General features: G+C 33.7%; 2 protein-coding genes across 2 annotated transcripts; one reads left to right on the top strand and one right to left on the bottom strand.

The window, feature by feature from the left end:
- The first annotated feature begins 17,762 nt into the window (after positions 1 to 17,762).
- Positions 17,763 to 42,109, top strand: LOC111691904. The gene is made up of 5 exons (XM_023455414.1): positions 17,763 to 17,883; positions 18,150 to 18,564; positions 18,608 to 19,183; positions 36,711 to 36,744; positions 40,348 to 42,109. The coding sequence occupies exons 1-5, from the start codon at positions 17,763 to 17,765 to the stop codon at positions 41,821 to 41,823; spliced, it is 2,622 nt and encodes an 873-aa protein (XP_023311182.1). The 3' UTR covers positions 41,824 to 42,109.
- A 5,682-nt stretch (positions 42,110 to 47,791) lies between these two features.
- Positions 47,792 to 67,285, bottom strand: LOC108913118 (peptidoglycan-recognition protein LF-like). Its single transcript, XM_018718596.1, has 3 exons — positions 67,170 to 67,285; positions 55,785 to 56,505; positions 47,792 to 48,437 (listed from the first exon to the last, which is right to left on the bottom strand). Exons 2-3 carry the CDS (start codon positions 56,434 to 56,436, stop codon positions 47,908 to 47,910), a joined length of 1,182 nt encoding a protein of 393 aa, XP_018574112.1. The 5' UTR covers positions 56,437 to 56,505; positions 67,170 to 67,285; the 3' UTR covers positions 47,792 to 47,907.
- Positions 67,286 to 72,089: the final 4,804 nt, after the last annotated feature.

Here is a 72,089-nt window from a genome sequence, read left to right as displayed (position 1 = left end):
ATTAGTGGTCCTCTTGTTTGGAGAATCCTTCACGAGCAACTGCTTTATCCATACCATGTGCAACGAGTACAGGCCTTAAATCCAATAAATGATCATCAAGCACGTTTGGTTTTTTGCCGCTGGTTTCTACGTCATGATGCTGAAGACCCTCGTTTTCTTGCAAACATTCTTTTTACTGATGAGGCCGGGTTCACAAGAAATGGAGTGTTTAATTTTCACAATACGCATATTTGGGCCGACGAAAATCCTCATGCTCTAATAGAATCTGGACATCAGGCACGTTTTTCATTAAACATTTGGATGGGTATTGTAGGTGACAGGTTTCTAGGTCCTGTTGTTTTACCAAACCGATTAACAGGCGCTGCTTACCTCAACTTTCTGCAGAACACACTGTATGAGTTTTTGGAAGACATTCCTTTGAATCAGAGGCAACAAATGTGGTTCCAGCATGATGGTGCTCCAGCTCATTTTTCCATGGCCGTTAGAGAGCATTTACACCAAACTTTTCCACATAGATGGGTAGGAAGGGCCGGACCTGTTTTATGGCCTCCAAGATCGCCTGATCTGAACCCTCTAGATTTCTTTGTTTGGGGATATTTGAAGACATTAGTGTATGGTACTCCTGTAAATAGCCTGGAAGAGCTGCAGCTACGGATTAATCAAAAGTGTCAAGAAATCCAAACCAAGGAGGGTGTTTTCGAAAGAGTTCGAATATCGTTGAGACGAAGATGTCGTGCCTGCTTGGAAATGGACGGAGGGCACTTTGAACATCTTCTGTAACTTTGTTTTTTGTTTGTTAAAAGCTTCCTTTGTCGGTTTATTCCTAATAAAATAAAATGTTTGAAAAACGAATAGTGGTCCATATCTCCGCAACCGTTACTTTGCGGACCCATGTTTATTAAGACTTTTCTGCTTATTTTGGTTCATACTATTACCTCCTGAAATATTTTACACTCTTTTTTTAACACCCTGTATTGTGAAAATATGTCCACATGACGATTGATGCATAATTTTAAAATTTTGACGTAAAATGGTTGTTGTTTAGGTTTTAATTTATTAATTATAACAATTTTAATAATAAAAGCCTTTTGAAAAACGAACGAAACGTCAAGAAAGAAATCGCTGCTGTTTTTTATTCTTTTTTTTTAACCGACCATCACACCAGAACCCAATTTCCCAAGAAAATAAATATATTTATATATATATATACTAGCTTTTACCCGCGGCTTCGCTCGCATTGAAGCCATTAATTGATTTCGTGCAACTTTGGCGGCACGGGCCCGCGACGAATAAAAATTATTCTAGGTTACTTCTAATACCTCCAAGAATATGTGTACAAAGTTTCATGATGATCGGTTAAGTAGTTTTCGCGTGAAAGCGTAACAAACAAACTTACATTCNTTTAAGCTGAACCTAGATATTTTAAAATAATAGAATATGTCATCTTTAACACATTTTCCTATCTATAAAATATTTACCCCTAAAGAGACAAATATAATATAAAAAGTTTTGAGTCCATCTTTTGAAATAAATGTGATGAAAATGTGCTTTTAAATTTGTTTTTTTTTCATTTACCCTTAAACCTAAAAGGAATTTTCATTTGGACAGTAAACACAAACTATAAAATAAGAACTATAAAATAATGCATTGTTTAAATAAAAGAAATTGTATCAGAGTTAAACAGCGAGAAAAATATATATTAATGCACTTACTTGAAATGGTAATATACAGGGTAGCCCATCGAAAACGTACCGCAAGGCAGTACAGGGTAGTAAAGTACTTTTCGGCAAAATCCAAAAACAGGTCAAATTTGTTTCTGAGGGGGACAACTTTTGGCTCAAAAAGCATACCAGTCTTCAACCCCCTAAGTGGGGATGCTATCCCATAAATTTTTTCAAATGGGAATGGCGGTCAAGTGGGGGGTCATTAAAAATGGCTTTCGATTCTTACTTTTTGAAAATCGATTCATTATTTTAGAAAATATGCAGCTTTGAAAATACGAACAATATTTTTGACGAGAAATGCGAAAATCGATTTAATTTTACTTCAAAACTTACGGTATTAGTCAAGTAAATGCTGAAAATGTTGTCCGCCAACTTGCATACAATGATACAGGTTGTCTTCAAACCGTTGTCGAACATTCTGGAGCACTTGCGGTGTTACTTCGCGACATACATTAATGATTCGTCCTCGCAGATCTTCCAAGGTATCAGGTGGAGTGCTGTAAACTTTGCTTTTAATGTGCCCCCAGAGAAAGAAATCTAAAGGATTTAAGTCGGGTGACCGAGGGGGCCACTCAATTGCACCTCTTCGTCCTATCCAGCGTCCTGGAAACGTCTCATTTAGGTAATTGCGCACATTGAGCGAGTAATGTGGAGGAGCTCCGTCTTGCTGGAAAATCAGTTCGTGTTCATTGTAAGCAGGGTCGTCCTCTATGATATTTGTTAGAGCTGGGTCGATGACATTTTGTAGTAAATCCAAGTACATATCGCCTGTCAAATTTCCAGGAAGGAAAAAAGGACCTACAATGGAATTTCCAAAAATACCTGCCCATACATTCAACTTCTGGGGGTGTTGGGAGTGTGTCTCATGGAAAATCCTTGGATTGGTATCAGCCCAGTAACGACAATTATGGCGATTCACTAAACCATTCAAGAAGAACGTACACTCGTCCGAAAAACACACATTAAAGAGGAAATTATCGTTTATCGCTCGTTCAGTCATTATTTCGCAAAATTGCAAACGACGATCAAAATCGTCTTCATTTAGCTCTTGCACTAGCCGAATCTTATAAGGATGGAATTTGTATTTTTTTAATATTCGTTGGACACTTGTACGACTCACTCCTGTCGCAGTAGCCAATTGCATTGTACTCAGCGTACTATCCATTGCCACTTGCCCCAATACCGCTATTTCCGTAGGTTCATTTAGTACCGGATTTTCAACCTGCCTCTTTTTGTTATGAACGGAGCCAGTTTCGCGAAATTTGGCCACCAATTCGCGAACAATTTTTCCAGACGCATGTTTCTCAGGATGCCGTTGGTTGAACAGTTCGGCGACCCGATTTCCGCATTCATTGTTTTTGAAAAAAAGCTCAATAATTTCTACTCTTTCTGGAATTGAGTACACCATAATTAATCAATTTAAAAGACTCGGCAGTATTGGTACTCTTCAACTACAAGTCACAAGACAGTTATCTAGCAACTTCTTGTGGCCTATCTAAATACGAAACAAAAAGCGGACAATTTTTTGCTCACCAAAATCAGGCTAAAGAATTCGCAAATCAGAAAAAAAACAGCGAATTCTTTTGAAGGAATTTACCAAGCTAATACCGTAAGTTTTGAAGTAAAATTAAATCGATTTTCGCATTTCTCGTCAAAAATATTGTTCGTATTTTCAAAGCTGCATATTTTCTAAAATAATGGATCGATTTTCAAAAAGTAAGAATCGATGTATAGAGAATTAAAAGCCCTTTCTAATGACCCCCCACTTGACCCTATTCCCATTAAAAAAAATGGGGGATGGCACCCCCACTTAGGGGGTTGAAGATTTTGCTATGCTTTTTGCGCCAAAAGTTGTCCCCCTCAGAAGCAAACCTTACTTGTTTTTGGATGTTCCCGAAAAGTTCATTACTACCCTGTAATGCCTTGCGGTACGTTTTCGATGGGCTACCCTGTATAATATCCAATATTTGATTCACTAAATATATTTAACTAAAAACAACCACACAAACTAAGTACATTATAACAAAATTAAACGTTGGCTTGTAACGACTAAAATTTAAAAATAGAATTAACCCCCCACGTCGGGGAATCGAGACATCGTCTCGCCATCTGTTTAGTTACATTTGCAATAACGCGACGCTGTAAACGAAGACTTCTTCGTGATCCATCTGTTTACTATATGCACAACTAAATATAAATTGTAGATATGGTTGCATATAAGTAGTTGCAATAAGTTGGCGCTTATATTTTCAAATATACCTACACAAATAAATACAATTTAACAGTTTATTTAATGATTTATTTACAGTAAAGTATTATTTTGAATTACAATAGAAACAAAATCTAGTCATTATGTAACTAAATAAGGGTATACAACAAGTGTGGTATTGGTATTGGTATAATGCCTCTTTAAAATTTAAAGTATGACCAGTAACATGTTAGGTCTTCTGTAGGCAGGAAATATTATCAAAACCATCGATTACGTCAAAAAAACAGGAGGTACAAAACTTAATTTTACTGTTTTCGAGAATATCAATTGTAAAAAAGTTTTGTGTTACACAAATCATTTCAGTACCACAGTTTTCCACCAGTTCCAAACTATCTACGAAATACTGTTTTTCAAGTTTAAATTCACTGTCGGCATAGTAGAGTATGTTGGAGAGTTCTAATCCCCCCACCCCATTTTACCCCCCACCACTTTTTTGGCCCAGCCAATCAGAAGACGGAGAGTTCTAATCCGCCCCTCCAACTACTTTCCTCCCACCAATTGGCCCCGTCTCTTTTTTACCCAGCCAATAAGAAGACTTAGAGTTCTAATCCACCCTCCCACCCTTTGCCCTCCCAAACTACAATGACTTTAAATTGAGCATTATTTTTAGTTTATTTTAAAATGTCGTACCAGGCAAATATTTTCGATTTACCTGATCTTAAAATCGATATACCGAATACCCTGCCACCAGCATTTCAGAATAAAAATGATTGTGTAGTTATAGGTGAAAGAAAATTTCATTTAAACAAATCAAACACCAAATTTGTGTCTATCGGATTAGCATATGATTTTAATTATGAACCCTACGTAAAACTAAGTGGAAATAAATGTGATGCTTTAATGTTCAACAGAGAAGAATGGAAATGTTTTCTTGCATATCAAGGAATTATAACAAATTACTTCTATAACAATATTTCCATTGATCCCGTAGAAGACGAAAAATTTCATATAGAGTTTGTAGAAGTGCAAAATTCTCGAGTTGTAAAGATTTTGAAAAATAATTCTTACATATACCTGGGCTATGAAACTATATGCAATTTATGGGAATATATATCTATGATCGAGTATCGACTGGATATATTACAGAGATTACAGTTCCCCAATTACTTTATGATTGTACAAAAAGGGTTGCAGAGTCAAGCTGGAAATATAATTGAAAATGCAATGAATTTACTCCAACCGTCAAAAAATCGAAATAGTGAAAATGTCTCCATGATTATGGAATTAATTTATTTGTATCCAAAAGTATTTGAAGCTGAGTGTGGTCGTAATGAAGAAAGTTACATTTAATGAAAAAGAAAATAAAATACACATCCTTATAGCCTGGCCGTTTGCATATAATGAATCTAGGAAGAGATACTGGGAAAATTTTGCTAGTGATAGAGAGCGTTTCCAAAGAAAAATAGCTAAGCTGTCAAATATTATAAATCCTGTATTAGATAGTAGTCACAGACATAAAATATATATTAAAAGATTTTGTTAATGTGTTTCCTAATAAAAATGTATTGTTAGATTGAGTTTTATTGAAATGAAACAAATATTTATTATTTATATTTTATTAAAAATTAAACGGGTTACAAAAAGTATCAAATAAAAAATATACATTTGAAAGTGCACAAATACAATAATTTTCACAATGATAAAAGCATTTTGGTGTATGTTTTTGTAATGCAGGTTGCTCTGGTAGTTCAACTACTGGAATTTGAACAAACTTCCTGATGTACTTTGCCTTTTCCTTCCCTTTTACATAAATAGTATCAGTTGGATTGGGCATGTGTTGTAGAATATTTCCTAGCTTGTATAATGGTACGAATCCTTCGTTCCAGTCGAGTCCATGATGATTTTTTGTCAGCCATAGCGTACGCTTCTGAGACTGTGGTGACAACATATTGAACGGAAAGAGTGCTTTAAAGAAGTAATGAAACATCTTCTCTCCATCAAAAGCAGCCAGTTCTTTAACGATAAATTTATTGTTTTCAATTTTGAATCCTTGAAAGTCTAATACTAATGTCATATTTTTAAGTTTTTCAACTGTTTCAACACATATCGCACCTTCGCTTCAAAAGTGTTACAACTCAAAAAATTCAATTTTTGACATAATACCACCATTGATTTTGATTTTCAGTTAGTTGCAGTTAAAATGGTTCCAAAATGCTATTTGGTTTTTGGCCCCTTTGCTGAAACCTTTATAATCATCAATAATGTTTTTAAACAATTTAGTTACTTTTGTCGCTAGAGCTTTTTCATCTTTTCTGAAAAATGAAGGATTTTGACTTGTGACACTTTTGAAGCAAGGGTGCGATATATTTTGAAATAATATAAATTTCTCTTCTTAATTGTTTAAGCTTTTCTATGAACGCTTGCAAGTCTTTTCTATATCTGAAAATCATCGTGTACTATTCTTATATACACGTTATTACGGTATAAAACCTGTTTAACCGGTTATTAAACCTGTCTAACAATTTTTGTCAGAGGATTATAGCGGAATAATCTGTCATGTAAAATTAAGCAGTACGCAGTAGTGTCTTTATCCACGTTTTCGCTTGTCTCAAATTCAATCCGCATTGCAACAGATCCACTTTGCACCGTCTCTTTCTGTCGAGAGCAATCTATATGCACAATCGGACCAATAGTTGAAAATTCGTCAGGCGTGTAAACAGGTTCTTTCGTTGTTTCATAGTAAGATGCTCGAAAATTTGAAAATATCTCATACAGAGAAGCTTCTTAGGCTTAAAATTTAAATAAAGATCTTGATATGGATATCTCTCGCTATTTAAAAATACTCGAATATTGGTCAAGTTAATGTTGTCAAAGCAACTCATATCACTTGTAATTTTTTGTTTTCTATTATGCTGAAATGCGACGACTACGTGCCTGGGTGTTTCAAGCTTATTACTTGTTTTTACGGACCATGAATGTTGGGTCGTCTCACTTAAAGATGGATATTCAATCAGTTCCCAACTTCTAAATGGAAGCAGTATTTCAGTATTTTTATCTAAAATTTTTGTTAGGGCCAGTTGTTGAGGAATGCCCACTGAAACGTGTGGAACTCTCCAAAAAATTTTATTAATTGTAACTTTAGGTTTTTCAGTATCGTCTGCACCGCTGATAGCATCTAAGTCATTATTAGTGCGAATCAAAACTAATTCTTGTTTCATATTTAAAATAATTTTTTTATAGTCTTCAAAATAGCCCATTAACATATTAAGTGGAATGCAAACGTTAAAATTTCCATCATCATCTGTAATTTTTTCTCCCAATTTATGTACTTTTGGAGACCAACCAGCGTTATGAAGTTTAGTACTCTCGCTATCGCTGTAAGACAAATAGGCTTTAAGTGTTGACGTTAATCCTACATTTCTATTGGTGTCGACTGTGACTCCATTTAATTCATAGCGAATTTCTCTAAACAAGAAAGCAACACCATTATTAATAAATCTTAATTTTGTAGCCTTAGTTCCATCCTCTTTTGTTAATTTTCCCTCAATATATAAATGGCTTTCGGAAGGAAGTGTATACAGATCAACCTCTTGGATAGGAATTCTAATTTCATCATTATATTCGAATGATCCGGACACAGATGGTTGATAACTATGTAATTCAAAATTTGTAATTGAGTTATCAACAAAGGGTCTTGATGTCACGTTTAAAATATCCATTATATGAGTACTTCAAAACCTAACGATTTTAAGAATAGTTTATTTTCAGATGTTACTTTAGTAACGTTCTCTTTCGGACTAACTAAATATTTGCCTTTTGACCTTCTTTTATAACTACGCTTGGTCACAACACTTGGTGTATGATAAGGTATATTATAGCGAACGACCATATTCTATGAGAGCTTCTTTAAATGTAGTCTGACTGTGATGATTTCTTCACGAAAATTGACAATTTTTCCGTCTTGATCAAGCACTTTAACACTTATAGTATTGATCGTCTTAACAGATACTGGGAAATAAAGAATATTTTGTGGTGTTTCCACTATTTTATACCCCGACGCAACAGTTGGAAAAAATTGATGTATTATATGTACAGGTTGTCCGTTGGAATATGATCCCACAGCTATATTACAGTCTATGCATATAGCGTTAACCTTAATTATTTGCACCGGAGAATCAGATATATTTATTTCATTCGCTTTAAGAACTCTCTTGTGAAAACCTAATAGACGACCTATTGAATTGTCCGAGGTAAAGTCAATGTCAACATTAGTATCAATCCTCACAGTAGATGTATTACGATTTGGTATTATATTTATCTCATTAGGAGTTTGAATGTTCATTTGAATATAATCATTAAGATCAGTAATTTCATAAGCTCCAGTAGGTATTGTTAAAGTGGTGTTACCATATTGTAATTTATTGTTAGTTTCATCGATGTTTGGAATAACGTTGAATGTTTCAAAGTTAGATAACCCAATAACATAATCTGAATCATCATCTAAGTATATCGGTGGATTAAAATCTGAACTCAATATTGAGGAATTTCCCGAAAGAGAAAAGGTAAAAGACATGTTGTTTAATTGTGAACTATAATTGAAGTAAAGCTTATTGATCAGTTACATATATTATATAAAAATTTTAGGCACAGATGAGCACAATTATGAGCATTATCATTTTGAAATTTTTTATGGTTATATTTTACGATATTAAAGCTACCATCGCTAAAAAAGTATTTTGTTAATGTGTTGGGAGGTCTCAAATTCCCATAACTGTCAAAATATATTATAGTNTTACTGTTTCTTTATTTGCAGCAACTTCAACCTCTTTGAATTTTTCTACGAGTATCTGGTATGCCTGGCTCTTTTTGTCTCTATCACTATATTCCCGTGATTTGACACGCCAAAGACACGGGAAACTTTCATATAGTGCAATAAATTCTGTAAGAAACTCGCGGGAACATTGGCGAAGGTCTGCCAGTTTGCTTGAATTTACCTACTGAAATGAGCAAAACGTAGCAGAAAACGAAGCCACTGTCCACACGCAACGACTTGTCGGCGCAGTTCACGGAAAACTATGCTCTTCGCTTCAGTTTTCGCTTGGCGCGTACCGTCTCCGCGCAGTTCCGAAAACTGCACGGTTTTCCTGTCCACACGCAACGTCTTGGCTGCAACGTTTCGAACTGCGTAGATAAAACGTTGTTGAAAACCTAGCGTCTGGACCCGGCTTAAAAAGCAAGGTGTTCATTGACAAACTACGAAATATTCGGGAGCTGAAAATGAAAATTCGGGAAGAAATTGCTAATATTGCGTTGGATATGTTGCGTCGTGTTATGCAGAATTTCAACGTTCCGCTTCAAGAGTGTATGGAGAGAAGAGGAGGCCATTTATCAGGCATATTTTTTAAGAAATAAAAATGGCACACAGTTATCTTGTTATTGCTATACTTTGTTTTAATTAAATACAGTTACTTTCGGAAATACGTCATTTTCAAAACTTCCGGCTCCCATGGTCCACCTTGTCCAGCTTGTACAGTCGGCGCCACCCAAATGTGAACGGCAATATTGTACCGTGTAATTTAAACTCCAAATCATAGTCGTCGTAAAATTCAATAGTTGTCAAATATATGTCACTTAGAGCAAACAGAATGAAATGTAAACAAGTACGAGTAACGTGAAATATGCAGGAGCATTTAACTGAGGAGCAAAAAGCAAGGGCTGTAGCTAAATTAGAAGATAAATTGGTCTTTGAGTGAAGTGGCTGCTGATTTAAATGTCAGCAAGAGTTGTATATTTTATATTAAATAACAAAGATCACAAATATATATCAGACAAGGTGTCGGGAAGGTTTCCAGNAAACGAAGCCACTGTCCACACGCAACGACTTGTCGGCGCAGTTCACGGAAAACTATGCTCTTCGCTTCAGTTTTCGCTTGGCGCGTACCGTCTCCGCGCAGTTCCGAAAACTGCACGGTTTTCCTGTCCACACGCAACGTCTGGAGCCGGCTTTAGATCTGAGCTATTAATATATTGAATATCATGTTCGAGACACTTCCTATCAAGGTCGTTGATTCCCGGATCACCTTGCGCCAATCGCATTTTTAATTTGGTACCAGGGCCACAATATTGATAGCCAGGTAAGTGAAGTTCAAAGGGGAGTTCGTTTACAATTGTATTGACAAATCCCGATCCTCTCTTTAGGCTGTTTTCCCTGTGATTAAGAGTAGATGTACGAAGTACGAGCATTATATATACTTTTAAGAACTCAGACACACTAAACTAGTTTTAAGGAAGTTTCCTTATAAATACTTTACGCTCTTAAAGATTTCTAGTTGATTACATTTGATTATACGATGAAGATCGAACAACAGAAAATTGTATTACCGGTTATAAACCGGTTATATAGCTTCATCAGGAAGTAGCCCTAGAAAACATGGCGCTCTATTTGGAGGGGTGAAGAGGGGGTTACTAGTGGGTGCATCGGGTTGCGGAAAAACAAATGTTATGATAAGTTTATTGGAGCATCCAAACGGTTTACGTTTTGAAAATGTTTACCTATACTCGAAATCTCTATATCAACCAAAATATCAATACCTGAAACAATTGCTAAGTCCTGTAAAAGACATTGGATATTATGAATTCAGTGACGGCAACGAGGTGATTCCTCCCAGTGAAATAAAACCTAATTCTGTAATAATTTTTGACGATGTAATTTGCTGCAATCAGAGCATTGTGAGAGACTATTTCTGTTTCGGCCGTCATAAAAATACGGACTGTTTTTATTTGTGTCAGACATATTCATCAATCCCAAAACAGCTCATAAGGGATAACTCGAACTTTATTATTGTTTTTAAGCAAGATGTTACAAATTTGAAACATATTTATGATGATCACGTCAATGTAGACATGTCTTTTCAACAATTCAAAGACATATGCGGTGAATGCTGGAAAGATAAATATGGATTCCTTGTTATTGATAAAGACTATCCGATATCATCGGGGAGGTATAGAAAAGGGTTTGATGCCTACATTTTACCATAAAAAGTTTGCTAGGTGTGGGATTCGAACCCACGCTCCTTTACGGAACCCAGGCTTAAACAAGGCGCCTTAGACCACTCGGCCAACCTGACTGCTCTTATTATAAATAAATATACACATGCCATACTTCATCATTATCTAAGGTAATGACAATGAATCAAGAACTAGCAAAAGAACTGGTTAAAATCAGAAAATCTGTTCGAGAAAAATATAGAAATTTAAAATCAGACATAGCCCAATCACAGGCTCAATTGGAAAAAAGTTATAAACCTATTACGGAACCGTTACAAAAACTATTATCCAACATTAAAACAGATGTGGCGATTAAACAAGAACCTACGAATGTTAAATTCGAAACACCAACGTCTACACCTAAAAAGTTGGACGCATTTAACTATCCTCAACTACCTATGTCAATGCCTAGTTTTCTCGAAGATACGTTTCAGTATGTTCCAACAGAGTCAGTTACGGAAGACCAGAACAGTAGCGACTTGATTAACCAAGAACTGGAAAAAAGTCGTGCTTTTCTTCAAGACCTTTCCAACACAAAAGTTTTTCAAGAATACTTAGAAGCTTATAACCCGTTACCACGGCAGTATATAGATTTATCCGTAAGAGGAGATGAAAAGGAAATTGATCGTCAATATGGAATAAAGCATGATGTCGAAACAGAGAAATTTAAAATTGGAGGAGCAGATCTAGACATTATTGGAAAAGATATTAAAGTAGGAGGTGTAACTTATAGTGGAACTCCCGGATTGTATGAGTTACTGTTTAAGAAACAACCTATAGGTTACAAGCAATCAGATTTAGATAACTATATGGATATTTTAAATAGATCTAATGCATACCGTAGAAACCTCAAACCTGAAGAGCAGATTCAGGGGACGCAAACAGAAAAATATAGAACAATAATTAGACCGTATCTAATAAAAAAGGGAATTTTGAAATCGATAACACACCCACAACCATTCTCCAAACCTCCTCCACCAAATAAACCTCTCCGTAGAACACAATCGCTAAAATCTTACACTAAAGGTGGATTGCTAGACTTATCCAATAATAAAATCGATTACGTCTACTTCGATGACCCTAATGAGATAATTAATAGAATGCGGTTGTTGATAGCGTCACAAATGGCTGGAAATAATTCACACAATAACGAACTGATAGCGATTATTGACGAGCTCAGAGAGGCAAAAATTATAAAATAAAAAATTTCACGAAATAAACCCCATTTAATCATAAACTGTTATTTGATAAACATGCCCATCGATAAATTTGGTAGACATATTTTAAAAGATAGATATGTTCCTTATGTTTCACCAACTGTGATGTCTTCCCCACAATCGGCCCCATTTTATATTTGTGAACCCTCGTTACATCATAGTAAATGTATACTAAAGATAAATGGTTTTGAAAACAAATCATTGAATAGGTATACGTTGGAGAATAAAAAAGAGGAATACATTTTTCCGGTATCTGGAAAAATCGAATATGTAGATATTTTTCCAGTCGATTGTGACATGTTTCTTAATTTCGGATCAGCCTTTAAGATGAAAAGTCTTATTGGACGCACTATAAATAAAGGAGATAAATTATTTTTCGATGTCGTACCAGGATACCCATCTTTATATGCAGAAATAGTTTTACAGTGTCCTATAGCAAAGAATGTCTAGTATCAAAGAAGTAGTAGTAAACGAACTCCATAAGCCAGCTAGAAAAAATTTTAGAAGAAGACACGTTTTAGTTAGAGGATTAAATGATTTAATTCAAGCAGACTTGGTGGAAATGATACCTTATGCAAAGGTTAACAAGGGTTACCGATACATTCTCATCGTTATAAACGTATTTAGCAAGTTTGTGTGGGCGGAACCTGTTAAACGCAAAACCGCAATAGAAGTGAGTAATGCTATGGCTAAGATCTTATCCCAGATGAAGTACATGCCACATAATTGTCAGACAGATTTAGGCAAGGAGTTTTACAATAAGGAATTTAAAAACTTGATGACACAATTCAAAATTAATCATTACAGCACGTACTCAAATTTAAAAGCTAGTGTTGTGGAAAGGGTAAACAGGACACTGAAAAACTTAATGTGGAAGCAGTTCAGCCTTCAAGGGACTTATAAATGGATAAATATATTACCGGAGATTGTGAACAGGTATAATGAGACACAACATCGAACGCATGGTCTGGCCCCCATTAAAGTAAATAACAAAAATGCTACTAAACTGTACTAAACAGCTTATAGCTATTTAAAAACCGTCGATCCGAAACCAGTAAAGTTTAAAGTCGGGGATTATGTAAGAATCAGCAAATACAGAGAGGCATTTAGTAAATCTTACACACCAAATTGGAGCAACGAGGTGTTTATAATAAGAAAGGTTAATAGGACTAATCCAACTACCTATCTATTAAAAGATCAAAACAACCAAGAAATTCAAGGAGCCTTTTATGAAGAGGAAATTCGGAAAACTACACATCACGATTTCTATTTAATTGAAAAAGTCCTCAGAAGAAACCGAAATGGTAAACTACTCGTTAAATGGTTAGGGCTAGACAAGACACATAATTCTTGGATTGATAAAAGTGACATTGTATAAATTTATGACTTGTAATTATAATTTTTAAATAAATACAGTACAAAAAGATCATCTTTTATTCACAGTAACAAGCAATAAATATCGAAAAATAAAATTATTATAAATTTTTCCATTTCCAGAGTTTAAGTTCTTACAAAAAGTGAAAATGTGAAAATGTAGTTCTCCATGGTTTCGGACACGCTCTTTTAAAATTTGTAGTCAGAAAAAATCTAACTCAAAAATTGACGTTTCTTTTCAAAAAAAGTACAGTTTTTCTCAAAGTTTTCGGTTTTTTTGTTAAAGCTGTCGAAAACTAATGTGAATGTAGTGTATTTTGCACTAATTAGTTTGGAGTCGCTCAATGCTATTTTCTCAAAAACAGCTCAAGACCAAATATCAAGGTCACATTTTTTAATTTTGAATGAAAAAATTAAATTATTTTCGATTACCTATACCTACCTGTAACATATTTGGGTGAAATAAAACTATAAGTAAAGTTACAGTACCTTACCAAATTTTTTAATTTTTGTATAGAAATTGAAAATGTTGTATAAGTGGTCGAGTAGAGAAAAAAAGTTCATATAATGTTCGCCGTCAGATCCACCATTCGGGTTGTACAGACGAAAAAGGGAACATTCTTTTAAGTTTTCCCTGTTATTTGAGCAGATAGAAAGCTGAACTTTTTTTTGTTAAAAAGCGGTAATAAAGAGCTGTGAACTGACGGTACTAAACATTTTTTACGATTATTTTGTAAGTCACTAGTGGTGGTAGCGGAGAATTTTACATAGGGACGGGAGGTGAAAATATGTGCTATCGAACTCAGTTAGATGTGTAATTTCGAAAAATGTAATAAAAAAAATAGGCGACTTAAAAAAAAGGTTATTTTCCTCTTATGTGTTGTTTCCTCTATGGTCTCGAATTCTATTTTATTAAGAATCATACACTTCCCTTTAGAAAATACCATAATAAAATTTATTTCGTATATTTTTATTAAAATATTACTAAGTTTGCCTTAAATTTCTAATAATAGTAGTTTCTAGTCAAATTTTCACTAACAAACCTATTTAAAATGAAACATTAAAATTTGAATAATTTTTTTATTGATATTATTATACAGATATTTAAAATTAAAATGCGACGGCAGTTGTGGTTACAGCACTGGCGGCGGCGGCAAACCCCTTGAATATTAAAATCGTTCAACAATTGTAAATAAACGAAAAAATTAAAAAATGCTTNATAAATATCATACCCCGCCTTTACTGTTCAGTTTATATCTACAAGTTTACGCAGTGCAAACAATGGCAGACAATCCAAAAAACGTATTAAGTTTAAAACATCGCGAAAGTGATGACGAATTGACCGATGACGAATGGGTGCCATCGTTCGATCGGAGAGTGGACCAAAATTTTATTACCAACCGGGCCAACCAAGCAGTGCAGGAAATAATTATTTTGAGCGACACAGTTTCCTCCGACAGAACCATACGCCAGGATATATCCGTGTCTTCGTTGCAAACATCCATCGTCGAGGGGCCTTTGGCAGCATCTCCGCAGAAAAAGCGTGCTGGGAGCCCGATTTTAGCGTCCAGCAGCACTTCGGTGGTACGCTCTAGCGACGAGGGACCTTCGGCAGCATCTCCTCCGAAAAAGCGTGCTACGACTCCGATCTTGGCATCTAGTAGCACTTCGATGGAGCGCTCCATCGACGAGGGAACTTCACCACAATTCCCAAAAAATCGTGTTGAAATCTTGGCCTCCAGCAGCACATTGATGGTACGCCCCATCGACGATGAGGGTCCAACCTTCCGCCCAACGATCACATCAACTCCAAGACGAAATGATGGGCTGGATGATGTGGTTGAGTCGATACGGGCGAAAACGGCCCTACAACACATCCAGCTTGAAGAGTTCAAAAACATCTGGTACGGCGATTTTAAACAGTACGTGAGGCGAATAGAAGCCGAGTTTATTAACGAGGTGAGATTTAGAAGACAAACAGCTATGCAAAATTTTGAGAAAATTAACGACTATCGCAAAGTACTGGATGAAATCGCCGAGGAGTTGACGGTAGATATTAACAATATGAATTCCACCATGGCATATATGGATGGTTTTGCGGAAGGGTTACCAGAGAAGATGTTCAACTTACCGAGTAAGGCGAATAAATAAATTTTAGATAGATAATCAAACTTAATTATCAATAATTCATTCATTTTTAATTGTTAAAAGAAAAATTGAACTCTATATAAATTTAAAAGTCATATTTTGATAAATTTTTGATAGTAATTGCTTTTATATGTGTATAGTTTTGTATGTATTTAAATTTATTTATTTCTGTTACAGATGCTCCTCGACCCCGACCTCCCTCGGATTGACTGAACGTGATAGACTTTTTAATGTTAGTGTTAGTTTAAATTTAATATAGTTTTGTAAATATGTATATATCTGTATTATAAGTAAATTATTAAAATATCTGATTACCATTTACTTTCTTTTATTAACACATAATTTGGGTGCTTAAAAAGTTTAACAAAATAATTCACTAGTAAAAAGAACAATGTATTTTCATTGTTTATATATGACAACGTTCAGTAAAGAATTAAATTACAGGTGATTTTATAAAGGATTTATTAAAAGTGACAAGACTTTTTTAGTTTTAATTTAAATTTAATTTAACTAATTTGGTAAATTTCTGTATATACCTGTATTATAAGCAAATTATTAAAATATCTGATTACCATTTACTTTCTTTTATTAACGAATAACTGAGATACTTAAAAAGTTTAATAAAATAGTCTACTAGCAAAAAAGAACATATATTTTCATCATTTGTATGTGACAATGTTCAGTGAAGAAATTTACAGGTGATTTTATAAAGGATTTTTTTAAAATGATAGCTTATTTAGCCTACTTTGCATTTATAAANAGCTGTTCCCCTCAGCTTGTGGCACGACCTAGTCTGCCATTCCACAAAATAGGGGAAAAGAATTCGTTAACCAGTTCCCCTTTACTTATTAATTAAGAGGAACCCTACACCTATCGTTCCACAACGCGAGCCGAACCCGACATCCGCAGAAGCAGCCTCGGCCGCGCAGAAACGCTTCCTGCACGCATCCAGCGTGTCCTGGGGATCCTTAGAGATACCCCCCAACCACGTCACCATCGCCAAACGGGTCCGGAAACCACCGCGTTCGTGGACATGGCGCCCAACGTGGGGCTCGAGTAACCAATATCCAGGTTACCTACACAGGCAAGGGAGCCTGTGCGATCCCAGCGAAGTACCTTCGAGCATCTTCGATGACTACCAGGCCTAGTCCAGGTCCACCAGGCCTCCACCAGGTCCAATCCAGGTCCACCAGGTCCACCCTACGTCTGAAGACAATTTTTGAAAAAAAAACTAAAAAAAATAAAAGTAAAATAAAATAAAAAAATAAATCCAACAAAAAAAATAAATAAAATAAAAAATAATAAAAAATAAATAAAAATAAAAAATAATAATAAACCACTCTGTAAAAACGAAGTGCTTGTAAACCTCGTATGAACTTTTTGAAAATTAAAAACATACTGAGAATTCCTTGATGAGTAAGTGCTTGTATATGCTTTCCTGTGAATGGTGGCGTCAGTGCTAACTTCCCAATTAAAAGATCGCTTGGGGAAAGCCATAACTCGTCACCAGTTCCTTTCAAAGGAGTTAGACCGAAATCTTCCTTCAATGCAGCATCACATTGATCGAAGAGTATTTGTGCCAAACACGACCCTAAATTGCTTTTTGCTTCAGAGAGGGTAGGTATTTGAAGAGATTTCATTAAACATAATCTCTGTTTTACATAATCACTTCTGTCCAATTCAATCTTGATATCTGGAAAAATTGTTGTCTTCATGTACGTATTTGCATTATAAATTCCTTACTCATTGTTAACATAAATAGAAAATTTATAAATTAAATAAAAATTTTAAATTAATGTCAAAAATAAGACAGCAATTTTGTTTAACTATTGAAATTCAAATATATCTGAATATTTAATTGCAGGGTGTTTTATTGGTTGCCTAATAATAAAATTTTACCGATTCTGTCCAAGGTTCCCAAAGTATAAGGTTGCTAACAAACACAGTATACTAATCAATCAGTAGGGAATCTTAAATGATTTATGAATGAATTCCGTATGGCAATTTTTAAATACCCCCACCCTAGGAAAAGTCGCTGAGAATATGGCGGATTCTTCGAGCATCTACTACTGGAGGCATGCCATTGCGAAAATTGTGGCTGAGTGTGCGAGAGAAACAGACAGTACCTCAGTGCATGCTGTCTCACTCTACCACGTCACGATTGGTTGGAAATTAATGCTCCAACCAATCGCGGCGTGATAGAGTGAGACAGCATGTATGAGATACTGTCTGTCTCTCAGCCACACTTTTCGCAATGGCATGCTACCTCTAGTAGTATAGTAAACATAACCTGTTCTTTTTCCTGGTTTTAATACTTTTAATTATTATACATTAATTTCTGATTAATTATTATAATCCGAGGTAATAAAGAGATTGTTAGCTATGTAGTAGTGTTACACGTAAATTGAGTTTTTTTTTTATTAAGAGAAGTTTACATTTTTTGNCCGCTAATAAAACCAACCAGCCAACCAGGACGGCAACCTACGGACCATGGACGGGTCCAACGTCTGGATGACGACCGCCCTCCATGTCCACTGATAGCCTACCCTGAGGCGACACCAGGCCCTAGCCATGCTAGGCCACATGCAGAGACCAAACCCCCGAACCAGCCATCACCCGCTGTAGGCGGTCCAACCAAGCGACCGACCCAGCATTTTCCCGGACACCTTGATATAAGGCGCAAGCGACGTCCAGTGAGGATGGTCGCTATTTCTCCGCCGCCCACCAAGAGGACTCAGCAGCCACGTCCCCACGAGAGGCCAGGGACGTCGGCCAACCCCCAGCAGAGCCAATCAGCCGCCAGCCGGACTACCGGAGCAGCCAGCGTTGGACAGCCCCCCCCCCAGTGCTAAAGACACTCTAACATAACTCTAACTAACCTCCGACAGAACCATACGCCAGGAGATATCTTCGTTGCAAACATCCATCGTCGAGGGGCCTTTGGCAACATCTCCGCAGAAAAAGCGTGCTGGGAGTCCGATTTTAGCGTCCAGCAGCACTTCGGTGGTACGCTCTAGCGACGAGGGACCTTCGGCAGTATCTCCTCCGAAAAAGCGTGCTCCGACTCCGATCTTGGCCTCCAGCAGCACATCGATGGGACGCCCCGTCGACGATGAGGGTCCAACCTTTCTCTCAACGATCACATCAACTCCAAGACGAAATGACGGGCTGGATGATGTTGAATCGATATGGGCGAAAGCGGCCCTACAACACATCCAGCTTGAAGAATTCAAAAACGTCTGGTACGGCGATTTTAAACAGTACGTGAGGCGAAAAGAAGCCGAGTTTATTAACGAGGTGAGACTTAGAAGACAAACAGCTATGCAAAATTTAGATAAAATTAACGACTATCGCAAAGTACTGGATGAAATCGCCGAGGAGATGATGGTAGATATTAACCATATGAATGCCACCATGGCAAATATGGATGGTTTTGCGGAAGGGTTACCAGAGAAGATTACCAGGTAAGGCGAATAAGTAAATTTTAGATAGATAATCAAACTTAATTATCAATAATTCATTCATTTTTAATTGTTAAAAGAAAAATTGAACTCTATATAAATTTAAAAGTCATATTTTGATGAATTTTTGGTAGTAATTGCTTTTATATATGTGTACAGTTTTGTATGTATATATTTTTAAATTTATTTATTTCTGTTACAGATGCTCCTCGACCCCGCCCCCCTCGGATTGACAGAACGTGACAGACTTTTTTAGTGTTAGTATTAGTTTAAATTTAATATAGTTTTGTAAATATGTATATATCTGTATTATAAGTAAATTATTAAAATATCTGATTACCATTTAATTTCTTTTATTAACACATAATTTGTGTACTTATAAAGTTTAACAAAATAATTCACTAGCAAAAAGAACAATGTATTTTCATTATTTATATATGACAATGTTCAGTAAAGAATTAAATTAAAGGTGATTAAAGGATTTATTAAAAGTGATAAGACTTTTTTTAGTTTTAATTTAAATTTAATTTAACTAGTTTGTATATACCTGTATTATAAGCAAATTATTAAAATATCTGATTACCATTTACCTTTTATTAACGAATAACTGAGATACTTAAAAAAGTATAATAAAATAATCCACTAGCAAAAAAGAACAATGTATTTTCATTATTTGTTTGTAACAATGTTCAGTGAAGAGGTGATTTTATAAAGGATTTTTTAAAATGATAGCCTATATAGCCTACTTTGCATCAACCGTTGTTAATTAAGTAGGTTCTATAAATCCAATATAATTTTCAAATGACAATAAACGTTATATGACTGACAGATTTTAAGATAAGTGATTTATGAATTAGACGCAATTTAATAGATTATTGCTTTTTAACTAATAGCATTAATAAGTTACGGGGTATATAAAGAGTGTCTGATAGAGGGGGATGAAAGTATAAAAATTAAAGATATATAAGTTTATTGTAAATATAATAAGGTAAATACAGTTGAACATGCTATTAGAAAAACTGACAATATTTCTACTAATACAGTTAATTATTAACAACACACTGCAGAATTAAAGGAGACTCTCGATTTAATTGATTTCTTAGTATTTGTTGCCCCTGTTTTAAACACCAGCAGATTCTATAATGAAGTTCGTTAAAATATGTGTATCCGGTCTCTTCACATAGAAATGTAACTCTATCCATACACACCGGACATACATGATTCCAATAATACTGTCCTGTTTCTTCGCAAACTAGACATCTTTGCTTCATAGACTTATTTGCATTTGAGCAAGTATTGCACTTATCTCTGCAAATACCTATCTTGGTGTGTCTTAAAACATGATTACACTTTTGACACTTTAAACCCTCAACATTGTTATAAGTTTGTGGTTTAGGTGCCTCAATTTCTACAGGATTTAATTTTCTGCAACCACTACACAACCCAGTAAAACAATTAAATTCTTCAGTAAACCACGCTCTCCGACAGTTATGACACACCCTGGCATCATTTCTTCTAAATGGAAACGCGAGAATTTTAGTTTTCCTGTCCCAATTCTTTGAAAACGGCATTGTTAGTAACTGGAGCCTTGTTCACAGGTACAGTGTAAATATAACAGTTGAAGCTAAAAATAAAAATCGATTAAGCATCTAACCGGTTCATAAGAACTGGTTAAACAAGTTAAACCGGATTTCAAAAACTTGTTTCCCATATATAAAACCAAGTCCACAAATGCTGTTAATTATTTAAAAGTTAATAGTCATAGAAACGTTTAAATAAGTTAAACTGGCTAAACCGGATTTCAAAAACTTGTTTCCTGTATATATTAAGCTACAGTTCACAAGCGCTCAGAATTATTTCAAAGTTAGTAAGTCAACAGTAGTAGTGTATTGTCTAGCGTATAACAAGAAGTTCTCTTCCAACTATAATTTGGCTCGTCATCTTAGAGAAAGTTGTTCATACCGCAATAATGAAAGCTCTCCTCTTAAGAAAATAAAAATGGATTGTCCACAAGCCACAAATATATCGAGTACTTCATCTGTTCCAGTTACTGATAAAAATGATGCAAATTCTTCTTTAGTTGGATGTCCAATATGTGGAGAACTTGTACCAAAACAAATTTTTGTGGGACATATAAGACGTAACTCACACAAAGTTGTTATGTCACCGGTGGATGAAGGCATTGATCAATTGCATAATCCCATCAAGTTTAGAATAGCCAGTTATCGTTTCTCGAGTCAACACCACCACATCGATCCTTCAGAATTTTTTATGGAAATGTACCCAAAGGTAGTTGCTGTTATATCTGAATATCTTACAAAATGGTGTGCTTTAAAAATAAATTTCGAATTATTTTCTTCGTATATTATTCCTGGCAAAGAAATGTCTGATCTCAAGTCTTTCAACACAGAAAATCAGATTGTAACTATTTCCTCTGATTTATGAAGATTTTATTAAGGATATAATAGAAAAAATGGCTAAATTCCTTGAACGTGATTCCGGCTGAAGTCTGCAACAAATTTTATCCCTAGAAGTTAATATTAACAAATATAATCCACTAAGAGCATCTTCGTTCATCAAACTTCCCAAGGAAATTGAACTCAAGAGAGCTGTCGTGAATATAGTTAATGAAGACAACGAGTGTTTTGCCTGGGCTGTGAATGCTGCTTTATTTCCTACATCTATTAATTCAAGCCAAATTTCATCGTATCCACATCATTCCACGGCACTAAATTTTGAAGGTTTGGAATTTCCTATTAAGCTTAAAGATATCCCTAAGTTTGAAGCATTAAATAACATTTCCGTTAATGTGTAAGTAATCAATTTGAAGAAGGTCGTATTAAACACGAAATTGTTGGACCATATTATTTTACCAAATTTCGTAAAAATATTCACGTAAATCTTTTATTTATTACTGATGATAGTGGAAATAGTCATTATTGTTATATTAAAAACTTGTCACGGTTAGTATCCACACAGAAATCAGATCACAATGGTAGAACATTCATTTGTGACGGCTGCCTGCAATTTTTTCGAACGTCAGAACGTTTAAAATTACATCAAACTAATGATTGTAATTTTATTTGTACAAAATTACCAACCACCGATATTAAAGTTAATAAATATGGAAAAGCACTTCCTGAAAATTTACTTAAATTTACGAATTTTGAGAAACAGCTTACTGTTCCTTTTGTAATATATGCAGATTTTGAGAGTATTTTAAAACCAATTCAAAATGCACAACCGTCCGTTGAATCTTCATTTTCTATAAAAACCTATGAGCATGTACCTTATTCGTTTTGTTTTTACGTAAAGTGTAATTTTGACGACAGGTTTTCAGAATTAGTACAATATCGCGGTTTAAACGCACCAGAAATTTTTATACAAAAACTCGAGGAAGTTATAATTAAACTTTATAACAAACATTTAAAAAATATTCAACCTATGTTAGCACTTTCCCAATATGAACAAGAAATATTTGATTCTAGTCAATATTGTCATATTTGTGATAAACCCTTTGAAGACTCCTATGTCAAGGTCAAAGACCACTGTCATTTGACAGGAATGTTTCGCGGCGCCTCCCATGTTATTTGTAATTTAAATTACAAGTTACCTAATTTTATACCGGTAATTCTTCACAATCTCACAAATTATGACTGTCATATTTTTATTAAAAAATTAGCTCTAAACCAGAAGATCAACGTCATTGAACAAAATAAAGAAAAATATATATCATTTTCGAAACATGTTTTTGTTGAGAATAATGCTCAAGGGAAAGATATATATATTAAACTGAAATTTTTAGATTCCTTTCGCTTTTTACCTTCATCTTTAGACAAATTAAGTCAAACACTCGAATCTTATCAATGTGTAGAAATAAAAAAATATTTTCCCGATCAATACTTGAGTTAATATGTCGAAAAGGTGTTTTCCCATATTCATATATAGGTTGCATTTCAAGGCTTGATGATACAGAGTTGCCTCCAAAAGAAAAATTTTTTGATATCTTACTGGGTGATAATATTTCTGATGATGACTATAGTCGAGCAGTAGACGTATTGTCAAACTCTTGGTGAGTATTCCGATACTTACTTAATTTCTGACGTATTATTACTAGCAGATATTTTTGAAAATTTCCGTAAAATTTTTTACAAAATTATAACTTAGATCCGGCTCAGTATTTGACTGTACCTTCTCTTAGTTGGGATGCCATGTTGCGAAAGACTGGTGTTACCCTAGGACTGCTTACAGATATTGATATGCTTCATTTTTTCCGCTGTTGCTAATAACACCTTTGCTCGCGATTATGACCCTACAAAACCTAACTCTTTTATAATTTATCTAGATGCTACAAATCTCTATGGTTGGGCTATGTCTCAAAGTCTTCCAATGGGTAACTTTCGATGACTTGATAGTAATGAAATTTTAAATTTTGATCCTTTACTCATAGACGATGATTATATGAAAGGTTACGTATTAGAAGTCGATATCGAATATCCCGAATGCTTACATGATGTTCATAATGATTTACCATTTTGTCCAGAAAATTTTGTACCTCCCAATAGTAAACACTCAAAACTCCTTCTATCTCTTCATAACAAAAATAATTATATAATTCATTATAGAAATTTAAAGCAATGTATAATGCAAGGATTAAAGGTAAATAAAATTCATAAAATTTTTGAAGTTTCGCAACAACCCTGGCTAAAACCATACATAGACTTGAATACACAATTACGAAATTCATCAAAAAATGCATTTGAAAGGGATCTATTTAAATTTTACATAAACTCCCCATATATGGAAAAACTGGAAAATCTAGACAAAAGGGTTGATATTAAACTTTTATCGCACTGGGAAAACATTCACCATAAAAAAGGGGCTGAAAGTTTTGTAAGCATGCCTAATTTTAAATCTCTATCTATTTTTTCAGAAAATTTAGTTGCCGTCCAAATGGGACATTTATCTATTTATTATAATAAACCTCTATATGTAGGATTCTCCATTCTTGATATTTCAAAAACCATTATATATGACTTTTTTTACAACTTTATTAAAAAAATCTATAGAGAGAAGGCATCTCTTTGTTACACTGATACGGATTCTCTAATTATTGAAATTCAGACAGATAACATTGACAATGATATTAAAAATAATATTTGTTGGTTTGATACTTCAAATTATAAAGAAGACAATATTCACGGAATGCCTAAAAATCTGTCTACTCTCGGTAAAATGAAAGATGAATATGCCGGCATTCCAATTACAAGTTTCTATGGCACTGGAGCAAAAGCTTATTGTGTTGAACTGAGTGAAGATGAAACCAAAAAAGCCAAAGGAATATCTAAAACCGTCATCAGTAAAGATTTGCATATTCTAGATTATAAAAAAATCGTTGAGAACGGTGGTTCGGTTTATCGAAAAATGTATATATTCAGATCACATTTACATACAATGTATACATAATTAAAAAATAAAGTTGCTTTATCTTCTCATGACGATAAAAGGTACGTTCTACCAGGACAAACAAAAACTCTAGCATTGGGTCATAAAAATTTACTTTCGAAACCGGAAAACAATTTACAAGAATTAATAAAATTAGGTGAGGAAATAATCAGAGAATATGATGCAACAAACAATTATTATGTAAATAATTTTGATTTGAGTATTTTGTAATAGCTATGTATTTTGTAATTTTGTAATATTTGTAATAATTGTATTTGTAGAATTATGTTTGTTTACATGTTTTGTATAGTGAAATAAAATTTATAGTAAATATATTTGTACAATTTTATTATATTTTTACATTGTACCTATTCTATAAATATCAACATTTGTGCAAAACAGACATGCCCGTTTTGGTATTACATTGTATACTCTATGAGTACAGCGATGACAAATAAAATACGGTGGTAAATTTTCTTTAGAGGTTAAATAGTTTTAATTCACATGAAAATGGTTTTTTCCATCTGATCCATTGTAGCATTTATAGCAGAATCTATAAACAACATCTTCATTTATATAAAAAACATAAGCTGCGTTGACACAGAATAGTTCATTGACTAACTCCTGACCATTTAATTGAACTGCCCGGCAAATTCCTCTTATTTGATTTGTTTCTACGTTGTTCTCAATTTCGGTGTTCAAATCGTTGATACTCATTTTTTCTAAATGATTTTCTACTATTACTAGTTTACACGTTTGCAACTGAGCTAAAGCGTCAACTGTTTAACTTTTATAAGAAATATTATGGTGGTAGTGGGGCTGGAGGTTGATCCGGTCTGATGTCTCAACCGGTTTATCTGGTCGTGTTAAAAATAAATTATGAGGTTTCTGAACCGGATTAGATACCGGTTAAACTAGTCTTGTAACTGGTTAATGTCACTCTGGCGCTGGAAGAGTGGCTATAAGTACTGACGCGATGCTAGGTGAATTCAGTCAACAACAATAAATTGTTCAATCATGTGGATGTGTTACGTAGAAGAAATTGAAATCACAGATTTTAAAAGTGGTGTACAGCATTTGTTGCAAACATTTCAAAATCTACAATTTGAATTAGAACATGAGGCTGTATATGGTATGGGAAGATATTATTCTGAAGAACAATGCAACGAGTTTGCAGAGAAATATGGAAAAGGTGCTAGTTTTTGTAAAAAATATTTGGAAGGTGAAGCTTGTAAAAATTGTCTTGTGGATACCCTGATAAAGTTAGAACTGGACAGTTTTCTATACCGCCTTGAAGACTATATGGAACCCGATATACTCTGCAAATTATATGTCAATGACATAGTTAAAGATTCTGGTTTCGACATGGACGATAATGATTTAAATAAATAAATTTTGTAAATATTTCTCGATTACTAAAAATAAAAACTGTAAATGTATATATTCTTTTATTTATTATTTAAGCAAACAAAACACTCATATTTGTAAACATATTTTGGTTGTGAAACGTCCCATTTTAATTCTGGATTATGATCCAAACAAGGTAATCTTGACATGAGGCCTGGGTCGACTCTGTACTTCTGCGGTAGGTCAGCCCATCTCCGCATTAAGGATTCTCCATTAACATTATACATCAAATAGAAAAGTGGGAAATACTGAATTTCTTCCTGTGAGAAATCGTTAAATGCTGTTTTGCCATATAAATGCTTTTCTATTACTTCTTTCACTTTCATACTTGTTTGCGGTAGTTTATCCAAAATGCAATCATAACACTTAATCTTAAAAGGTGGAGAGCAGAGTGGAATATCACCTTCCGTCGGCCAATGCTCATAACAACGAAACATCTTCGCAAGTATTATATCATCTGTTTTATATTTTTCAGGAAGTTTTTCATATACTGCTCCAATTTGTTCACAATGTAAAGTTCTCAAATACTCCAGTGAAAAATTACCTAACGCTTCTGAACTGAAAGATCGAATGGGAAGTGTGTAAAAACATTTTGATCGCTTTTTCTTAATAAATGAAATCATGTAAATCAATTTTGAAACACAGTCATTTACTATTTTCCACATTTTTCTCTATAATAAGTTTATGACCTCTCTGATTGAGATTCTAAAACTTTCTGCGATATAGAACCCAACAAATGGTAATTATTTGGGAAGAGAGTGGTAGGGGTAAAAATAAAATTTAAAAAATATAATTAAATTATAATCTTTTGGATATTGCCCTTGAATAAAAATATGGCATGAAAGCTTTCAAAATTTCTTTAGCAGTATTCGAGCAATTGCAATAAAAAGAGGTAATCCTTTATAGTTTTAATGCATTATTAATGATGTTTTAAAAATATATGAAAAAGTGGGGGTTGATAGGAGGGAAAATTTTCAACTCTCCGACTTCTCATTGGTCGGAATAAAAAAGTGGGAGGTAAATTTTCAACTCTCCAACCTATTATTGGTTAGCGTGGACCTCCCCCGACTCTAGTTGATTGAAAACCGGTTTGTGGGCGGGGAAAGTGGTGGGGGGAGGAAAAGTGGTGGGGGGAAAATTTTCAACTCTCCAACTTACCCTACTTGCTTCTTTTTGTTTTTAATCGTGACAGGAAAAACTCTAAAGCCGTTCAAGCTGCTCTCGGGAAATGTGTGTCGTATATGGTGATGATACGATGAATGAACGAACGGCCTGTTAATGGTTTTTTCATTTATAAGAAGGTGATTTCAACCTAAAGACATTAGTCGTTCCGGGCTGTTCAGTTTGATGAAAAACAATCGAAACGACTCCTTCATAAAAATAATCAACAAAGGAATTGGCTCAGGAGATAGAATGTGGGACAAGAGAGTAGTAAACCATCTGCATTCGATAGGAAAAGTTCAAAGACTCGGCGTTTGGATCCCACATCTTCTGAACGAAAACGATAAGAATCAATGCTTCGCAATGCCTTCTGTTTGCTCTGTCATCATCGAACAACGCGTGATCATAAGAAACGTTTTCTTCATCGTATTATCACTGGTGATGAAAAATGGTGTCTATACTGGAACTGGAAACAGTGAAAAGAATGGCTAACCCCCCCAAAAAAAAAGCAATTCCTTGAACAAGACCAAAGCTTCATCCTCGAAAGACAATGTTATGCATCTGGTGGGAGTATAAAGGAATTCAGTGTTCCGAACTCTTACCAAACAATCAAACCATTAACGCGGAACTCTATGTCCAACAACTACGGCGACTCCTCGCGGCTATTCAACAAAAAACACCTGGTCGGCGATACGACGTTCTTTTACAATTATAAATTACATTCTAATGCCTTCTAATTTTCATCTCTTCCGCTATTTGTCACACTTCTTACGCGGTGTTTCTTTTAACAACGACAATGAGTTAAGAGCTTGGTTGGGTGAGTTTTTTGAGTTCAAAACCGTAGGATTTCTACAGAAGGGGCATCATCACTGATTAGCCTATTGATAATTAGAGAGTTAAAAATAAAATCTTAAATTTGAAAAAAAAAACGGATATTACTTATTTCCGAATCCAATAAAAAATGGTACATTATTTTGTATTATTCTAAGCGGAAGGAAGAGAAGTTTTGTAATTGGCCCACCTTGTATGCTTATCTATATGAAAAATTATCAAATTCTTTCTTCTAAACTTTTGACCTCAAAATTTTTCATTAAGTATTAAGTGTTTCCAAATATTTTGTTACGGTTATATTGATCATTTAAAAAATAAGTATTATCTTGAAGAAAAACACTTTGGCTTATCTTAGAAATTCATAAATTCTAATCTCATATTACGGAATATGCGTAGGTAGTAAAAAAATACTGCTTTATAATTTGGGGAATTACAGACAGTTAAGTGCAGGTATAAAATATTAAACATTATCACATAAGGTGTAGTACCAAAAATATTGCTGTTGGCGAGTTTGGAAGCGTGTTTTAACGTAAGTGTATGATAAATATAAAGTTATTGTTAAGCGAAATTAATTTATATATTATATTTAAATAATTAGTGTTATTTATTCATAAAATAGACGTCTGAAACTTGATCCTGTGTAATATTAAAAGATAATAAGTGATAAGTAACTAATAAGTACCAGTTTAGAGAACGAGAAAATTACAAAATATGAGGATCATTTATGGAAACAGAGTTACCTAAACTGATTTTTAGTACTTAAATTTTAATATTACTTTCGGTTTCACCAGAAATTATACCAAGTTTTTTAAAATATTCTATATTTTTTACACAGGTGTGTAGAATGTGTTCTTACGTTGAAATGATAAAAGATTTATCTTCAATAGTACGGGAGAAAAAGTGTACGATGTGTGTAACGTGTTTCAAAACATCTTTCTTGCCTTTTTATAAACAATGAAAGTCATGTTTAGGAGAATAAAACAAACTTTTGTTTTTTTTTACAATGGGTCACTGTCACTAGTATATACATATGTATTCTTTTGAAATCCTCTTTTTCCCCTACAGATCTTGTATTTGTAACAGTTTACACAATATTTTTATTTTTTATTTTATTGTATATAGCCAAGATTGTTATGGAACCAGTGCGTGTTGGTATTTTTTCGATAAATTTACCAAACAAACCTTTAAATTTTTTGTTAACAAAAAGTTTTCATATAAAATTATCCTATAATAAAAATAGCTCTGTTTGAAGAACGAATTTACAACGGTTTGAATTTGGTACCAAAGGTGTATGTCTTGTCCATAACTGATTTTATAAAATATAAATGTTATAAATATCTTAAATAATTATAAAAACATATTTTTTCCACGTTCATGCAATAAACACAGCTTTATTGAACTATATTTACTAGAAAAAGTGGATCTTTAGTGCACTAGTGCAATAAATATTTATTGCACTCATCTGTCATTATAGTACAGCGGTTTATGATCAAAACAAACATAAACATTCAAATGAGCGATATATTTAGTCCTTTTTCTGTGAGATTGTAATACGTTTCAAAGAATTGCGTATTTTTTATTTTATTATCAATCATATTTATTATGTACTGGATTACGAAATTACTAGAAAATGCATTTTTTTTAATGCCATATGATTACAATTTAAAAACTCGGCCTAACGGCCCCGTTGGACAAATTCACGTCGCGAACAATAAACACTTACTTTTTGCACTTGTTGCTTAAATAACTATTATATTATAAAAAATCATAAAATTATATTTTCGTATTTTATCTTCTATTTTTTCAAGTATGTACGTAACAAATAGAAATTTAATAATAATAATAATGAATACAATTTCTAATCTACTAATACATATATTTTTTACTTAAAACAATGCATAACGTATTTAACAAAGTACATAAACATAAGCTTGAATTATAAGTTAATAAAATAAAAAAATATTACCACTCCTTCTGTATAAAACTTAAGCTTATGTACCAAACCAAAAATTTCTTAAATCATTGGGAATTATTCTAATCACTTCCAACCGATTGAAAACTAGTCTGTTGCATTCTACAAACACCAAATTTGTTATTAGCGTTGGCAATTTGCTGTTCTTCAGACGCTATTTCGCAAAAGCGCATGCGCCTTATAGTTTCTGATGTCAACCATTCTTCAAACGAAGGTAATAATAATTCTAATTCAATTTTTCTAGACTAAGATATACTCGTATATTCTAGCCAGGGTGTGTGTGTGTGTGTGTGTGTAAATATTAGGCAAAGTTCAACATTAATTAATGTTTGCCATACTCTCCAATAATTTTAAATGAAGATACTCTACGCACTCTTGGTAACACCACACCTGGTGATCACATGATTAATCTGATTGGTTTATCCAAATCAGGTCATGTAAATTCACACTTTTGTTCGTATATTTACATCAAATATAGTAAAAACACATAAAGGATTATAAATTAAAATGTACAATGTAAAAGAAAGAAAGAATACATCGCTAAACGAAAATATACTTACACCCAAACATGTAATTCTGCACAATGTATCATTTAGTTCAATTCATTTACATTTTATACGATAAAAACCATTACAAATAGGTATGTAAAAATCTTAAGCGAATTTCCACAGTTTTTATCAGTGAAGCATTATTGGTCTGAAGAAATCAATATATATTAAAATCCTATAGCTCCGTCTGCGTCGCACGATCGCCTCGAAAAAGGGCCGATCTCCCGGACGAAAGGCTCTTTCCAGGGGCCGCGAAGAGGCGGGCGTCTCGGCGCGAAGCGTCGCGACGTCCTTCCCGCGTTGCGACGTCGTATTTAGAACGCGCTAACTCGACGCCTTCCCCATGAATTTTTCGAATTCCCCAGGCTCTGCGAGGGGCGCGGCCCAATTTTTGTGTGAACGGCGATAGTGCGACACGCCCTCCCGCTGCAAGCTGACGGTCGCCGATCGCCTCGAATCGCGCCCGGGTACGGCTTTTTTATTTTTTATTTCCCCCATTTTCTACGATATTTCATTTAAAACCGTGCCGAAAATACTCATATTCGTCGACCGGGTGCCTTCTTCCAACTTTTTATGTACAACTTTCCGCGAAATCAAACGCGGGATTCGAAATGCGGCCGTAAATACGTTAAAATGCACTGTCTAGGAAGGCCGAAAAATTGTGAATTTTGCCGCATAAAATTTCTTCTTCGCGAGCCTCGAAACGGCGTGCGACTTGGCACAGATACTCAGTCGTTCCTCCTTAGTCGTTCGGGGGCATTTTTGTAACGTTTTTTTCGCGTTTTCATATTTAATTTTGCCTTCTTTTTGGGGTCTGCTCGACGACAGACGACCATTTCGCAAGCCGTAAGATTGAAGCTTTAAGACACGCCCACCGGGAGAAAATTGGAACGTCGTTAGAAACGTCAGATTAATTATGTCAAAATAATTTCACGCCAAACGCGAAAGACGTCTGTGGGGTCGCGACGAACCGTTATTTTACCTTACTAGGCCTTTTTTAACCTTAATACATTGCTACGCCACGACATATACAGGTATTTCTTATTATTAGGTTAGGTTGTTATTTACATTTTCGCAGCTCTACCGTTTGACATGCCTAGGATTACGATACCTGTCCCCCGAATAAACGTAAGTACTTGCCCTCTAAAACAGCATAATTTTAAACCAATCCATAGTACCTAAACCCTTGAACCTTTGTATTAGTACATTTGCTTCGTTAATTTACTATATTGCATTCGTATCTATTACTCCCCAAACGTCAAAAGTTAAGAATAAGTTGGAGTTAAAGACTCTTTCAAGTTATAGGATGTCGTTATTTATCTGTGTTATCTCATTGTGGATCTTTTGCGAGACGACTTTGTGTTAGAAAAATGCAAATTTAACATTACAAAAATTGTTTATTACTTCAGCTGTGAACGACGACACTACGCGCTCAAGCCAGATTGGAAAACTACCATTTTGGCGGACGGACTGGGTTTCTCCGCGAGATCCGAAGCGGCATAACCGCGCCTCATCTCCCTTCGTTCGTCGCTTAATGAAATTTTTGCAACTTTATATTCGCGTTTTCAAATGTACCTTTCTGGGTGGACTTCTCACTGACATACGGCCATTTTATAAGCGAAATAGAGATTCAACCAGCCCTGAACGCAAATCGACGAAAATCTGAAAATCACGAAGAATGTCAGATTGAAACGTCTAAATAAATTTCACTATATTTGACGTTTCCAATTGAGGTTAGAAAATCACAACGAACCATAGATCGATGGAAGGAACAGACTGATTGATATTTGACGTATTTCGTAATTTAGGTTAGGAAATCAGACGGTACCTACTACGCGATTTTTGACGTTTCTAATTGAGGTTAGAAAATCAGAAGGAACGTACTAATTGATATTTGACGTGTTTCGTATTTTAGGTTAAGATATCACACGGGAATGACAAGACGATATTTGACGTTTCTAATTGAGGTTAGAAAATCAGAAGGAACGTACTAACTGATATTTGACGTGTTTCGTATTTTGGTTTAAGATATCACACAGGAGTGACAAGACGATATTTGACGTTTCTAATTGAGGTTAAAAAATCAGTGGGGACCTACTAATTAACATTTGGCGTATTTCATAGATGACATCGAGGTGAAAAAATCAGATGGACCTACTAGGCGAAAATGACACTTTCAATTGATGTTAGAAAATTAGACGGGACTTACTAGATGACGTTTGATGTATTTATTTAAACCAAAAATTTTTTGTTTACTGATCAAAGGCCTATTTCAAACTTTTTACATAGAACGTTTCGCGAAATTAACGCAAATTCGAAGTGCGGCAGCTTAAACAATGAACGACGACACTACGCGCTGTGTCTCAAGTCAGACTGGAAAACTAGCATTTTGGCGGACGGACTGGGTTTCTCCGCGAGATCCGAAGCGGCATAATCGCGCCTCATCTCCCTTCGTTCGTCGCTTAATCAAAATTTTGCAACTTTATATTCGCGTTTTCAAATATATCTTTCTCCATGGACTTCTCACTGACATACGGCCATTTTATAAGCGAAATGGAGATTCAAAGAACCGCGAACGCAAATCGACGAAAATCTAAAAATCACGAAGAATGTCAGATTGAAACGTCAAAATAAATTTCGCTATATTTGACGTTTCCAATTGAGGTTAGAATATCACAACGAACCATAGATCGATGGAAGGAAAATACTAATTGATATTTGACGTATTCCGTAAGTAATTTAGGTTAGGAAACCAGACGGGACCATAGAACTTATAAACTACTGGATTCGCCCGACTGTCATTTTGCCAATATAAACGGCAATGGCATAGACGTGTGCGAGAGAGATAGAGCTGGTGCGGGCTAATGCTTCGTTCTTAAAACTTCAAGTATCGCGCGAATTAAATTGAATTTCTCTTCTTTTAACAATACATATTTGTACGACTAATTTTAATTAATTATTATTAACGAATAAGAGCATAAGCACTCTTTGTTTATATAGAATTTTTGTACAAATTGGAGGTATTAAAGGGGGAATGTAATAATTTTTTTTTTTAAATCTTTTCATGAAAAGTTATATAGTTGCTAACCAAAGGGTTTTTTTGAAAATCCATATACTGCATGTTCTACATAACTGACCCAAGTCAAAATTATCGGTCTAGAGGCTTCTGTATATTTCAGAAATTTATTGTGGCAATATTTTTATGAAAAATCTTATATTGTAGAACTCAGAGGCATTTTGCAAATTTATATACTGAGTGTTTCATAAAAATGACACAGGCGGACTAGGATTTTTTTCTCATTTCACTACCTATCTAAATTTTCAAATAGATATTTCTACACACGGTGTCTTACTAAAAAAATGTTTTTTGCAATTTATGTACAGGATGTTTCATAGAACTGACACAGGTGGACCAGATTTTCTCTGATTCATTTTGTTAATTTTTTCATGACATCTTTTGAAGAAAAGTTGTATATTTACTGACCAGCCGCTTTTTAGAAAATCCATATACGTACTGGGTGTTCCAAAAAATTGATCCACATCTGAAACGGGCAATTTTTCCCCTTTTCACATTTAACTTTGTTTTTATTTACTAAAATCTTTTAATGAAAAATTGTATATTGACTAACCGGATGTCTTTTTGAATCTTTATACTGGATGTTCCACAAAACTGATCCAATTACCAACAGAACGAAACTTTCCTTAGGTATATTTTTTTCCATTTCTACAGTTTGTACTGAAGTCTGGAATATTTTTATGAAAAATCTTATACCCTACCAACCAGGTGTTTTTTGCAATTTATGTACAGGATGTTTCGTAAAACTTACACAGGTGGACTAGATTTTTCCTTATTCATTTTTTGAATTTTTTCTTTAAATCTTTTGAAGAAAAGCCGCTTTTTTAAAAATCCATATACTAGATGTTCTATAGAATTAAGGGCAGTTTTGTTTCTTTTCACTTTTAGCTTTGACTTTATTTACTACAGTCTTTTAATGAAAATTTGTATATTTATCAAGCAGATGTCTTAATTTATTTTTTTACCATTTCTGCCTTACCTACGTAGTCTTTGGATGAAAAATTTTATATTTACTAACCAGATGCCTTTTTTGGAAGTTTGGAAGAAACTTTTCTTATTCTTTTCTCGAGCGGGGCCTACTCTTTTTTGAAAAACATTCTCATCATACTTTTATATACAGGGTGTTTAAAAATCAAAGTACAGGGTATTTTAAAAAATGTTATATCTACTAACCAGCGAGGAAAGCACCGCGGAGCGGTGTTCGGGCCGCGCGCAGCGCGGCCCGAGGGCCGAAGGCCCGAGAGAAAGGTCAAACTCCGCGTCAGCGGAGTTTGCCTGCCTTTCTAGTATTCTAATATTAAATTGCTTACCTATTCTCCTTAATTTTTCCTATGGAACTTTTATTGTGGATGTAATTTCCTTTTGTTGTCTGTCAGAATTTGTTTTACTTTCAATATTCTTAACGAAATTCTCAGGCTATTGATTGTTTATTAATACAATATAATTATTTTTATAAAATTCGTTAAAAATTATATCTTTTGAAGAAATCAATTAGCTCTCTCGTACGAATATTATTTTACAGAATTAAAATTATAATAACATTTAAAAAAGAGTTACACATTATATAGATTAATAAACTAAAGGTACCTATAAGTAATAAGTTACAAAATTTTTTTTGATTTTGGCTACATTATAGTGAAATGTATCAGTCAAATCTAATACTTATTATATTTATATCTGACGTAGAGAAGATATCTGAAATGAATTTGTTGTAGAATCTGCTAATATGAAAATTTAAAATTTAATGAATCAAATCTTTGGGAGCGTCCAAAGTTTTTTGCAAAAATAGGATTTTAAACAAGAGAATCTTAATAATAATCCAATAATAATCTAGCAATATTTTACAACTAATTTATGTTTCTAGAGGGCAGAGTACATTAGCTTGGGACGTACGGGACTGAACTACTTCTGCAAGCCTATTGATTAGATTTCAAAATGGACAACCCCAATTGTACCCCTAGAGTAGTACCAGTAAGTAATTTTAACTTATAAAACAAGAAATACTTATTTATGTAAAATTATTTTTGGAAAATTAGCTACAATGAATAAATTAATTCTCAAACATACAGGGTGTCCCGAAATTCACGCAACAAAATTTAGTCACAGATTTTTAAGACAAATTTAGGGAACCGTATTTTTTATTTTTGCCAAGTGGCCCCCTCTTTCGAAGTTACAGCCCCCTGAAGTCCGCTCCTAAAAATAATCTTTTTTTTATATCTTAGAACTCTGTTGTACGAGAATCACTAAATTTGGTACACAGGGGTTTTATGACATGTGGAATCTGATGGTGCTACTTGTTTTGGCGGGGAACCCCCTTAAGACAATTTTTCATGGTCCCCCTTGTCTTTGGAGCCAAAAAAATTTGGTCGCATATTTAAATTTCTTAAAAATTATCAGTCCACTAGAAAGCCATTAAATTTAGAAACTTGTTGTCTCTTTATACATTTATATATTTTCGACTTTTTTCGTAAAACGCAATGTTTTCGAGAAAAATGTCAAATTATAATCTAATGCATATCGTGATTCGCCATTTTCCTTAAAAACATTGCGTTTTAAGAAACAAATATCAAGAGACAAAAAAGTTTCTAAATTCAATGGCTTTCTAGCTAACTAATAATTTAAAAAATAAATTTAATTTGCGACCATATTTTTCTGATTCCAAAGACAAGGGGGCCCACGAAAAAAACCAAATAGCGTAGCACTCTGAGATTTCTCATGTCATAAAACCCCTATGTACCAAATTTAGTGATTCTCGTGCAACATTGTTTTGAGATATAAAAATGGCTTCTTAGGAGCAGATTTTAAGGGGGCTGTAACTCCGAAAGAGGGGGTCAGTTGGCAGAAAGAAAAAGTACGGGTCCCCTAAATTTGTCTTAAGAATCTATAACCGAATTTTGTTGCATGAATTTCGGGACACCCTGTATAACTTCGAACTGAAATTTCCAACCAAGATTACAAAAAGTGCCCTAAAAAGATCAAGATTTTATTAATCTCGGAAACTTTTTTATCTACAGCTAATTTCGGAAACTTTTTTATCTACGATTGTATATACGATCAAACTATATTGTCATTTAAAATTTTGGATAAAAGGCTCCTGGATATTCATCTGTTGGATAACATAAAGGTAATTTGTAGTTTCAAGATCTGAAAGTTAAAATTTTTTATCCTCGACTATCTTTAAGAAATCATAAAAAATCCAATATTTTCAAAATGTTTGCTTCCTTTCCAAAAAGTTCACGGATTTCTCTCATCCTCATTAATTTGAGCTGTTCAAAAAGCTTTGCACTATAATTTGTCGCTGAATTATCGTCGTTAAAAGCAAAAATGACCTTCGAAATGTCCTCTATAAGACGTTCTCATAGTTTTTCGATAAAAAAGTTTCGCTAAACTTGAGATAACTTTATAATAGACTAAGAATATTTTAGTATTTTTTTAAATTTAAAGTATCCCAAAGAAACCTTTAATAAAAATTGAAGTAACTTTTTGGTATCCCTTTTGGTGAATAACACTATCAAAAGAGTAAAAATGTAGATAGTTTGTTCTTACGACATTTTCATAAGCTTTCTGTACATGGAATGTTAACCTTCTCCATGGCAACCTCATTCTAAATACAACAAACTTTTTATCAGTTCTGATTTTTTCCGAAAAATGTTACGTAAGAAATTTTCAATCACAGCACACGTAAAAATAATATGACATTTACACCAGTTTAGTACGCACACGATAATAATAATACTAATTTATAAAAATTAGTTAGCATTTTTGAAGGCACTGCCTGCACATCCGGCACGGACAGTTATTTACTCTCCACGTGACGTCATATGACCGCAAGTATGCATATCATATTTCTTGATCTTTGTATCGTGACTCAAAAAGTAGAATGTTGTTTTCATTTATTTTATTTTCAGAAATATATTCGTAAGAGACCCTGCTATAAGGCCCGAAAGCAAACTTCAACTGAAGAGCCTAATTCTTCCTCTCTAAAGGTAAGTAGTTACTTCTTAGATGGGATTCGAGCATATAAGATTTTTATAAAAAAATTCATACACTTATATGAAATGTGATTATCCCGAAAATGAGAAACTAAATGTTAAAGCTGATTGAAAATATGTGCAGAAAAAAGAACTCCAGTTTTGATCATTCCTTACTGAGCCATAAATTATATTTGACTGAAATATCAATTTCATGTGTGCTTTGAGTACATGCTTCATTTGAAAGAAAACTGACATTTTTATTTCAAGTTTCATAGCTTCGAACTACGAAAAATTACGTTCTTGTTTATAACAAGAATTTAAAAAAAAGTGAAAAACCCCGCACAAAACATGGAAATTGAACACCGGTCAATTTTTATGAAACTTCGTATTTTGATAGTCCTCGTCATGCTGATCAAAAGTCTCAATGAGCACGAAGCCCTACAACCCTTTCCAATCCCCCAAAACCACCCCCAAAAATCAGGGTAATGAACTTGACAGATTACAGGTCAAATGGCTTACCGTAATATTTCACTACTGTAGTCGAACCTACATAAACACCTAACTACGCTTAAGACTATCAATAGGCACCGAGCCTTACAACCCCCACCAATCCCCCAAAACCTCCCCCAAAGGTCAGGGGGATGCACTTAATTCTTAGATTATCGGTCAATAAAACTACAGAAATATTTTACTACTGCAGTCGAACCTACAGCCAAGGTTTCACATCCTACAAACAGCAAAAAATCTTATGGCAAGTTTTAGTACTTTTTATGGGTTAAAGGGTATTAAACAATAAGATGGGTGAAGTATGCAATTCAAGATTGAACGGTTTCATAAGCCGTAAGCAGGGAAAATTCATGTCAGGCTTCGATAAGAACTGGGGTTGGTCCGACCCCAACCGTGTGATTTGGGTTGGGGGTGGGTGTTCAATTGTCGGGAATCAGCATCGGAGAGTATAGAGTAGCGATTGTTTAGGTGGCTGTGAGATGGAATTCACGATTAAACAGATACACAACGAGTAAGTTGGTGGGGAGGGATAGGGATGTGGGGTTCAGTGTTTTGGAGATAGTAGTCTTAAGCCTAGTTACAGTTTGGCTGTAGGTAGGACTGCAATAGTAAAATATTTCGGTAGTTTTATTGACCGATAATCTGCCAAGTGCATTCCCCTGACCTTTGGGGGTGGTTTTGGGTAGTTCTTTTATTTCAAAATGTAACATAATTTCGGTCTCTAATATTTTGCATCAGTTTTACGGGCAAGTAGTAACTAGAGCTAAAATGTTGGAAAAATAAAAAATATTCTCTATATTGCAGAATACATAGTGTTTAACATGTAATGTAATATCGTACTGAATGTGCTCGAGGAAGTACCGCGGATCACACACGCGAATAGATGTCATAATAGCTAACATGTTGAAGTATAACTCCCGTATTTGCAGTTTTTTCCTTCTTTTTTCTTCCTAGAAAAGTTCTCCTGCTCGATTTTAAGCTCGATTCGAAGCTGGGAATCGAGATATTATACCCAAACATCGGAAAACCCAGGATAATGCTATTAAACTATCCCTTGGGAATTCCAGATCACTCTATTGCGCTAATAGTACTTCCTGAATGTAGAAGTTGTCAATAAACTAGGTTAATGGGTTAAAGGCTTCAGGGGTTATGAAGTTAGAGAAGCCCGCCAACCCACTGTTATGTAGTTTCGGATCCCCGATATACACTACTGGAAAAAATTTAAAAAACCAAACATTTTCATGAATTTTTTAGTGATTTTCGAAAGACTGTATCTCAGGGAAAAATGGAGATGAAAAAAAATTGTTTTGAAGCTTTAAGTCTGTAGTTTCAAGATCTTTAAATAAAATATTTTTTTGCTACGGTTATTGAGCAAACAAAAGATATATATCGAGAAAAAATTTAACTTTTTTTTAGGACTTTATTTTAGCACTCACGAACATTTTTTCATACTGAATCAATACAGAGGTCAGTTAGCTCATTTATTGAGCCTCAATTTGATTTTTGAAAGTACGACTATTGATTGCCGAGATACCAATGGTTGAATGGAAAAAAAATACTTATGTCTTCAATCATCGATATACATATCTGCAAGAAATTATTGCACAGTAAATCCAAGGGCAGTTTTGAAAACTTGAATAAAGTGTCTACAAGGACCTGTCACGGTTTTTCATCCTTGACATTAATTTGAAAAACATGCAAAACATGAATAGTTTTTTAGAAAATCTACCGCTAATTTTCAAATATTTATGAGAAGACTAATATTGTAATATGATGTAGTGAGATCTTGAATTCGAATATTTTTCCAATCTGTGATCACTCAAGTCGGTTTGAAATCTGGAAAACCACTTTCTAGAGGAGTGTCTCGATGTTAGGGTCAAAATATGAACACATCCGGGAATTCTAACTTTAGATTCGGATTGAGCGGACCAAAGTACTATCACTAGTTTGGTCCACGATCCAACCCACTTTTTTTTTGTAGCGCTGTTACTACAAACATTATTTTAAATAGGAATAAAGTTAATAAAATCCATTGCGAATATTAATCTCAAAATTGCATTAATTTTATAAAACAAATATTTTCATCAAATTTTAATTAGTTTGACAGTCAATGTGTTAACGTCATTTTCTGATACCCCAGATTGCCCGATGCGCCTAACCTTTAACGTTCCTATTAAATCGTTTATTGTTTTTTCCAGACGCCTCTCAGCATTTTTCTTTCCGACGATGAAACTAACACCGCAAAGTGCACAAAGTGCAATAATTACCTCTCCATACCGCCGATTGTTAATGATTCAAATAATATAGTCTGTGGCAGATGTGTCGAAGCCTACAAACTTCCTGAAGACAACAGGGCCTATTTTTACGAAAATCTCGCAAAATTTATGTTCTTGCCATGTCGAAATGATGCTTACGGTTGTTCTGTTAAGATACCGTGGGGAAAGGTACTGGATCACGAAATTCGTTGCAGCTATGAGAGAATCATTTGTCCAGCTATTGGCTGTGAAAGTAAAGTAATAAATGACGATGTAATGAAACATTTCGAAACTTACCACCATGAGCTCATACTGGGGCAAAATCAGTACCATTTTTCAAAATCTGAAGATCAGAACACTTTCGAAAATAAATTATTTTCGTGGAAAAATAAGCTTTTCATTATACACACAAGAACTGATAATGGAAATATATTTTTTCGTATTGCCCGCATGAAGGGACACACTAGAAAATTATTATTACAATTAAAGGGCAAATCTACTTCAAGCTTACTTGTCCTGGATCATTTTACGGTAACGAAATATAATTTAAAACTTCCTACTTTTTCGGATGCAGAAAAAATAGATATTAACACATTAGAAATTGTTTTGGGGGCTGAGATTACATGCACCTTTACGTTCGACGATGATGCTAAGTCAGTAAGAAACACAGATGATAATAAATTGTATTCAGAAATGGAATGTCCAATATGTACTGCTTACATGAGACCCCCAATTCACATGTGCAATACAGGACATAGTTTATGTAGACAATGTAGGGAAAAGCTGCAGAGATGTCCTTCTTGTTCCAGCGAATTCAGTGGCAGTAGGAATTATTCTCTAGAAAAAATTGGTCAAATTATAAAGTGCCCCTGTAGAAGTAAAGATCTAGGATGCGACTTTGTAGGAAATATCAATACTATTGCACACCATGAATTAATGTGTTCTCTGACACTTTCCGAAAGTAAAATAAGTTGCATTGCAAATCGTGGGACTAGTTGCAGCTGGATAGGAAACTTTGCGACAGCATTTCAGCATATTTCTTCAACACATCCTAACTTATGTAGTAAACCAGGAAGTTCTATGACTATAGATATCTCTACTACCAATAATGACACTAAACGATTTCTACTATATGATAGAAGAGTGTTTGCCTTGGATGTAAAATTTGATGCAGATTCTGATTCATACGGTAGCGATGAAGAAAGTGGGAACGTTAGCTGGGCCATCACATGCATTAGTACAGAAAAAGTACCAGATCACTATACATTTTTCTTAGAAATTATAAGAGGCAACAGAATTCTAAGCATCAATGGAAACTGTGATACAGCCGATCCCAAAACTTCGATCCCTCCACGTTATATCAATATATCTAAGTCCCTCCTTGATGACTTCATACTGCAAAATACGATAACGTTTAAAATAAACATATCTAATACAGGCAGAACTCCTCCTTTGCGGACTCACTAGTCGCGGAGCAAAAAATTGTGACCATTTCTCGTATTCACGGTTGAAAAATTCTATTTTCGTGGATTCAAAACTAACCATACATATTGTATTTTTGGAATAATGTATATTTATTTGAGAAAATAAACGAGTAGGTATCAAAATTTTAGTGTCATGAAGCCGAAAGTCCTTTGACAAAAGTCGCCGCTGGCGCCGCTAATTTACACGTGCCACTATGGCCTTTGATAAATGTGACATTAAAATTAAAAAACCTGAGTGAAAGTTATCGGATGGCAAATGAGCTTTGTGATTTCTTGTGATAAGATGCAAATTGATAATGCCATAGCTGAATATCAATCCGGATTAAAAGGCCTTTTAATAGCTGCAGAACAAGAAAAAATCGAAAGTTCTTTAAACCATTGCCTAGACCTGATAATAATAATTAATATTGTTAAAGTTTATCTTTATAAATTACTTTTATTATTATATTTTTTTATTATTTTGCCTCATTGCAACGTTCCAATTTCCATACAAAACGCCACTACGTATTCGTGGTACATTTTCGGAACGTATTCCGACGGTACAAAATATTACATTCTTAGAAGAAAATGTACATAAGAATTTGTCACCACGAAATTAACGAAGGTTGGTGTGCATGTTTCCATGAGTAGAATTTTCCTTAGTGTATTAGTCTGTAAATAATTATTTGATATAATAATAATAGATGTCTTTATTTAAAAGTTTTTGATTGCAAGTCTTGCTTATGGCTACTCTCCTTAACCTTGATGAAACTAAAACAAAATTTGTACATATAAACTATTCATTGAATAAAACAAAACACATTTTTAAATCATTGAAGAAGAAAATAAAATCCTACAGAATGCATGGTAATGACGAAAAGGTAATTATTGTTTTTGAATTTTTTCCGAAAACTATTCATTTAAGTTGTTGTCTATATTTACAACATTGAATGAGTACTCTGAAACAAAGTTGTACGAAATGTTGGTAACTGAAGAAAATGGACATGTCTTAGTTTAAATCATTATGAAAATTTAAACGGAAAGAATAAAATATAAAACAATAATTGACAATAGGAGTCTTTCCGATCTCAATTGAAGAACCAAGTGTAAGACCCCAACTTTATTATTAAATATAATTTTGCTTACTTGATACCGGCTAACAGCATGTACTTTTGTAGACTCAAGGAGTGGGCTGTGGGACTGTGGAAAACTCTCTTCACGGTAATTGTGCCAACAGGGCGCCACTGATTTTTGTATTTATGTGTGAAACAAACAATTATATGTACTACTAAAGAAAAACCAGAAAATTTAGTAGACTATTTTATATTCGACAAAGTAACAAAGGCACAAGTATGTGGCAACAGTGGGTAGCCACGACACAACTCTAATGATTAAACTATACAAAAACGAAATGCAGCCACTTGGCTAAACTTAACCTACAGCAAATAAAACAATTAAAAATAACTACAAAAAGTTTGTCAAGTTAGGGTAGGAAGTTCACGATTTAGACACAAAGTTATAGTTATTTCACACGCGAGAGATCTCTATAGTGGTCGTAGCACTTTTTTATAGGCTAGCCTGATAATCGAAAATATAAGTTTAACTTAAATCTGGAACACAATGGCGGCGTGTAACTCACTTGCAAACTTACTTCTTAGATATTTGCTTAACTCACGTAGATTGGAACTAGAATATTATCAGTTTCATACTCCTAGAAACTGCAAGGTACTTTTGCAAACTAATATTGTATCTGGACATCAATATTAACATTAGTTTCACATCAAACACTCAGCTCAACTATATCATACGCCATCTTCCTCGAAATCTCGCCGTAGTCTCCTCCAATTCTTTTGTTTCGATTTCTACCATCGACCGAACTGCGGCCATTCGCGCAACCCTTTTTAAACTCGAACAGTATTCGCCTACTTGATTTATCTACGCACTACTCTGATCACTAGATGGCACTACTTAGACTATTTCTTAAATAAATGACAATTAAAACATTATTGAATGCGACTCTACATCCTTTATATAGATTTTAAAATAGGGACCGTTACACATGAGGTTGGCAGTATGTACCAGGTTCGGTCGCTGACGTAGAAACTCGGCATTGGAATATCTGAAAAACTTGTTCCCATATTTATTTAGCCATACCCATATACAGATCTGGTCGAACTAAACGTGGAGGTGGTAGAAATGTATACGCCCAGTTAAAGAAAGCACGCGCTGGCAAACGGCGTATAACACAGCTGTACTGGTCGACTGGGCAATAAATCTCAGTTGTTGTTCAATAGAAAACTTTATTTCCTTTAGACAATACAAAATTGTATAGGATTAAGTTATCAATACATTACAAATAAAACACATAGATAACAATCATATAACATTAACACATTTAAGTATAATACAAACATCATAGTCTTTTACGCAGTTATCCGAGTCTACTGTAGTAGGTCGCAATAAAAAAACTGAATTGGCGAGTATCATTTTAACACTCCGTATCTCGTAAAGTGAAGCGATTAGGGAAAAATATATAGAAATATATAGAGCATATTTTAAAATTATTTTCATTGTTTTGTATTAATCATATAAGTACAGAGTATTGACAAAAACGTGCATTTTTTTAAATAGGGCACCCTTTATATTTTAAATATACAGGGTGTTCTATTTAAAAAATGAAACTTTGTGTCAACACTCTGTATATGATTAGTACAAAAAAATTAAAATAATTTTAAATTATGCTCCCTATAGATGTACGCCTCTGGACTAAATTTCATTTTGATATCTCTTCAGGCTTAGGAACTATCCTCCGCCCACACACTAATAGCGGATGCGGTATACTGTGCTAACTCATGAAATAATGGATACATAAAGGAAAATTTGATCCCCTGTTACCAACGGATACTACCGAGTTCCGTCTTATACCTGAAATATGACCTATAAAAATTCGAATTCTGTCCGGAGTCTTTTTGGGTCTCTACTAATTCCAACCGATTGTCAGCTTACTTGCTTACCCCCACTATGTAAAATTGAACTGTCACCTAAACTTGACGGAACAACATATCTCAGTTTTTTTAGAAGATGTACCTTAAGACATGATTCTTGGTACATGCATGATGGTGCCTCAGCATATTACACCCTAGAAGTTAGGAATTACCTAGATGAAGTTTACCCGCATAGGTGGATTGGTAGAGGTAGTGTACACATATCGCCATCACTTAGTTCCGATCTAAATCCCCTAGATTTTTACTTTTGGGGTTACCTAAAATCACTTGTTTATATAAATCAAATAAATAGAAATAATGGGAAAAAAATTGTAGATTGAGTTAACGTTATCATGGCCCAACAAAAATCATTTCTTAATGTAAGACAAAACTTGAATAAAAGGGTTAGACAATGTATTGTAATAAATGGTTAGTATTTTTAATATTTATTGTAATTTGTTGCCGTTTTGTTTCCAAGATTATTGTAGATAAATTTAATTCAGAACATCCTTTCAGATATTCATATTGTCGACCATTTATTTTTATTTAATTACGTTTTTACATTGCCTTTTACTTAATTGCTTTGTAAAGGTCTTAATAAAAATCAAATTCATTTATATTTTATTTGCAGAAAGTATCTACAACAGATACACTTAGCATCCAGTAGGATTGAAGTTCTTGAGAATACGTTTGCGTTTACGCAACATTTTAACATACATTTTTTTATTTAATCATCTCATTGAAGAGTTATGTCTAATTCGAAAACGTTCTACTTTTTTGACTTCAAAAAATTATACCTTTTTTGTGTGAAATTGAATGCCATTTCTTTATTTTTGTTCGAGAATGTACATACAGAGTAGACAAAAAAGTTGATGTGTATCCAAATTTTCATTTCATATTTATATGTCAGTTTTGCATCAAAGTGAGTCGTTCCATGAAACATTTACATATGTTACTTAGACATTTATTTAACTCATATGCAGCCCGTTGTTGCTAATGTTATAACGGCTAAAATATATCTTATAAGAAATATGAGTTTTCGAAAAACATGTATTGGTTAAACGTTGGTGCTTATACATAGACATACTAATAACTGAGACATCATATACATACAGGTCTTACGGTGACGGCCCATTAGAATTATTTCAGATACTACTTCGAATTGAATTTTGAAAATTTGGGACAACGGGTTTTCGGGCATGCTCTTCTCAACTAAAATAATGGCGTCCACGTACCACTTTCGGTTATACTGGAAGTCGCCAACAACTTGCTTATGTTAATTGAAACACCCTATATATTATTGCAATTTTGGATTGTACGTGTTATTTTAGGTGGACTTTTATGAAGCTTCCCTATTCCTAAAATTAACCGTTTTCGAGATATTAAATTTTTTTCAAAAAATTGGAGAGAAACAGTGAATAGTATGAAAGATAAAGCAACAATATTTATAGGGGGGATAGCTAGATCCCTAAGCTTTCCATCCATACAAGTGATGAATACAGAAAGGATAACTCTGGAATTTTTAGCAAAACTTCAGAAGAAACGACTAAACAGTCAATTTGTTGTTAGTCTCTTGCAGTGACAGTTTAATTTAGTGTTTATAAAATATGGAAAACAATGCATATTTAAATGCTGATATTTTAAATTTATTATTCATTCACGGACGTTGCAATTGGATTATAAGCAGAACATGTACAGTTTTTAATGAGACATATCCAAATTTGCCACCAATGAGCAGAAAAAAGTTGAGAAGAATTTTAGCAAATCAACTAGAGTATGGTCGAATTTGTGCAGAAAGAATTTTACCAAAACCAATAACTTCAAAGGAAAATAATGTAATAAATGTACTAGCCTATCTTAATGTTCATCCAGAATCCTCAACTCGTGCCGCAGAGTATGAGGCATTTCACGAGCTAAAAACATGATGCTAAAAACTAATGATATGCAACCATACAAATTTAAGCTACTTTCTGCTCTTCATCCGGGTGACGCCGTGCAACATGTACAATTCTGTGAAACGATGTTAATACCAAGAAGATCCACAATTTTTGCAACATATTATATGGACAGACGAGTCAAAATTTACGAGAGAAGGTATTTTTAACAGACAAAATACTCATTTGTGGTCATCTGAAAATCCTCATGTTATCCGGGAAAGAAACTTTCAAAATAAATTTAGAGTAAATGTTTTTGTCTAATTAAAGATAACCTTTCTTACCATATCTACGAAGAAAATTTAAATGCCGACAGATATATTAATATTTTGCAAACAGTTGTGGCAGATTTTCTAGATGATATACCTTTAGACCAACTAAGGAAGTGTTGGTATCAATTAAACGGGGCCCCACCTCACTGTCACAATCAAATCGATCGACAGCTGACTGAAATGTTTAAAGATAGATGGATGAGACGCCTAGGACCGTGGAATTGGCCAGTGAGGTCTCCCGACCTCACTCCATTAGATTTTTATATTTGGGGAGTAATAAACCAAAAAGTTTATTCTGCATCCGTTGCTTCAAAAGGCGATTTGATTGGTCGAATACGAAGAGCGTTCCATGAGTTGCCTGCAGCTGAAATAGCAAAAGCGGTGACTGATGGTGTTATCTCTAGAATCCACAAGTGCTTAGCATTAAATTTCTAGCATCCTATATGCAATTAAGCCACTTTGAAAGTATAGATGGGAACCTTAGGGATCTAGCTATCCCCTCTATAAATATTCTGCTTTATCTTTCTTACTATAAAATACACATGGTTTGAAGCTAGTCACTGTTTCTCTAAATTAAATATCTAGAAAACGGTTAATTTTAGGAATAGGGAACCTTCATAAAAGTCTACCTAAAATAACACGTAGAATCCAAAATTGCAATAATATATAGGTTGTTCCATTTAAAATAAGAAAGTTGATAGCGATTTCCGGTATAACCGGAAGTGGTCCGTGGACGCCATTATTTTAGATAAGGGCATGCCCGAAAACCCGGTATCCCAAATTTTCAAAATTCAAATCGAAGTAGTCTCTGAAATAATTCTAATGGGCCGCCACCGTGAGACACCTTGTATATACGAGAATATATAATACACAGGAGATGCGGGTTCGAGAGTCTTTCCTATGATTGATTAGCCCAGTGAGGCCAAGTTTCAATTTCTTTTTGAAGTGCGGTTCCAGGACTCTCGGTGCCGTATAGTTGTCGAGCTCCTAAAATTTTATAGTCCTTCTCGAGATACCCCAACTCGACACCTTTACCAACTAGTTTTTTAAAAGCGGCGATTTGATTCTTCGGAGGTTTTTCAGAATTAAAAGTTCCCACGAACGCCACACCTATGCTTTTGTAGTTGTATCCGAAAGTGTGGGCGCCTTCGTATTTCCATCCTCGCCCTTCATAAACAGCGCCATCTCCGCCGACCAGAAAGCTGTAGCCTATATCCCACCACTGGTTGCTTTCCATGTGGAACTGCTGTATCTGGCGTACTTGGTATGTACACTGAGCTAAAGAGATGCAACTTTCAGTGGATGTATGGTGTATTATCACTAAGGGAACTGGCGTTTTCAGTAAATCTGCTTCGTGAGTGGGCGGCTGTGCCAGCCACTGCAGTCGGGAAACAATTCGGAATCTCTCGCTTATCGTTGAATTGAAACCTGAAATTATACAATTATATTTATCCTCTTATTTACAACGCAGCATAACATTCAATATGAGAATTAATGGTTACAAAATGATTAGTTGAATTATTCATCTGGTAACTACTCAACGTTACCAGATGAATTCATTACAGGTACGGAGAGTGTGTAGCTGAGACTGTGGGCGAATTACGTGGGATTTTCGGTAGAGCGAACGCCCCGAAGGAAACTACAGTGAAAAGAATAGTTGCCAAATTTGAACAAACACGTTCGGTTGCAGGTATGCGAAAGCGTGATATATAATTTTCTTAGAACGAGTCGAGTCGCAAGGACGTCTGTCTGGTATCCTCTTTCATATTTACTGGAGATGTCTACTCTTTAGTAACATGTAAAAACTTTACCAACTTTTTAATTAATAAAATCTTTTTTCTCAAATGAAATCCTGCTTCTTTTTTCGGGATACAACAGTATTTATACAATGCAGCTGAAGTTGCAGTTGAAATGCAAAAGAATACGTGGTATAATCAAAATCATAACAAGTTTGAATAATTACACAGCCCCACAAAAAAAGGATCGGATCTGGTATTCAGACTCATGTATTTAAATGTATTTTTTCCGCTGAATCCGAACCTGCCTTCAGATTTGGCCCAATGGGCCAAATCTGGTTTCCTGAAAATCTCGGAGATTATAGCGAAGAACAAGGCGAACGATTTCATCAGGATATGAAGGTTATAGAACAGCGATATCAAGGAAGATGGGATGAAAACATGATGGTCGATGTTTGTTGGTTGTTAAAAAGAGAAATGAAAAATAGAGGGACTAAACGAAAGCGTAACCCTTTGCATAGATCCTTTAAAGTAAAGAGAACACGTTATAGCAACAAAAATAAGAATTTGTAGGTATCGTTTTCTTTTGTTTAGAAAGTAGAGTATTCTACAAGTTTTATTGTATTCTCAGTCTTCTAGGCTGTTACCTCATCTCTCAGCACAAAAAGTAGATGGATGGGTTTTATAGGTGGTACAGGTGGATGGATAAATATGCATATTAATGCATGAACGACTGGATAGAAAGATGTATGAATTCATAAATGGGTGGGTGGATAAAAAGATGGATCCAGAACTCTGCAACACGAATTATGCCATGGAAATGGTATTTTGATCTATTTTCTGTTTTTGAATGAAATTGGACCAGCTTGTCTGACTCTATGATGATAAATTGGAATTAAACGAGTGAAAAATCATTCGTCTAGTGAGCTGGTAGAATAATTTGACTTTTTATAACTTTCGTCGGTCGTAAATGACGTTTTTTTGCTAATTTTGACCTGTTTTTTGAATTTTCCCAAAAACTCAGATACGACTCATACATCGGTCTGAATACCAGATCCAATCTTTTATTTTGTGGGGCTGTGTTATGGATTCTGATGTATGTAGCAATAGTATCAAGGAGAGAGTTCCTAAATGGAAAACAATTCGACAGATTTTAGAAAACTTGTCGCAAAAGCAACAGATACGAAAACGCGAAGAACTGGAGTGACGAAAATTTTGAGAATTCTGAAGAATTATTCTCTAATCTATCGAACCTTCATGATATATTCGATAAATTATTTTTGGTTCTTACAATTAGAAACACTTTCAATATTATAAGTTTCTTTTAATGAATTAAGACTACTTAACCCTCTTTTAATAAAATAAAATATCAATATTAAACTGGGTTAAAGCTTTCAAGATCTTTGAGTTACATAATAAATATGAAATTATAAAATCAATAATCAAGACGCTTGTAATAACTGACAGATTTGCAGCCATTTCTCTTGTGGGTTCTGTACGAGCCAAACGCGAAATTTCTTTAAACTGCGGATTTATCTTTTTAATTTAATTTAATTTTAGAAGTAAAACTGCAAGTTGACCATTAATGCGTAAAGTCGTTTTTATTCAATAAAATACTATATCTCCAATATATTATTTTTCCTGTGTTCCATTCTGTTTTATACGAATGGATGTGTTTCCTTTTAAAAGCTCCACTACACATAATAACTATTTTTTAATAATAACTTTCTACATATTACCAAATTCTCTCAAAAATTATAACGAGCGACGCAACGGCGACATTTTAAGAATGTAGATAGGGGATGGGCCATTTTCGTTATGCAATATAGGAGCTACCTATAAGAGATAGAGATACTGTTATAGCTCAAACCACTCTGTTGTTAAGTAATGGCTGTAGCTTGAACATATTTTGATATATTTTGAAATAAAAGTAAATGCTATATTTCTACTGTACCATTTTTATTTATTTGGAACCATCATGTCCACTATTGTACTATAATAATATCATAAGAGACTATGGCTTTGCAGGAAAAGATTTTTTAAATTATTTACTTTTTTTTGGTAAAATCAGAAATGTAATCATATTTCTTTTTTTTCTAAAATGTGAACAAAAAATGGTGCATACAAACGACACCTTTAAAGTAAAAAATTATAATAGCGCGGGCCCACAATCGATAGTTTTCGAGGTACAGCATGTTGAAATAAAAAAAATTGTCTTTTCTCAAATATCTCTGAATACGTTTGATGTCGAAGGACGACACTTAGGGTAATAATTTTTCTAATTAAACGTAAAAATCCACTGATTTCGGAAAACGTTTACAAGTGCGGGATATAGTGGAAGTTAGTTTCACTGAAATCCTGGGGAATTCGACGCCACTGACTGTTTTGAAAATTTTGTCACTACTTGTAGCTTCTTATGTTGTTTCTACGAAAAAATATACACATCATTTTGTTTTAATTTTTTTTTTTTCATTAAATTTCATTAAACCTGACATAACTTTACAACTAACCATTTAGCGAAAAAGTTTAAATGATTTTTATTTTAAATATTACCATTTTAAATATAAAATAATGAAGAAAAGTCCTAGAAACTAAGCATACCAAAAAGCAAATTTTCACTATTTTCTTACTTATCATGATTTGTTTGTATTTGATTGTATTTCTAGTAAAAAAATCCCATGAAATTGATTTGGGAAACGAGTGATTCTAGATCTATCTTACATTCTGTGGAGTATTTGGTAGCGTTAATGAAAATTAAAGAAAGTCATAAATCCAACACGGTTCGTTTTCCGAATAAAATGGAATGTAACTTTTTCCTGTACACATTACAAAAAATTACATGTAGTGATCGAATTTTCAAAATATCCAGTGGCTTCGTCTTTTTAGAGTTTTCAGTAAGAGTGATTTCCGGTGTTTCCGTCACTGATATACTTTTTATATTGTATAATCATTAACCTAAGTTTCGTAATTTTATATGAAACATCTTCAGTGATATTTTAGAAAAAATTATATATTTAAACACCCCAACATCCTGTATCTCGAATCATCGTTTTGCGGATATATGTTTACAAACATTTTTGGTTTAAAATCACTCAAACTTACGTACGTAAGCTATAAAAAAAGCACCTATTGCTACTGAAATGAATGTTGAAATACTGTGAATTAGCATGTCCAGCGACGGGCTAAGAAAATTACAAAAAAGGGATTACAAAAAATTAAAATTTCACGACTGAATTTGAAAAAATAAACTATTGATACATGTTTTTAAAGGTCAAAGAAAGCCTCTGTAAAAATATGACCCCCACTCAAAGCTATACCCTGTATATTCTTATAATGTAAATAGTGCAGTTATAAGATGGCAACGGTTGTGTCTCTTTTTGTTTGAATAGAATTACGTAAAAGAGAACTCGGCCTACAGCTAACCCTGTATCCCATCTCTACTCATGTACCTATCTATAAAGGGTGTTAATGATAAGTTTTGCCAAACTTTAATGGCATATTCTACCAATGAACATAATCAAGTTTTGCCCTATAAAAATTTTTGATATGACGGTTACCTACAGAAATACAGGGTGTTAAATATTTTTTCCTTTAACTTCACTGGCAAAAAATATTTAGTGATAAAATTTGGAGGATGAGGTTTTTTTAGTAAAGACATTTTTTCATGGATAACTATCCAAAATACACTCCAGTGGTTCAGTTATTGGGGGAGTAGGGGACCTTTTTGAAAAAAAATTATACGCCACTGGTTTTTTAAATAATTTTAAATGTTTTTAAAATGTACAATCAATTTGTGGCAATAAAGTATTCGTAAAATTTACTGGTCTTTAGATAATTGGGAAATCAAATAAGAAGATACTTAAGTACCTACGTTGCTATTTACCATTTTCTATTGATTGCTAAATGTGTAACAATAAATCAATTCCTAATAGAGAGATTTCAAAACACTGTACAACATTACAAGAAATGTTCAAAATGCTGTCCTTGGGATGCAATGCATGTTGCGCAGCGTCTCCGCATTGACCGTCTTACACGCCTCATAATTCCAGCCGTATTGTGTATGGTTGCGAAACCTTCTTCAATGCGCTGTCGAAGTACTTCTACATTGGGAACTCGAGTACGATATACCTATCATAGATTTGAGGTAGCCCCAAAAAAAGTAATTCAAGAGATTCAGATCGGGGGAACGAGCCAGCCAAGCAATGGGTCCCCCTCTACCAATCCAGTGATTAGGATACTATTTATTCAGCAACTGTCTAACGGTAAGGCTGTAATGATGTGGCGCCCCATCATGCATATACCACAATAATTGACGTAACCTCAATGGCACTTCTTCTAGAAGTGGTGGTAATTCTTCTTGTAGGAACCTTTGATAAGTTCTACCATCGAGGATTCTGGGCAAAAAGTAGGGACCAATCAAGTAATCGCCCACAATGCCTGCCCAAACATTCAGAGAAAACTGTTCTTGGCCCATTGGTTATTATGGCAATTCGAAATGGTTTCTCTTGTGAATTTCGCTTCATCGGTAAATAATATTAATAAGTGAAAATCGGGCCCTTCGCATTGTTGTAAAAGCCACTGACAAAATTCAATCCTCAGTTGATAGTCATTTTCATTTAATGCATGAACTCGCTGGACATGATATGGGCGTAATTGCTGCTCACGTAAGACGTACCAGATTGTAACATGTGGTACACCCAAATCTGTTGATATCTGTCTGGTACTGGTAGATGGGTTTTCATTCCAAAATTCTGTCTTCCAAATGAACTGTACGAACAAGTCTTTCTCTTCGACGTTTTGGTAGCGACAAACATGCAGTTTCACGAGCTCGACGGTGATCGCTTGAAAAAGTACTTCTTGTTGGACAACGTCGATTTGGAATAGTCTGTCTATATGTAAAATGTATATCTGCTAATTCAATATTTGTGTAACGAACCATAACTAGCAGAGAAACGCGACAAAAAGTGTGTGGCAGAACTTATCATTAACACCCTGGATATTATTTATTTACTATAACCAAGCAAAAAAGAAATAAAGATTACACATATAGTCCAGTTGGTAAAGGTTGATAACTCAGAAATAACTACACAGGCCTGCTTTAAATGACGAGTACAATAACAGGCTAATTTGCTGACAAAGTATTTTATCAGGAAAAACGTTATTAACAATTTAATCGTGGAAATTTTTTTTTTAGTAGTTTTCTTTAAATAACTCAGCGGGATGAATTTGTACGAAAAAATGCTTAGGACATGATTTTGTTCGTAATAGAAATAGCTACAAAATGGCGGTGGTCCGATTACGAAATTTGCAAAAACAAAGCCGTGAGATTGAAAAAACGGTACAAAACCTCAATTTTTTAAAGTTGCTGTAAAAATGTCAATTATAAACAAAAAGTGATAAAACTTTCGAAAAATATAGTTCAATATATATATAATAATGACACTAAAGCCGAAAATCAAGAGAGCAAAACTTTTTGTTCTATGAGGTATTATACATTCATCGGCATCTGAAACTCGAAACTCTGCCAAATTTGTTCGAAGCTTTGCTGACATTTGAAATTTGGTACACACATAGTGTAAATATGCAGAAACTAAAGGCAATTTGCAAAATTCAAGAATCTTAATTTTTGCAGTTTTGGTAAGGTTTTATACGTCACCCTAGTTTTATACGTCACCGTTTTTTAATTTTTGGACGTATATTTATGTATATTTATAAAATATTCTATTACGGTAGATTAGCCAACACAATTACCTACAATTTAAAAACAAAAATATTTTCATCGTTTAGATCCTAAGCTACTTAACATTTTGGGCCTGTTAGCCATACTCGTACATTATTCAACATATCAACATAAAACAAAAACGTACGTGTGGGGTAAACCTTTAACTTTAAGTAAACAATTGTTTAAATTTACTGTTGGATATTTCTAATAGTATACAAGCGCCGAAGAGCGGAACTCGCGCTCGAAAATGAAAGGTTAAAGGTTTACTCCATACGTACGATTTTGTTTTATGTTGATATGTTGAATAATGTACGACTACGGCTAACAGGCGCAAAATGTTAAGTAGCTTAGGATCTAAACGATGAAAATTATAATTTTTTTAATTGAGGGTAATTGTGCTGGTTAATCTACCGTGATGGAATATTTTATAAATATACATATATATTTTTCCAAAAATTAAAAAAAAAAACGGTAACGTATAAAACTAGGGTGACGTATAAAACCTTACTAAAGCAGCAAAGATAATTGAATTTTGCAAATTGCATTTGGTTTCTGCATATTTACACTATGTGTGTACCAAATTTCAAGTGTCAGCACAGCTTCGAACAAATTTGGTAAAGTTTCGAGTTTCAGATGCCGATGAATGTATAACACCTCATAGAACAAAAAGTTTTGCTCTCCTGATTTTCGGCTTTAGCGTCATTGTTGTATATATATTGAACTATAGTTTTCAAAAGTTTTATCACTTTTTGTTTATAATTGTCATTTTTACAGCAACTTTAAGAAATTGACGTTTTATAATGTTTTTTCAATCTCACGGCTTTGTTATTGCAAATTTCGTAATCGGACCACCGCCATTTTGTAGCTATTTTTATTACAAATAAAATCATTTCCTAAGCATTTTTTCGTACAAAGTCATCCCGCCGAGTTATTTAAAGAAAACTACTAAAAAAATTTTTTTTCACGATTAAATTGTTAATAACTTTTTTTCCTGATAAAATACTTTGTCAGCAAATTAGCCTGTTATTGTACTCATCATTTAAAGTAGGCCTGTGTAGTTATTTCCGAGTTATCAAGAAAATGTCACCAACAGTAACTTTTCGGCCTCTGCCAACTGGACTAATACAATAGTGACAATAGTCGCTTGTGATATTATAAGTATACGATAAAGCCACAGAAGCCACTCTGTTATAGGGCAGCATGCATTTTGTAGGACTGGTGTTATTCACAGGAAACTGCTTAACAATGGTAGTATAAAAAAGTAATGGATATAATAAATTGGTTAGAATTATCATAAATTATAAACCAAATTTTTACCAGTCAAACGCCCATCATAATGCAACCATTTAATTATTTCTTTATAGACATTACTCCCCGGACTTTCTGTACTCATAGTTTGATTGTGGGCGACAAGTATATATTCTTCCGTCAGTTTATTCTGCCTAAGTCCAACCTTTAACAAATATTGTGCCGCATCGATCATGGAATCAGTCAGGACATCGAAGCTATAACTTCCTATAAAAGCTATATCAATCGCATTGGGCATCTGATCTGATTGTACGTCCCAACCACTGCCGACGTATATGTTTCCATCTCCACCAATTAAAAAATTATACCTTATATCTGAAAGTCCGTTACTGATGCTTTTACTTTGAATAGACCGTACCTTTCCAACGCACACTTCAATCGAGAAGCATTGCCCTCCTCCAGTTTGCTTTATTATAACCACTTCTGCAGGTGATGTCATATTCGTAAGTTCGTAACTCAATCGAGGCATTAGATTCCAAAGCGTTTTATCAAATACTTGGTGCCTTTTTTTGTATTTATTATTGTAATAACTGTCATTGTTCTCAGCTGGGGTACAATTTTCACTGGACGCATTATTTGTGTAAAGCAGTATAAGAATGGTGATGCCCATCGTCAGCGACAGTAAAGACAATGAGATCGATACAAATACTGCCTTATTCATATTTTCTTTTTGTCTACTGAATTTTTTAAAGTTTTTTCCTTTGTCCTGATTTTCTCTGTTTCTGCTAATCTAGAAATAAATGAAAAAATTCAAAATTTACCAAAATACAGGGTGGTCCAGATTTTAATAGACAAACTTCGGGAAAGTACTAAACAACAAAAATTAACATCACTTTGCTCTATGGACATAGGTGCAGAAAGCCACCGTTTATGAGATACAAAAATAAAAAAATTTATTTTAAATATTTGGAAAATCGCTTCATCATATTTATCCATTTCCATCCATATTTGGTACAAACTTTTTTTCAAATATTTCTTCTAGTTCTGTATGCACATAGTCCAAATTCAAAAACCAGTGGCGGAGAAACAATGATATTGTTTCCTTATTTAAAGTAAAACTTTTATGCCACTGAATTAATTGGTAATATGAATACATTTTACAACGGTCTGAAACATTCCGGATGAAAAAACACACTTTTATTTTTGTCGAAAAGTGAATGGTTTACGAGTTATGTGACATATAATGATGCGGTTTTCCAGATATTTAAAATAATTATTTTATTTTTGTTAATTTCAACGCCCTGTATCTCATAAACGATAGCTTTCTGCGCCGATCTTCATTGAGCAAAGTGATGTTAATTTTTATTATTTAAAATTTTTCAGAAGTTTGTCTATTAAAATCTGGATCACACAAATTTGTTTTATTTTCCCGATTTCAACGCTTTGTTTACTTGAATAATATGTCTCATAACTCGTAAACCATTCACTTTTCCATAAAAATAAAAGAATGTTTTTTCATCCGGAATGTTTCAAACCATAATAATAATAACAATAATAATAATAATCTTTATTATTCCAACCGGAAGAAATCCAATTACAGAAGTAAGAAAATATAACAAAAGTACAATAATTTGTGATGAATGTACCTATAAGTAAAATTAATTTTTTAAGTTCAGAACAATCAATATTGTTATTTAAGAAGTTGTACAGAAATCGAATCAACATAATATTACGTCTGGTTTCCAGTGAATCAAAATTAAATCTGGTAAGCAATTGATTCTGGGAAAAACCTCTGGGAGGATAAGACCCATCTTGCAAATAAGATAAAAATTTTAGAAACTGTCTCTGAACTGATTCCAACCGCTGACCATGAACTTGATAAATTGGATACCATATCATCGAGCCATATTCCAGTTTAGATCTCACAAGAGCACAAAACAGGGTTTTGGAAGTGTTTGTACTGGAAAAATCCCGGCAGTTACGATAAATAAAGCCATACGATTTAAAGGCACCAGAAACAATACTATTGATACGATCAATAAAAGTAAGTTTACTGTCAAAGTATATACCCAAATCCTTGAATACTTCTATTCTACCAACAATACTATCACCAATGGAGTAGTTATAAATGGGAAAGTTAGTGTTGCGAGTGTAAGTCATTACATGGCATTTAGATATTGTATTAAGTTTCAGACGATTTATTTCACACCATGAAGTCATTTGATTGATACATTCTTGAAGGCGAATATAAGCTGAAAGAGATTTGATTTCAGAATATGGTTTAAAATCATCCGCAAATAACAAATGTTCACAAGTGATAACATCTGGAAGATCGTTAATAAAAAATAAAAATAATATGGGACCCAAATTTGAGCCTTGAGGAACGCCTGATGTTGGAGAAAATGATTCTGAGGTGAATTTTTGATACCTAACCATAAAATATCTATCATTTAAGTAAGAAGCAAACAGTTTAATCAGGGCCTCGGAAAATCCAAAACTTCCCAGTTTGACGAGGAGTATATTGTGGTCTATCTGATCAAAAGCTTTTTGGAAGTCACTGTAGACAACGTCCACCTATCCTCTATTATCCAAAACCTCAGAAAAGTATTGAGTTAAAACAGCTAAATTAGATGTTGTAGACTTCTTTTGCATAAAACCATGTTGCCGTGGCGAAATAAGCTGCCTAGCGAAAGAGTACAGTTTACCATACAGTAAAGTTTCAAATACCTTAGAGAAATTGCTCAATAAAGAAATGCCTCTATAATTGGATACGTCACTGTGATTTCCCTTTTTCGGTATAGGACAAATGTAAGTTTTTTTCCTTGTCTCCTTTGAACGAAGTTCCAAAATTTTTTGGAATTGGAATTAATAATGCTCTCTCTGATTAATTAATGAAATTTCTATACGCTTCGTTAATTAAACGCTTAGATTTGGAGCGATGAAATTTAAATAAATTGAGAAGATCGACTGTTTTGCGTTTTTTGTATCTAGTATATGCAGCTGCTTTTGCTCGAATGGATCTAATAACTTCCCCTGTGAACCAAGGAGGATAATGATATCGATGATAATGGGTTGAGGACGTATACCTTGGCACAGCAATATCAAAGAGGCTGTATAATCTGTCATAAAATAATGCACAGATATTTTCAACATTATCCACATTCAATATAAGTGACCAATTCGTTTTGTAAATAAGTTCATACAAAAGAGGAAAGTTTGCTTTTTTAAAATTATACGAAGTACTGGAAAAGTTCATGGGAAATTGATTATGTGGATGCAACAGTCTAGCGGTTATATCTAACGTAACCAGAAGCAATGGACATTCAGATCTATCTATAATGCAACTAAAGTTAGAATCAACAAGATCCAATATATGATTATGACTATTGTTAACTATGTTATACCGCAATAAACCATGGAATTCTTTAAAATTATTAATTCTCACACAATTTCTATCATACCGATCTAAGGAATAATTTGGTGAATTGAAGTCGCCTACGAATAATAATGTCTCTTAGACATGGTAAGGAGTCAAGAGCCTCGAAAAATAAATCAAAGTCTTGCGTGGAGGTATGTGGTGGTATATACAAAACAAACAATAATAATTTGGGATTATTGCAGTTTCCAATCTTCACACCAACGACATCAATATCAGGAACAATATTAAAAACGTGGGATAAATCAATTTTGGTACAATTAAAGCTATCTTTAATAGCGATTAGGACACCACCTCCTCTTGATAAACCTGTAGACTCCCTAGAAAGACAATGTAATTATCAGGTGAAAGTTCACTGCTATTAATGTCCAAATTTAACTATGTTTCCGTTATAGCCACAAAGTCAAAGTCGCTCTCAGCTAAACCATTGTAAAAGTCAATAATCTTAGATCGCAAGCCACTCACCTTTTGGTAAAACAACGTGGGTCTGTAATTAGGTAGCGAAATCAGTTTAAATTATGAGAAACGATTTTAGGGGTACGATTAAAATAACGAATCATTATATTTGGTTCGCCGTTGTTCCTACGAATTTCTAATTCGTTTTTAAGTTGCTTGTAGTATTCGACTTGACGAGGAGTTCTGTCTGCCGAAATGAAGATATTTCTATAATTTACCGAAGTACGCAGATTCCTAGACTTCTTAATAAAATTCAATACTTCCCTTTCGTCACGAAGTGATCTTAATAGGTCTGCTGCCATCCTAGGTATGACGGCCTAGACGTTGAAACTTTAATGAATCGCCCACATAACCAGGCACAACAGCTTGTAATACTTTTAAAGCAAGTGAAGAATCATGTTCAATTTCTTTCCGATTATCGTCTAAACGAGACTCAACCGCACCAAAGATAATTAAATTTTGTTTTCTTTTTTGACGTTCCATAACTTCATTTACAGCCTCTTCAAAATCATATGGGGCACTTAACTCTTGATTAGTAGCCATGGTACTCCTTAACGTATTTAACTGTGCCTCAAAATCAGCCTTTAAACTATCTAAGCGCGCGGTAAACTCATTTTGCAAAGTTGAAATAAGGTTTTTAATATCCTTAAATTGTGAAAGGTTAACACTACATGTATTACAGACAACTTTAACAGCCTTTGACTTAGATCTAGTGAGTAGTGAGCTTAACATCACTCACTGATAACCCAACACATCTTAAATGTAAAGGTCCCTGGCAAGCATCGCAGTGAATGACCGAAGAAGTATTAGATTTTATATCAGTATTACAATTTAAACAAGAAGACATTACAAACAATTAAATAAGTAATAGCAAATCAATATATAATTAAAAATATGTAGTTATGTATTAATACAGGGATACCAAGTTTCCGCACCTAGGGGCCGATCAAGGTGACTAACAATCAGGCAAACAAGGTAGGCCACGGAAGGACAAAAAGTGTAAGAAGTGTAAACAGAGGAGTATAAATATGTTAAATCCCGTACTAGCAAAAACTATACGGTAAAATAGTGGAATTCCTACACATTCCCTACAGAGGCAACAAAAGACAGCGAATTAGTCCAATACAATTGAATGAGCAAAGAAACACTCGTGTTTAATTGAACTCAAGGATTTATCAATCAGTACAGTTGACAACATTATTAAATAAAACTTACAAGTGGCAAAATAACTGGCAAATCGTAGAGAGCCAACGAACAACGCGTATACACGGACACACACCACGGCGATGATGATGATTATAAAATGTATTCATATTACCAATTAATTCAGTGGCGTAGAAGTTTTACTTTATATAAGAAAACGGCATCCTTGTTTCTCCGCCCCTGGTATTTGAATTTGGACTGTGTGTATACAAAACTAGGGGAAATATTTGAAAAAAAATGTGTACCAAATTTGGATACATTTGATAAAGCCGTTTTCCAGATATTTAAAAAAATTGTCTTATATTTGTTAATTTCAACGCCCTGTATCTCATAAACGGTGGCTTTCTGCGCCTATGTTCATAGAGCAAAGTGATGTTAATATTTGTTGTTTAATAGTTTCCCGAAGTTTGTCTATTAAAATCTGGACCACCCTGTATATAAGATTTACACGTTATACAAATATTTATTTTATTTTTAATCTTAGTACTTTCCCTGTAAATTTGGGATCAATAAAAAAAATGGACATTATTATCTGATAATTTATTAAAATAGAAGCATAGAAAATCCATATCTTTATTGATTTTACACAGCGAGCTATAGAAGGAGGAAAAATTTAGGTACAAAGTACTGAAAAAAAATCAAATATGGTTGGGTAGTTTTATTTTAAGTACTACTGAAATACTCGTATAAGGCAAACGTACTCAAAATTATTTTTTATTAATTTTTCTGCTTTTATCCAAAATAAAACTTTTCAGTTACTTTTTCATTAAAGTTTGGTATCTCTGGCACCATTAATTTTTCAGTAGTTAGCATTGTAAGTCCTGTTAGTCTATCTTTACAATCTTTTAAAAAAACACACAAGAAACAATGCGTAGGTAACAAAATTTTAGACCGCACATGAACAGATACGGCAGACTAAACAGAGCCCAAACTGCATAGTAATAATGCACTACTCCCCACTCCATCTTGCACGGCTGCCCGACGCTAACCATGGCCACCGCTGTAAACACTACAGATTTAGGAGCGAGCTACGAGGAGCGCACGTATTCCTTTTTAATGTGTTTAATAAGACTAATCTATTTAATTACCTAGATAACGTTGTAAACTAAATTTTAAATTAAATTTTTTAACTATGAAAATTTCTAAAGGCGCTCAGAACTTCCCCGCACCAGCCGCCCATGGATTCTACCCATTAAAATAATAGTGCAACTTCAATATTAATGGAGCTACGTCATCACAAAGTTATATTTTTAAATTAATGTTCTGCTATAACTTTTTAAAACTTGCTATAGGTACTGGTTTCAACGTAGTTTTTCACAAACTTTCCAAATATGTAATAATATACAGGGTGATTCATTAATAATGGGACAGAGCTTAAGGGCATGTTGCTGACCTCAAAATAGAGCGATTAAGCCAAATATGCCTTATCCGAATGTTGCTCCTTTTCGATCTACAGGGTGTTTCTCCTAATCTGTCGTACAACGTCTTGAAAAGCTTGTGGTTAGGTTGTCTGTTATTCGGATATAACTCCAAGTACCTCGCTGCATGACGACCACAATAATTTTCTTGGACATACATACATACCATGTTTCTCATTTCAACAAACGAATAATCATTATGACGCGGCATTTTAATGAAAAAAATCACAAACGAAGAAGAACTAAACTGTCTAGTATTTATAAGTTGCTTAGAATTGACATAAATAATACATGACATTTCATTGACAGCGGCCTACTTCATTTAAGTCATCTTATTTAAAGGCGTACGTTTAAACAAATAGCTTTGTAAAGAAATAGTAAATCGTTCTTATTTCGAAGACGGTTAAGTTTATCGATTTTTAACAGGTATATCTTTTTTATTTAGAATTGAACGTAGTTTAATAATTTCTTATTGGAAATTCAGATTTTTGAAGGACAAAAAAGTTTGACATATGTTTACTCCGACGGAACACTACAACTAGCGCATCCTAGATGTGATTGCAAAATAGTTACCATTTCCGTAATTACCACCTCAGAAAACATAGGTGTACAAACTTTCAAGACAATCCGTTCAAAGATGCTCAAGATATTTAAAAAAATCGAAAATATTTTTTCAACTTTAACACCCTGTAGATCGAAAAGGAGCAACATTCGGATAAGGCATATTTGGCTTAATCGCTTTATTTTGAGGTCAGCAACATGCCCTTAAGCTCTGTCCCATTATTAATGAATCACCCTGTATATGCTCGTGTGTCGTATATTTCATTTTGCAACTAAGGCTAAAAGTTAAAAAAAATTCCAGGTTGCAAATTTGAAATTTAAAAAAAAATGATAGATTTCAATGTATTATTATGAAATCTACCATGAAAAAAATCAGTGCGATTGTGGAAGATGCTCGGGATCGTCTAGACCAATAATTAGTTAATTTGTTTATAAGGCTTAACTTGTAAACTATTCAACTTACCGATTCCAGATTTCGTGTGAGTTATTAGACAGTGATAAGAAATGAGAGGAAGAAATGTCAAAACGTTCTGGTTATAATAACGCAGTTTATAACTGTTTAATTCAAAAGTCATAAATAAATTTCTTCTGTTTGTAACTTTTGATCTAATCAATATTTTTTGACGCTCGAGGGATAGTTGTGTAGGTCTTTTGAAGACGAAAAGAAAAAGTATTTTACTGTTTTCTCGTGGAAATGAACGGAAAAAGTTATAAGTGAAAAACGTGAATTTACGTAAAAATTATACAATTAACCACCCTGTAAACAATCTTCCCCCCATTTTTATGACTGTGGAAACTTACATGTTATTGTATATAGTATTTAGCATCTAAAGTGATAAATTGAGCTTGTCGAAACAAAAAGTCGCGTTCAACTCTATATTTCCTGGCCTAATAAACGTTTTGGGATTTGGACAAGCAGAAATTCAATGACAGCTGTTAGTGAAACTATATTAATGGGATATTTCCAAGAAGTGTTGTGTATTTACATTTTATCACTTTAAAGAGATATTTATAATTTTTGATAATTTATATTTTTTATATATCTTTTAGTCAGAATCATTCAGCCCTAAACAAAAGATATTCAATGTTGAAGACCACATTATTAGTGCGCAGAAAAGTAAATATAGGAAAATCTTATCGATTAAAGCATTAATTGTAGTAAATATCGATATCGAAGGATATATTCCAAAAAAATCTAAGATATTGACAAGAGAAGATATTTTGAAATTTATTAGAGAAGCATTATGTTATATATATATATATATATATATTTTGGAAAAATGGGTGTTTTGGAGGACTAAGAAGAGATGAGTTGGTACAGCTCTCGATAGATGATGTACATGACAAAGGAATCGTTGTTATAGTAAAAGTTAACGATACAAAAACTGTAGTACCAAAATCTTTTACTTGTAGAAGGAAATGAAATGCACGCTCTCCAATTGTATCGACAGTATATATCTTTGCGACCTAAAGAAATTAAAGAACGGCGTTTTTTTCTGACATCCGGAATGGTCGATGTACTGCGTAACTAGTAGGCAAAAATACCTTCGGTAGCATACCATCCAGGATTGCAAAATATCTCGTCTATGCTAAAATGAACATGTTTGCATCGTACATCGGCAACTCTTCTCGTAGATACAGGTGCAGGTATGATATCATTGAAAAGACATGGAAAATGGAAGAGTGATACTGTAGCATTAGGATATGTAGAAGATACCATAAAGTCCAAGAACAAAATATCTTCGTTAATAGCAAGTCGAAAGAACTACTGATGACAATTTTTCTGAATTGATTGTGATGGAAAATGAACAACATTTATTCGATGGCAAAGAAGATAGTTTTTGTGGTGTTACTGTTAAAGGTTCCTTCTCAAATTGTGCTCTCGTTTTTAAAGACGGTTTTAAATAATTTTTGTTATTAATTTAAAGCAAATTATATCAAATTATATAATTATATATCAAATATTAATGTTAATAAACTTTGTACTTTTCTTTGTCTACTTCATTTATTCAAGGCACATTTACTATTCTACCCTTGCAGAAAAGAAGGGTACAAAGTAGGGCCAAAATGCGCGCGATAATATTTAGATCCGCTTATTTCGCCTTAGTGATATGACGTTGTTTTCCTATTCTGTTTCCAATAATAAACAAGCTATATCGCTTAAGAGAAAAATGAAATACATTTCGGCAAAATTATACACTTTTTATAAATTTAGTTGATAATTAGTAAGGTTATCATATTTTGTTGTTTCTTTATTATCAAAGTTTATATTTTAAATATTTGCGTTTGTATTTGTTAGTACATATAACAAATGAGGTTATTTTAAAAATTAACAAGAGCAAGGTTTCCATGAGGCTCTTTGGGGATTTAGTTTGTTTAAAGGATTTAATAGGACATTCGAATATATATTTTAGGACTTTGGGAGAATTTTTATACTGACTAAAGAATAGATTAAATGAAAAAATGTGTCTCCTGTTTTAAGCAAAATCGGAGCATAGTTGGTTTTATTTAGTTCGGTTTTTTCTAAGATTTTGTTAGTGATGTAAAAAAAATAATTCCATGAAAAGTGAAATTTGTATATTAAGTACTTCAATAAATCAAATTTCAATTAAAGTAACAAAATAATGAAATAGTTCCATATTACTATCAAAAACAAATAAAAAAGAATATTAATTAAACGAAACTGGTCGATTCCATAAAATTTATAAAACTATCAGATACTAAAAATAAATCTATCAGATAGATTTTTCCTGAAATATATTTTATTTTAATAGGTAAAGTAAATAATAGCAATATACAAAAAAGGATTGTATTAGTTACATATATCTTCTAAAAGTAGAAGCCGAGTAGTAATGTGAAATACTGCAAGCAGAAAGTTTCAAAAAATTATTTATGTGAATTAAATTAAGTAGCGTTCCTCTAGCTGAGTTATAATCCAGTCGGTGGTAATTTTTCACCAAACGCACAAGTAATTAGCAATATGGCCGATTTTTTACAAGTTCTTCAGAGTGTGCAAATTAACATAAAAAAAGTTCACTGGGATATCAATATCCCAAAATCCAAAAAAATGTTTAAAAACATTTTGATTTTCGAAATATTTTGGACTGTCTGCACAAGGAGATTGTATTGGTATGAATAACTTGAAAACGGCGTATCTTAGGGAAAAAATTAAAGTTACCTTTTTTACGTATTTTGTGCAGTAGAATATAAATCCGTTACAATAACTTGTAAAAAATGCAGTGGTTTTATAAAAAAGGAGATGACCCGTGCCCAGTTGTACACCATTGGTTGTACCTTTAGAGCTCATATCTTAGGGAACGTAAGGCCTACTGTTATAAATTATCTATACCAAATTTTATTGAGATCGGGTAATAGATTCCGGAGATATAAACAAAGTTATCTTTTTTGTTGCAAAAAACTTCCTGTATAAGGTGGTATATTTTATTTTACTCCATCTTCATCCCAGTCGAAATATTAAAGAATTTCAAAAATCAAAATATTTTTCAAAATTTTTTTGGGCTTTGGGAAATCGATACACCAATGAACTTTTCCTTACATTAATCTGCCATTTTGCTAGTTACTTGTTTCTGTGACCCCCATCGACTGGACTAATATATATATTTAAAAATAAGAAAGTTAATTACTAATAATTTGCTTTTCCTATAAAACAATATTTACGAACATAAAATTCTCACTAAATATCTAAAATAAACCTCACCTCTTGCAGTGTCGTACGTATTATTTTTTCTGCCTACAGGTTTTTGTTGCGTTTTCATTTTATAAAAGGCACATCCTTAATGTATCAAAATGAAAGGATTTGATTAAACTCTACGAAATTACTATCTTAGAGGGAGAAAAGGCAAACAATATTTGTTTTTCTTAAAAACGCCAAAATGCTTCTGCTATGTTCATATTCTGATATATTTTTAATTAAATTCATATCCATTATAAATATCAAAAAAATTATATTTGTATTGCTTCTTTTTAATATGAATGAATTGACTTACAATGATGCTTATATTGTACTTATGATTTTTAATTCTTTTTAACTTTATGTAAGTCGTAATTATTCATTTAAGAGTTCTTGAGCAGATTTGATTATTAAATTCGAGAAGTGAAAGGTTTAGTTTCTCTCGTTCCGTGGCCCATCGGAAAAAAAGATAAATATTGAACAGAAAAATTTCGTCACTATAAAAAACACTTGTATCATAGATAATAACAAATATGTATAATTAAATATCTAAAATAACTAAATATGGTGCTGATGAATAATAGTTCTTTAATTGACTTATTAGCTTATTACATTCACTCTCTCACAAGCTTTACAAATGTACCTCTTCAATAAATTGTTTAAATCCTGTTTTAATTAATATTAATTACCTTATTAGATAGGAGCCGTTGAGTCAAGAGTTAGAATATGCCTAACAGTTCTCTTCTCTCCACTGGATACACTACACCGCACTATTATACAATAAAAGCAACAGTTTCAACGTCGATATTTTGCATTAAGAGACTGGGGATTCCTTGACTGTTACAGACCTGTCGTTTATCAGAAAATGACGTAATCGTTGTATTCAGAAAACACAACGGGAACTGTAGATAATATTATGTTAAACAACTATAAAACTTAGTTATATATTATATTAATTTGATTCATATTAACAATTATTAGTGATGGGGAATTCATTTTAAATGTTTTAAGAGAGATAGAGTTTTGCAATTTGAAACATCAACATTTAAAATCATTTTTTTGTAATAGTACACTCATAGAAATTTGTAAACACGGAAAAAATAATTAAACATACACGGAAGCAGGTAATACGCCATCAGGTGCGATAGGAGAAACTTCGTAAATATGCTTGTATATAATATATGACAACCAGTATCCCAGGTAAGCTAAACGTATATTTTAGAAGTGAATATTCTTTGGGTATTTATTTATCTTCCTTTTGTGCAGGGTGTTCCTAGGGGAACATGCAAACTTCAAGGGAACCATATTGAGATACTAAAAAAGGTTGTTACATAAATATTCACTTCTCTGTTGTTTATTTGCCTTGGAAACGGTTACCGTAAATATACACATTATGCCCTATTGCATAATGAGCGGGCGTTATACAGGGTGTTTTTAAATGAAGTAGCAAAAATGGTACCAATGAATGTAGAGCCAAATAATAATTTTTCATTAATTAATTAATAGCAAATTATTCTTAATGTTATTATTAAACTACCAGCTTATTGACAGAAAATGTCAATTTATTAATATGATAAATAACAATTTATTTGTTATGACATCCGCCTACTTTATTTTTACAAATTTTCGCAATTACCCCTTTAGTGAACGATGACGCATCTAATTTTTTTACTAGAAAACTATCGGTTTCATCGAAAAATTGCAAGAGGTAAAAATGTGTGCAATAAATCAGTCTTTCCAATAAATATTTTTAAATAAATAATTTACTTCATATCTTCATAACTTCTAATAAAAAATTGCAATGGGGTTGACTGTTTCACTCCTTTATAAAATACGCCAATGATCGAACAAATATTGAAAAGTTGTCTCTGTATTAGTAGGATGCTCATACCAAGTTTCATGTCTCTAGCATTCCCCATGTTGAGGAAAAAAATTAAAATGTGAATTTCAATTTCCTCCTTTAAGAGGGTATATCGCCTCAGGGGTGCAACTTTAATATAAGATATTTTTACTTCAATCCTCTTATTTTTGGCTCTACATTAACTGGTACCATTTTTGCTACTTTATTTAAAAACACCCTGTATAATATTTTTTAACATTCTTTAACAGTAATTTTCGAACATCCCTGAAAGATTGTCCCAGTTTCTTGAAAAGAAAATTAGGCCGTTAGTGATTCGCCTGATGCCGTAACTGAATCTAAAATCATAGATATATGTGTCCTTCTGCTACAGATGCATTTTTCCATTTCTCCCACATTTTTAGAATCTCACACGATGTTCTATCCTCAACCAAAAAAATGCAGTTGTATTTTTTAAATTCAAGTATTTTGTGATTATTGAATGTATGCTTCCTATTGTATTTTTACCAACAGACGGGATATACGGGAAAATCTTCAGGAAAAAAAATTTCCTGATCAGTTTCAAAGCACCTATTTATCTTCCTCTGCAATAGTATTTCTTTCTCTTATATATCGTTCACAATGATTTAATTAAGCTTATCCTTGATCCTCCAGAAACAATCATCACCAAAACTCTCATGATATCATCCTGTTCCAAGACTTTCGATTTTTTAGGTTTGTAACCATTTCATTATCAGTTTAACGCTCCTTTAGTAGCATTAAACCAACAGTTAAAAGTATTGTAATCAACTAATGTTTCCAATATTTCATCTCATTTCATGTTTTTTTTCTATCTAAGCGGCAGAACTCAAAAGAACGACATTGTTTAATGCTTTTCGGATTTTCGACCGTGCAGAAACGATTCGATATTTATTTAAAGTCTAGTAATAAACATTTTTTAACATGATACCTACCTTTTTATTTAAAATTTGCAAAATTTTTAAATGTGATGTGTGGCATTTGGTATTCGTCGTTCGTTGTCTGCAAAAAAGGCACGGCAGAACATAATGTTTCTATTAAAACCATCCAAGTCTTCATTTATTCTTATTAAAAGAGTTTTACATCTGAATATAAAATTTTTATGTGTAGACTGGAATTATTTTAAATTAAAAAAAAATGCACAATAATTTTTTTTATTTTACATTACACAAAAAATATCAGAAGATGTGAAAAATGCTAGTCTGATACTATAATTTCCATGTAGACTGATAAATATGGAATACATTGTCAATCACAATGATTGGCCATTTCTATACTTGCACATATTCGAACGGGTTTGGAATAAATCATACAATCTCTCCACACTGCGCTGATAAAACGTGTTACCAGAAGGGTTTAGAAGTCCCAATATTGGACAAGCTGTCATTTAAATACATATATTCTCAAAATTGCTTTCTCGTGTCACCGTCCTTTGGGATAACTAACTGACTCCTGAGAGACACTACGGCTTTAACAAACTAAAAGTAAATCTTTTTGTAGAATTATTTATACAGAGTGCTTTTTTATCTTTATGTGATAACTTCATAAGGTCGTTTTTGGGTCATTTTATGTTAAAAAGCCTTAAGAAGCAATCGAAATTCTAAAAGTATCTGTGTGGGCTTGTATTTACTTTATCTTGCATCATGCCCTTTCACAAAGAGACAGCTTGACCAAATCTATTTTGACAGCCGAGCTCATATTCTGTCGAACGTCGAACGATGGACGTCGACACAATTCGAAAAAAAGTTGTTCGTACTATGGAATTCAAATCATTTATGAGCCGTAAAGTGCTAAGCATACAAAGTCGTGAAATGGTGCACAATATATTTAAATTAATGACAGAAGAGGGACGAAATGGCCATATGTTAGGAAAAGATATTAAGAAAAGTGCAAGAAATAGTTGCAAGGCAATTGACATTAGTGTGAGTACACACAATTATTGTGAAGCAACGAGAAAAATATTGTAAATGAATTTCGATTACTTCGATCATGTAGTGCTGCTACTACTACAACGATCAAAACTGGAATGTTAAATAGAAAAAGAGGAAATGGTGCCTACGAGACATATCCATAGAAAGTTCCATGAAGGTGTAGGATACACTGTAAAAAAATTGGTGTGTGTGAAAGCAATAAAGGTTCGGAGTGAATCTATCGAGTGAAATTATTGAGTACATTTTCACTCAATATTGTACATTTTTATCATTTTACCCATTTGTGATTATATTTATTTAAACTAAAACTGAGTACTTTCATTCAAATATCACTCCTTAAATAAATTCTTCACGTAAACTCGTATTTAGTGAACTTGTACCTAAATCAGAGTAAATGTCCTCATTACTGAGTGATTCCACCCTTTTTCATATCCAGATGAATTGTCTTTGTCTGTTCCCATCGTCCCATTAGGTGACAAGTAGGTATCGGTTTATTTGGATTTAAGCAGGCCTCAGTTCCCCCGTAAATCACGTTATTTTAACCGCCTCGCTTGGAGGGGGAACTGCAGTATATTGTAAACAGGTGTGACGCGCCTACAAGCAGCATTGGCGCGCGTCTACAAGCGAAGAAATTCTGGCCTCAATATGGTGAGAACTACTGGGGAGTATCAATATTCAAACAATTATTTTATACTACTATTTTGATTTTTGATAAATGTAATAGGTAATCTGTTTATTTAGGTTAATAGTAGAATAGTAGGTATTAAAATATGAGTGTGAGAGCCAAATTTTACAGTGAGGCCCGGCCTCAGTTGCTTCATACGACGAGCCGCCACTGCTTTTTCTATTAGAAATGCATTTAAATACTACTAATCACTATCATTACTAAGAAGCAGATTTCAAATGAAATCAGATATAATATTGACTTATATGACAGTCTATCAATTACAAATCGCCACAAAAAATGTGCAATGGATCGTGTAGTTTCTTTTGTGATTGAATCTTACTACAAAAATAATGATTGTGTGGTCGCAGCACAGCGGGAACTTCGAATTAATTTCAACATTTCTCGTCTCGGGAGAGTTCCATAAAGGAGTGGGTTCGTAAATTTGAAGATACTGGATCAGCTAAAAATGTCAAACATAAGGGACCAAACAGAAGTATCAGGAGTCTTGAAAACATTGATCGCGTTAGAGCATCTGTAGAGCGCAGTCCAAATCGTTCAAGTCGAAAACAAGCCAGGCCTTGGGCTTATCTAGGACTACTTTTCTTAGAATTTTACAGAAGGATCACAATTTTAATCCTTACAAAATCCAGATTGTCCAAGCATTGAAACCAACAGATCTTCCTGTTCACATACATTTTGCTGAAACGATGCTGCAGCATGAACTTGACTTTCACAATTTATGGATGTCTGATGAAGCACATTTCCCTTTATCTGGCTATACCAATGAACAAAACAGCCGTTATTGGGCTTTGGAAAATCCACAAGAACTTCATCAACAGCCGTTACACAGCCCCAAGGTAACAATATGGTGATCTTCAATGGGAATCATAGGTCCCTATTTTTTTGAGGATCATAATGATTTTGCTTTAACAGTCAATGCTGCATGCTATACTGACGTGATTAACCAGTTCCTTACACAGCAACTTAAGATGTTTCCACAATAGCTGGTTCCAGCAAGATGGCCCTACTTCACATACCGCAAGAGCATCAATGGATTCCGTGCGAAGAATGTTTCCAGGTCATGTTATCTTCAGACACGGAGACATTGAGTGGCCCCCAAGATTTCCAGATCTTA

Source organism: Anoplophora glabripennis, unplaced genomic scaffold (assembly GCF_000390285.2).
Source record: "Anoplophora glabripennis isolate ALB-LARVAE unplaced genomic scaffold, Agla_2.0 scaffold663, whole genome shotgun sequence".
Taxonomy (NCBI): domain Eukaryota; kingdom Metazoa; phylum Arthropoda; class Insecta; order Coleoptera; family Cerambycidae; genus Anoplophora; species Anoplophora glabripennis.
Note: the sequence above shows the minus strand (reverse complement) of the source record. Positions and strands in the feature narration are given on the sequence as shown.

Coding starts and splice junctions, on each gene's coding strand:
- LOC108913118 (XM_018718596.1), bottom strand. CDS start 56,436: ATGAATAAGGCAGTATTTGTATCGATCTCATTGTCTTTACTGTCGCTG. Junction 48,438..55,784: donor TTATGATGGGCGTTTGACTG/GTAAAAATTTGG, acceptor GTATAATTTCAG/GTTTCAATTCAACGATAAGC.